We start from the raw sequence: 59,462 nt of genomic DNA on the forward strand, positions 1-59,462 counted from the left end.
ACGGGTGAGGCCCACCACACAGCCTTCTGGACAGAGTGGAGTCTAAGGTCTTCTGGCTCATCAGCTCTCCTCCCACTGATAGTCTTTCTTCTTTACCTCTCTTAAATTCACGTATCAATGTTGCCTCTCTTCTTCATCTTTCATCGAGCATTTCCATTCTGGACTGCTCTTCTGAACTTGCTAGCTGCATGCCTCCCCTCCCCGCTGCCCTGCTGCACACCTCCACTTTCTACTCATGCTCATCCCTATACTGTCCAAACCTCTTATGTAAGAGTTAACCAGCATCTTTCACTCTTTCATCCTCACGCTTGGTAAACTCTGGAACAATTTTCCTTCATCTGTATTTCTCCTGCTCACAACTTGAACTCTTTCAAGAGGAGGGTATCAGGACACCTCCTCCCAAATTGACCTTTCTTTTCGCCACCTCTTTTAATTCTTTTTTGGGAGCATGAAGCGGGCTTTTATTTTTTTATTGTTTTCTTTTTTATTTTGTGCCTTTGAGCCTCCCTTTTTGTTGTAAGAAAATAAAAAATAAAAGGGGGGAGCTCCCAATCACCATCACCATATAGAGGTCTGCCCGAGATGAGAGGCATTTGCCCGCCGTGGCAAACACTCATATCATATCATACTAAGCAGCGGATGACGCTATAAGCACAGAAACAAAGGAAAAACAGATCTGGCAACAAACAGTGCTATCAGATGTTGCTAAAAGGACAGTCTCTACCTACCCGCTCACTGGGCAAAGACTGGTTACGGGCAAATCCTTGTGTTCACACTTAGGGGCAGTTGTCTGGCCGGGCATTGCTCTGATGATCATATATTCCTCGCTGTTTAGCAGGGGTTACCAGGTCTATTGAACAGTTGGTGGAGGGTTTTTGCCACTACCACAGCGCATATAGCAGACCGGCACTCCAAGTGCAGGCAGTGGCCGGCGCAGCACAACCGGACTGAGAGTAGCACAACATGGGCTACAGCAAGGATGCTATCTATAGGTCGATTACTGTAATGGTGGCTAAAGCACCGTAGAGCCATAAATAAACGGCTGTGCCACCGTGAGAGCCATGGGGCCAACGGCCAGCCACGCGTTCAGCGCACCAGAGAGCCATAAATAACGGCGGGTTAAAGCAATCAGAGAGCTATAATAACCGCTGTGCCACCGTAGAGCTATAGCAAACGGCTAAAGCAACGAGAGCCATAAATAAACGCCAAAGCTGTGCCATCAGAGAGCCATAAAATAAACGGGCGCCAAATTTGGTAGCCACATAGAGATTAAATAAACGGTTGTGCCACCAGAGAGCCTATAAATAAACGGCTGTGCCACCGTGAGAGCCATAACAAACGGGTTAAAGCAATCAGAGAGCCATAAATAAACGGGCTGTGCCACCGTGAGAGCTACATAAATAAACGGCTGTGTCACCGGGTGAGAGCCATAAATAAACGGTTTGCCAAAGCAATTGTGAAAGCCATAAATAAACGGGTTGTGCCACCTGAGAGCCATAAATAAACGGGTTGTGCCACCAGTGAGAGCCATTAAGCAACGGCTGTGTCACCATAGAGCCATAAACGGCTGTGTCACCATGAGAGCCACAAACGGCTGTGTCCACCAGAGAGCCATAAATAAACGGCTAAAGCACCGTGAGAGCCATAGTCAATGGCCAAAGCAACGCGAGAGTTGGCATAAATAAACGGCTGTGTCACCAGAGAGCCATAAATAAACGGCTGTGTCACCAGAGAGCTCATAGCCAAACGAAGGTCAAATCAGAGAGCCATAAATGGCTACACCAGAGATACATACAATAAACGGCTTGTGTCACCAGAGAGCCATAAACTGGCCAAAGTCACCAGTGAGAGCCATAAATAAACGGTTGCCGCCAAATCAGAGAGCCATAAATAAATAAAACGGCTGTGTCACCAGAGAGCCATAAATAACAAACGGGCTGTGTCACCGTAGAGCCATAAATAAATGGCTGTGTCACCGAGAGAGATATAAATAAACGGCTGTGTCACCGTAGAGAGCCATAAATAAACGGCTGTGTCAGCCAACAGAGAGCCATAAATAAACGGCTGTGTCACCAGTAGAGCCATAAATAAACGGGCTGTGCCACCGTGAGAGCCATATAAATAAACGGCTGTGCCACCGTAGAGCCATAAAACGGTCTGTGTCACCATAGAGCCATAAATAAAACGGCTGTGTCACCAGGGAGGAGCTGATAAATAAACGGCTGTGTCACCGTGAAGAGAGCATAAATAAACGGGGTTGTGCCACCAGAGAGCCATAAACGGCTGTGTCACCGTGAGAGCCATAAATAAACGGTTATGTCATCAGAGAGCCATAAATAAACGGCTGTGTCACCAGAGAGCCATAAAACGGCTTGTGTCACCAGAGCTTATAAATAAACGGCTTGTGTCACCAGAGATGAGGCAACAACGGTTGTGTCACCGAGAGTTAGCAAATAAACGGCTGTGTCACCAGAGAGCCATAAATAAAACGGCTGTGTCACCAGAGAGCCATAAAATAAACGGCTGTGTCACCAGAGAGCTATAAATAAACGGCTGTGTCACCGGGGAGAGCCATAAATAAACGGCTGTGTCAACAGTAGAGCCATAAAATAAACGGCTGTGTCATTGTTCAGAGAGCCATAACATAACGGCTGTGTCACCCAGAGAGCCATAAATAAACGGCTGTGTCACCAGAGAGCCATAAATAAACGGCTGTGGGGCCACCGTGAGAGCTCATAAATAAACGGCTGTGCCACCGTAGAGCCATAACAAACGAAGCTGCCACCAGAGAGCCATAAATAAACGGCGTTGTGCCACCGTGAGAGCCACATAAATAAACGGCTGTGCCACCGTGAGAGCCACATAAAATAAACGGCTGTTAAAGCCACCACAGAGAGCCATAAATAAACGTACTGGGGTTACTGTAGAGCCAACGGTTGTGTAAACAGAGCTGTAAACGGCGTCACCGTGAGAGCCATAATAAATTCACAGCCACCGAGAGCCATAAATAAATGCTGTGTCACCGTAGAGCCATATAAACGGCCAAAGTCACCAGAGAGCTGGTAAATAAAACGGCTGCAATGCCACCGTGAGAGCGCATAAATAAACGGCTGTGTCACCGTGAGAGCCATAAATAAACGGCTGTGCTACAGAGAGCCATAAATAAAACGGCCAGTCACCAGTGAGAGCTACGGTAACAAACGGCTGTGCTGTACCATAGAGCCATAAAATAAACGGTTGTGCTAACAGAGCCATAAACGGCTGTGGCACATCAGAGAGCGGCATAACAAACGGCTGTGCCACCAGAGAGCCATAAACGGTGTGTCACCATAGAGCCATAACAAACGTGTGTCACCAGAGAGCTACAAACGGCAAAGTCACCGAGATAAACGCTGCTGCCATTGCAGAGAGCCATAAACGGCTGTGCCACCAGAGAGCCATAAATAAACGGCTGTGTCCAACCGAGAGCCATAAATAAACGGCTGTGTCACCAGAGAGCCATAAATAAACGGCTGTGTCACCAGAGAGCTTCATAAACGCTGTCACCGTGAGAGCCATAAATAAACGGTTATGCTACCGTAGTAAATAAACGGCTAAAGCAACCAGAGAGCCATAAATAAACGGCTGTGTCACCAGAGAGCCATAAATAAACGGCTGTGTCATCAGAGAGCTATAAATAAACGTGGCTGTGCCGTCAGAGAGCCATAAATAAACGGCTGTGTCACTCAGAGCCATAAATAAACGGCTGTGCCACCAGAGAGCCACATATAAATAAACGGGCAGTCACCGTAGAGCCATAAATAAACGGCCAGCTGTCACCGTAGAGCCATAAATAAACGGCCATGTGTCACCAGAGAGCTATAAATAAACGTGGCTGTGCTTCACCGTGAGAGCCATAAATAAACGGTTTGTGTCACTGAGGGAGCTGAGGGAATAAATGGCTGTGTCAACAGAGCTATAAATAAACGGCTGTGTCACCGTGAGAGCCATATAAATAAACGGCCGTCACCGAGAGCCATGTAAATAAACGGCTGTGGGCCACACTGTGAGAGCTATAAATAAACGGGTGCCACCGTGAGAGCCATAAATAAAACGGTTGCCAGTTACCAATGAGAGCTATAAATAAACGGTTGTGTCACTGTGAGAGCCATATAACAAATGGCTGTTGCCACCAGAGAGCTATAAATAAAACGGGCGTCACCGTGAGAGCTATAAATAAACGGCTGTGTCACCAGAGACATAAATAAATGGTTGTGTCACCAGAGAGCTATAAATAAACGGTTGTGTCACCAGAGCTATAAATAAAATGGTTGCTGTGGCCACCGAGAGCCATAAATAAACGAAGGTGCTAACGAGAGTTATAAATAAAACGGGCTGTGTCAATCCGTGAGCCATACAAACGGGTTGTGCTACCGAGAGAGCTATAGTTAAACGGCTAAAGCACCAGAGAGCAATAAACGGCCGTTGTACAATAGAGTTACAAATAAACGGTTGTGCCATCAGAGAGCTATAAATAAACGTACAAAGCCACCAGAGAGCCATAGGCAACAAACGTGGCTGTGCCACCGAGAGCTATAAATAAATGGCTGTGCCAACAGAGAGCTATAAATAAACGGGTTGTGTCACCGTCAGAGAGCCATAGTCAAACGGCTGTGTCACCAGAGAGCCATGGGCCAAACGGCTGTGTCACCGTGAGAGCCATAAATAAACGGCTGTGTCACCGCAGAGCTATAAATAAACGGGCTGTGCCACCGTAGACAGCCATAGTCTGCCAAAGCACCGTGAGCCATAAATAAACGGTTGTGCCACCGTGAGAGCCATAAATAAACGGCTATGCCAGCCAGAGATAAAACAGTGTTGGCACCCTGGGGTTAAGGCCTTTCTGGGAATCCCTCTGCATCTTGGGATCATTACCTGGCTTTTTCTTCTTCCAATTAGATTACTTTTTTGTGCTTTGAATGTTCTTGAATCACTTCAAAGCACTTCATAGCAAATACTCGCCATATGGGTAAACGAACCAATTGGGGAAGGGAGTGACATTATATCTGGAGAGATCCAGAACTTGATATATAACTAATTTTGTTCATTATGAGCACAGTCACCTCTTGATTAACACAAGCTTCTAAACAGCACGCTTTTTTTATTGAACACGAAGCTTATATTTAAGGAGATACGATTCATTAACTAACGTGATATTTTCGATTTAACGTATGCTTAATCGATGACGCCACGCCCACCCACGCTTACTTTCTGGGCAGGGATCCACAAACGTGCTCATTAACTTCAAAAGTTGAAAGTTTCGCTTTTGCTTCCAGCACCCACATTTGTGGTCATATGCCAGAGAGAGACAGAAGGGAAGGAATTATAGGAGACGTAAACAGATCCCAGGAGATGGGACACAACCCCCGGACAATACCTGGTACCCATTCACTGCTGGGTGGACAGGGTAGGAAAGTCGCCCAAAATTTTTCCACTCCACCCATCAAACCCCGCCTTCTCGCCGTTGTAAAGTCGCAAGTGTGCTAACCACTGCACCCACCTGAAGCCCCCCACACTAACTACAAACTAACATAACTACGCACTACATCACGATTTGGCCATCAATGCTAACTTCAGATCCACAAAGCAACCCTTTACATTGTAGTTAGAGGCACTTAGGCCGTTGATTGGTTGATGACGCCATTGGCCTTGCAACGAATCACAAGATGTTTTTTCTTTTTTTTTTTTTACAACAAAGGAGGCAGCTCAAGGGCACAAAAAAAAAAGGAAAACAGTAATAAAAAAAAGACCGCTACTCGCTGCTCTTAAAAAAGAATCAAAAGAGGTGGCCGAAAGAGAGGTCAATTTCGGGAGGATGGAAGTTGTGGATCAGTATGCTGGGGGAGAAAAGACCTCTGTGATAGTGAAAGTGACTTTTCAAGCTTGAACCAAAATCAGTGTTATGGTGAAGACAGTGACATCAACAACATTGAACTCCAGCCCCTCGTCTTATCAGGAAGGTGAGCCCCATATTAGCAACCTCAGTTTTGGGGCCATTACGGTGATGGGAGGTGATACTCAGGCCCTGAAAATGCATCCCACCACCTCTTCAGGTTATCAAGCTGAAAAACATGAGGGTAATGAAGGGGTTTCAGTACTGGGGTCGAAAAGGTGGAGGAGGGGCTGCCAACCACAACATACACAGTGCTAAGTGACCTAAAAGTTATTGCGCTCATCACATCACCACGGAAACACCACATGACGAGAAACTTCGGTTTGAGGCAGACTGAAGAGGAAGGATGGATTGCTTAATGCTTATAATCTAAAGCTACTGGCTTAGGTAGAGCCGTGAAATTTATAATAGATAGTGACCAATTTTCGGGAGAGCGTCAGAACGCGGGGTGAGGAGGGACGATGGCCAACGCAAGTGTCAAGTGTTGAAAGTGAAGTACAAATGTAAATAAAATGAGAACGTGTGTTTTTGTTGTTTCTATGACCTACCAATGTATTAATAATGTGTTTTAAGGTTAGAGTAACAAAACCCAAAATAGAAGATTTTCCTGTGTCCAGGAACATAACCCCCCTATTACTATTCTTTCTTAGGGGGATATTATGTTTAAATAATGTGATTTTAATTAACCCAACATCTCCAGGAACAGAACCCACGGGTTAATCAAGCGGTGATCTGTAATAGTGCTGCTTCATTATTGCCGGGGTTAGGTCTCCTGAAATACCAGTCGATGCCTAAACCACAATACTGATTTTTGTCTAGTCGCAGTAACCTCCTGTTTTCTTTCTATCCCACCAACCACTTATATGCAAGGGTTCTGAGCAACTTACTTGAAATACTTTTAGATATAAATCTTTTGGTAATAGAAACAACTTAATATCAGAAACAAAATACTTTTTATCGAAGAAATAAGTATGAAGGAAACTGGTTGATGCATGATTCCATCTGGCCATGGCGGCCATGTTGGTACCCTGCCGACTGGCCCAGGCTCAACGAATGTGCCGCCGCATCGCCATCATCTTCCCTTTATTTTCACCCTATTCAAGTTCATCAACATTTTCTTCCACACTGTCTTCACCAGCAAACCGAGTATAGAGATGTCTGGCTTTTTCCCCAGAGATGAATATGGAGTCTAGCAGCATGTGTCGTGGTTTAACCTTCTGCTTATTAGTGCGACGACGATCACCGTGATGGAAGGGTTGATCTCTAAACCTCTAATCCTCTTCTAAACCCTTAAGAGGAAATGGAAGAGGATTAAGAGGTATAAAAGAGGATTAACTTTTCCATTTCCTCTAACCCTTTCCTTGCGTGCGGGACGACGACTATCCCCTAAGGCACAGCCAGGCAGCCCAATGGGGGTCTCTTTAACCTCTGTATCTCAAAAACTGTTCATCACGGCCAAAAACAAAAACATCATTGGAAAGAGGAGTCCAGATCTATAGGAGTCGGTTATGTATGCCTCTCTTGCGAATGTACATGTACATTCAGGGAGTGTTGAATGTTAACACTTACGCCGGTGCGCACGATGATCAGCCATATTGAGAGAACTGCGGACATTTCTCCTTGAGATTCTGGCGAGCATTGCCAACTGCAATAATTACAACTATTTGGTCAAAGAATCAGTCAGGTGATAGGTGAAGCTATGCAAAAATGCCGCTATATTGGGAAAGAACATCCACCAGTTACTCGTCCGTAGATTTGCCACTGGGCTGATGCGATTTTCCACCAAATTTAGTGAAGAACCCATTCAATTGGCAATCCAGTGTTGTGGAGAATTAGTGTTGGAATTCCATACCGCGCACAGTGAGCGTTTAGCACCACCAGCAACACGCCTAATGCTCGCCAAGTAGCGTTTAGCAATGAAAGGGTTAACCCTTTCCACACTGTGACGGCAACATCTGCATCACGTATTGAAAGGGTTAAGTTCTCAATCCAAATGTTCAATGCCTTATCCATTTTCAGAAGGGCATCATCTCTCACATGCATTGTTACTTTTGCTGAAGCAGCTGTGCTCAAAGCTGGAGCATCTTTAATGTCTTTTTCTCTTTGCTTAATTTCACGAACACTGGATTCGTTCATGCCATACTGACGACCAATGGCAACATAGCTCATTCCACTTCTTACTTTGTTTAGCAGAGAAACTGCATTAACACAGTGAAAATATCCCATAATGAACACCACTGAGTGGACTGTGGACATGAAGGTATAGTTAACCCCACTCACACTCGTGACTGTCAGAAATGCTTTTAATCAACTCCTTTTGGCACATACGGTGTATATATACATCAGAGAAGCTGCGTTAACACAGTGAAAATTTTCCATCCCTGTGACCTTTCAGCTCATCGGTGGCATAGTTGGTTTGCTGCCCTGACTTCTACTCAGAAGGCCCGGGTTTGAACCCCAGCACTCAGTGGTGTTCATTATGGGTTACTTTGTTTAATATTTCGTTCTTTTCTTCCAAGGTGAGCACTTCTCTTGCCCTTTTAGCTTTCTTCTCTCCACTTGGAAGATCACAAGGGTGCTTAAGAGCCATGCCATTGAGTAGGACGAAGGACGATAACGTAGCTGTAGCCGTGAACGTTGTTGGAATGAGACACACGTTGACTTGTCGGAACGGCAGGAACATGCCCTATAGGAGCAGCCAGTGACGCCTGGTGGTGGCGAGAAACTAGCTAGAGGCGTAAAAATACAATTTTTTTAGCATCAGATAAAATCCGCCTATAATCAAAACCGGTTTAAAATAAAAAATCAATACTGAGGGGGCACTGTGGAAAATGTGTTATTTTTTACCATTTCCAAATATAACAAAGCTTGTTTATTAAATTAGATGAAAGTTTATGTACTTATGTACATACATTCATCGCAAACACTACACCCATACTACAGGGAAATTAAAACTAATTACGCAGTAGACACTATGTTATGCTGACCAGCTTAGCGGTACATACTCGCCCAGCCCGCCACCCAACATACCGGTAACCCCACAATTACTAAACTTGTTGGTAAATCCCCGCACACACTGGAAAGGCAAAATTGTTTGTTAAAGTTGAAATTCATTATATCGTGGCTCAGAGAAGCAAGGGTTTACTGTACATTATTTATGATAGAAAGATCAGAGCTCCTTCTAGAGATGCAGGCTATCCAATATCCTGCCCCTACATGGGAAAATACATCACAGGAAAGGAACCACCGTTAGCCACCAAGTGTTGTGGGGTTTCATTCCTTGAAGCATGTGAGAAATTAATTTATTTAAGAGAATAAATCTTTTCCCAAACATTCCACCAAAAATTTTTACCCGTGCCTCAAAGACAGGAAGGCAAACACTAACCAAAGGGATCTCTATGGCTTAAGGCCTTATGGAGTCTTTTTCTGCAACTAGGGTCTTTTAAAGCAGCATTGTATTTTAAATACATGTATTTAATGTTAAGCAGATAAAATTTTCACTAATAATGGCATTTTTCAGGCACCAATGTAAACAATACTGGCAAGATCCTACTGTAGTGGCTTTTCCATGTCAGTTGTCATTTAGAGCCTAACATTACCCCAAACATTAACAACACAGAGCAGCTTAATCAAATTACCTGTTCACACTCCATGTCATCATTGTTATCATCCGTCACATCACCTGAAGCTTCATCAATGTTGCGGATCAGTGACAACAAGTCATATCGGGCCCTGGACAAACAAAATTGTCAGAAATTGAAGTTTTCACTCTAATATGACTATTAAGACTTCAGCAGTAAGATATTCCAGCAGTTTACAGAATGGCAATATGAAATACCAATAGCTGGTACAAGTAATTCAGACAGATGAAACATATTACAGGTAATGATCAATAATATTAACAGTATCCATTATTCAGTGATGAGGTCAGAATATCCAATTTGATCTACAGTACCCTCCCGAATTTTGCACTTACTTCGTTCCACAGATCTTGCGGATCGTGAAACTCGGGGTATTGAAAACACTGAAAAAGCGCTTATTTGTTCTGGCCCGTGGAGAAGCTGACTTTTTTTCCCACTTTACTCCCTTGTTATCTCAAAATACTTAGTGTAAAAAGGAAGAAAATGTGAAGAGAGAACGGGTCGTTTGGAGGCCACAGCTGAAGGCAGCTGGCTGCCTTACAATTGGCTGACAGTTCTGAAAACACATTTGTGATTCGCCGAGTCAAATGACATCATCAACAATGCTCATCCAACCAGCGGCCTCTAACTATGACGAAACGAAAGCTTTGTGAATCTGAATTCAACGTTGATATTTAAATCATCAATTCGTAGCTTTTTCCGCGGGCTATTAGCGCACATCTCTGTGAATCTCACCCCAGCACGCATGAACACAGTCACCCAACCGCTAGTTTCTCATGAATTTTGTAGAGAGATTCAAAGTCAGCTGCATTTCACAGGAAACTCATTGAAATTCTAACCAGAAACTCAGTCACCAGCATGTCAGTTATTTTCTCGTGAGGTTGGTAAGTTGTGGTCACAAGAAGATGAAGAGCGTGTCGGCTGATTGGTTCAGTAGCAGTTTATTCCAGTACCACAATGAGTTCCACAAAGCTAGATAAGCTTGGAGTAATCAGGTTGAGCAGGTCTTGGACTTGTCTTGTCCAAGCGTAGCCACTGCCTCATCATGTCTGGGTCCTCACTGTTACGAACGTTCTGGTATCATTTAACGGTAGCAAGCTGTAACAAACTCTCCCTTTGTCTCCGAGCTAACCACTCACGAACTAACAAAAGCTTTCCTTTTATTTTTTTATTTTTCTTCAGCAAACACCACAAAGCAAACTCTGCAATGCCTGGATCCATTGTTTGTTTTGCTCTTCAACTGATATATCCCAGAATGCAACATTCCTCCATGTGGCCAAACTTGAGGATAAATTTGAGACAGAAAATCTTTGGAAAATAATTTTGGTGGAAAATCCCTGAGAAACTAGCTTGTGTGACCGTGCCTGCTGGTGTCACACTGGGCCTTTTACCTCCAACCGTGTTTGCGATAGGGACGACCGCAACTAACTTTTCCGGTAAAAGGCCACACACGGCCAAGGTCAGTTGTCAGTATCCACAACGTAAACAAAGCAGTCGCCCTGTATCGATTAAATAGTGGACAAAGCAGCTCTGCCAGTCTACACGTCTCTTGCTTGGCCATTTTCCACTGCTCCTCACTCCTCAGCCACTGCCGTCGTCTGTTTGTTGACATACAGCCGCATGGTTGCTCATACCCCCAACTATATTCCACCCGTACGTACAACCAACAACTTGCGTTTGTTTGGGCCCATGGGCCAGCACAGTTGCCAATAGCCCCAACAGTTGAAGTAAAACGCCAGTGTGACATCGTCTTAAATACTCGTGTGATGCCGATGATAGGTAGATGTGACCTGTACATGTCAAAGCAGCGCAAAACTCAGGGCGATAATGCATGAAAGTCGGGATGGTAAGAAATTAGGACTAAGCCCGAAACTCGGTAAGGTACTGTATTTCAAACTCACTCCTTCCTGGCCTGCAGAACCATCTTGCGCTGCTCATCCTGGGAGGACCCAGTGGCCTTGACCTTGTAAAGGGCAAAGTGGGGATGCTCAGCATGGGGGTTGTTGGGGCAGGATGTCACTTCAATCCCACCAAGACTCGACAGCAAATCCTCCATGGTGGATCTATAAAAGAGGAAGACATTCAGCCCTGAGGTGGTTAGTTTAATTGTAGAGCAGCAGTCCCACAAACCCCTAGTTTTAATTCTACATGAAGTTCTCTGAGATGGCAAGCACTGGCAACATATTACACCTAACCAACAAATTTTGATAAAAAAAAATACATAAACAACTATTAATCAAAATTCCATTGGTTCAATATTCCAGTGGTACAAACTTTGAAGGCAGGAAATTATAATCTGAAAAATACCAAGTCAAATTTTTCAAGGGCACAAAATTATCATCTGAAAGTATTATGATAAAACATCAATTGAAATACTGGAAATAGCATTAAGTATTACTTACTGTGATGCAAGGCTATCTCAAATATCAGCTATATGATTCACATGCAATGAATAATTGAAATACCATTTATATGCACTTGCAGAGGCAGATGTCTTTTCACGTACCTGAAATGAGCTAAGTAATTATAGGTATGAAGAGGCCTTTGTTCGTTCCAATATGATCTGACAATAGGCTGTTTGATAAAAGTTTTCATGTGTTTGTATGGTATATTGGCAGTGCATATTGGCATGATTGGGATTTATATAAGGTGTAATGTTTTTTTGCATACATAAACATTCAAATGTATTATTGCAAAACACAGGTGAATATTTATCACAAGATCATTTTCTGTGGTTGTAAATTTGGAGAGGCGGTGGCTGAGTCGTCAAAGTAACGGCCTCGTGTTCAGGAGGACGCGAGTTCAATCCCCCCCCGGTGCCACCAAGCTGGGATTTTTCAGCCGCCGCCGAGTGGCTTAAAACTACCCACATGCTGTCCAGAAGACCACCTATCAACCCGGACTCTAGATTCTAGGATCAAAGATGAGCTCTGGGAGGGCAGCATGAGCCAATGCAAGATGGCGCCACTTTAAACACTCGCCTGCGCCAGAACGGGCTGGGCCGACCATCAGGACCTACCGGAGAGAAGCCTTGGACCGACCATCAGGATTCATCGGGAAGAAGCCTACCGGCGCAATAGGCTGCAATGTAAAAAAAAAAAAAAAAAAAAGATACTTCAAGTAGGCTAATTGGTAGTTTAGGCTAAACTGCTTGGTCGTTCGAGACGGATTGACTCTGGAAATCGGAGCAGTTAGCGAAGCAATTGAAATGACGAGGGAGCCAATTTCGGCAACGCTCGGGCAGTCAGCTGTTGGCGTGAAACGAGATTAGAGGTCTGCTGGCCGCTGACAGAGTCGTGGTGACTTGGGGTCGTGGCAGTGGATTGGTTGGCTCTCGGCGATGGTGTGATGGTTTTGCTTCTTGGGCCGTTGGCTGCGTTGTTGTGTTCCCTGTCTGGTCCTGGAGGTTGGCCGGTTAGCTGTGGGCTTGCCGGGCACCTGGTTACTACTGGTTGGTTGTTTTCCATTCATGCTGACTCGCTCTGTGTCATCAAAGGTGACCACCCTGAAGGAGGTGAGTGTGGCGTTGTGTTGTTCTTTGTTGCAGTTTATTTGACCACATTTTCACTCAATCATTAACCCCCTGGCCGTGGATTTCCTACCAGAAGACATCACCGAGCTACAGGAGTGGAGCAAAAAGTGGCTGCTACAATTCAATGAAGAAAAAAGTAAAGTCCTGCACCTTGGGAGGGGAAATTCAGCATACCAATACCACATGGGAAACACTCCACTACCCACCACAGAGGCAGAGAAAGACCTGGGAGTATATGTTACCAGGTTACCAGAGAAGGTGAAATCCGTGCCAATCACAGTAATGTATGTGTGCCACTTCTACACTCATGAGTGGACGGATGGAATGAAACTGACTTATAGTTGTAGAATACAGAGTCTGAGCTACACTCATGTGATCTTATCTCCAAATCTATCTTTGTCCACATTTTCTTTAAATTACCACACTCTTTGCCTCCATCACTTCTTCTAATTCATTCCAAGTATTTCTATTTCCATTGGGAAAACTGTACTTTTTTGTCATGAAGATCGCACATCAAAGCACAAATGCAATCGGACACGAGCGCATGGGTGCTATTTCTAAGAGTTTACAACGCAGACTGAGACTAGGGTCTTGCCACCCTTTCCTTACATTACGGAACGCCATTTGTTCCGTATTTGGCTGTCTGAATGGTTAACCCTTAAAGTACGGGTGGCGAGATATTTCTCTGGATGGTGTGCACGGGGAAAATTTAGACATTTAAAAGAGGTGGAAAAGGTGTCTTTGCAATAAATGTATATTCATTTAGTATATATGGTGGTGTAATAAAACTTCTCTCCTAATAATAATAAAAAAGTTATGACAGATGAAAATATTGCACATTTTCTCGTGGCTGTGACGCGTCGCGTGGAAACACCCCACTCTCTCTCTCTCTCTCAATGTCAGTACCATATCAGTCATCAGAGTCACTGTCACTTTGATTCGCCCGCGCCCTACTTCCACCCGGAGCAGAGGAACTGCTTGACGCATCACGAGACATGCCAGATGTATTCCAAACAAAAGTGGAAAATGATCTGTGGCCTTCGGTAGGGCGTACGCTGAGACGAATGAGTGTGTACAGATGCCAGATGCCTCCACCATTCTTCTGAGTCAAGAACTGGCAGTATATTTAAAACGTAGGGAGCATAGAGTGTGATGATTTTATGTATGATCCCCGTATGGGTGGGGCGTGTGGTAGCGTACTCATATATACGATCGCTGTAATCTAAGGGTTAAGCAGATAAAATTCAGTATTTTAAAACTGTAGTGAGCACATTTTTCAGTGAACCATAAAACCAGTCCATAAAATTATGTTTGTCAAGGGTCGTCCTGAAATACATGTAAAATACGCGTCGTAACATCTCTCCCCCCTTCCTCCTGCCTTCACCAGCAGCGGCTGTCAGTCATGGCAGGCTAGATAAATTTTAGGGTTGCCATTCGTTCTTTAAATTATGGATTGGTTCTGTTTTGCAGAATGGAATGTTGCATTCCTTATTTTTTTTAACTGAGACTATTCCCATTGTTTTCTGATTTGAGCACTTTCGTGTTGTGGCGAACAAAGGGAACCCACACTCACATCTTCAACTTGTAAAAAGAGACACGCCAGTCCTCGTTGAAAGACCAACTTGGTTGGCTAGGCTGACGTAAGCCGATAGAGTTGATCTATCGGCATCCTCCCCTCCCCTTCATGAGCTGTCACCCGTCAAGGGTCTGTGGTTCCCACTTGGAGGAACGTATGAGCTTCACCCTGACAGCCTCCATATAGCCCGTGTCCCCACCTGTGAGGTGGCAAAAATAAAGAGAAAAAAAAGAAAGAAAGAAAAACGCATCATGTCAGCATTAAAAAACTTTCAGATTTTGGAATTTCTGATAACGGATTCTCAACCTGTATTAGAGTTCAAAATATTTGGAAATGAGAATTGGTGGTTGGAGAGTGCAGTGTTTACTTCAGCTCTGCAAGGGTGTGAACTCTGCCTTGCCCCATCCGCTGCTGCTGAGTGAATATCCAACCATTTTATGTTACATTTCTTTCCATATATTTCTATGTAGTATTTGTTATGTAAAGAGATGTATATTTATCATATTTACTGTATACATGAAGAAAGTGTTTAAAAGAAGCATAATAACAACATACAAAACTCTATAAATAAATTTTATTATTTTGTGACATCTTGATCTGTGAGGCAGGGGGAAAATAATGTAAATAAGAATTACAAGGAAGTGACACTGAGTAATCGCATAGAATTAATATATACACCTATGGATTTGTAATCTTTTTGGAGAACTTTTCAAGCGAATAAAATCAGTCCAAAAACAATGCAACCTGACATGAGCCTTTTCTTCACCCAAGGTTGACACTGTACGAGTCAAAATGATAGGGCTGCCTCATCTTGAAGGCCACTACAGTACTTTTGAAGCATCTAAGTATTAATTTTCATTATAAGAATAGTGCAACTATGTAATGTATGAATATGTATTCAAGTAGTGGTACATGTTACAAATGGGTTGAACACAGGTTACTTGTGTTCAAGCTTTTTTCTTTCTAATTCTGGTTCATGGCTGTCTAATGTTTGTTTGTTTGTGTTGTTACTCACAATTAACCAATGAGCTTCATTGTTAAGGACACATACTGCTTTATATGTCATGTATTCACTCAGTGGTATCACAAAGACAGGTTTGAACACAGGTTACCATTTCAAACTTTTTTTCATTCGAAATTTAGGTTATCATTCTGCTTGTTCATTTGTGTGTTAGTCTCAAGTAGCCAATGATCTTTGTAGTTGAGAACACATAATTGTACTCAGCCAATTGCAATGCACCCTATAGCTGTACATACATGGAGTGTTATAGTCTGTTTCATTCCATCTGTCCACCAACAATGCAGGAATTTTGATAGATGTGGCACCTGCACATTTCTAGTTCATGAATGTGTGAAAATCAATTGTTGTAATAGACATTCAAGCTTATTCTTCAATAATATATTTGAATGATTATATATACAAAAAAACAACTCCGTCATTTGCATCGGTAATCTAACATACAAGCACATGAAAAGACAAGCTTGTATCAAATAACATAGTCACATCATGCTCAAATGATCTATGTTTTTTTAATTTATTTGATCGATAGCTCATTCCAGGCGACGCCAACGGGCGTCCGATGGTGTCACCGTTAGTCCTCTTCTAAACCTCTTAACCCTCTTCCATTTCCTCTTAATCCTCTTCTAAACCTCTTAAGAGGAAATGAAAGAGGATTAAGAGGAATTTAGAGGAGGATTAATCCTCTTTCATTTCCTCTTGACCTTTTCCATACTGTGACGCCGACGTCTGCATCACGGATAGAAAGGGTTAAAAGACATCTGGCTCTGCAAGTGCAAATAAAGGGTATCTTAATAATTTACTGCATGTAAATAACGATTAATAATGGAAATAACATGAAACAGTAAATATTAACTGTTGAATGTAATGCTAGGCTATTTCAAATATTAGGCTACTCATGTTATTTACATGCAACATTTCAAAATTCCTAATGTATAGACACTTGCAGAGTTGTATGTCACTTCATGTACGTGTATACCTGAATGAGATGAAATATGAGTATCTGAAAGGCTATAGATTGTTCGAGTATGATCAGACTACACTGTTTGATATACAAGTTGTTCCTTCATGTGTTTGTATGGTATATTATCGATGCAAATCTTCTGTTTGCAGTTCATATACGATGGCTTGAAGGTTTTTTTGTATACACAAACATTCAAATATATCACTGAAAATATAAAGTTGATCTTCACGCAATCACGAACTAACAATGCGCAGATGCCACAGCTACGTTCCTGAGTGGACAGACAGAATGAAACAGACTATAGTGTTTGGTCGGTGCTTGGGTGGTTGCATGGTCAGTGTAAGCATGGATGTATGCTTTGATTGAATTTGCTTACAAAGATGATGAAGAATCTTTGAAATTTCTTTGTGATCACGGTGTGCTACCTTCTCATGTAGTGTGTGAAAAGTGTGGACACAAGTGTGTTTATCGTCGATAGAAAACAATGGCAGAGCACAGGTTTAGTTGTCATTCCGAAATCCAAGAAATGGCACTTTTTCAATTTCTGTAAAAGTGAGGGAGTCTGACATACAAACCACTATTGTGGATGATGGAGTATGGGGGGTTAATCATTCTGAAAACTTTATTGGTCCAGGTGACCTCGAGGTTCATACACAAACAATGAGGGTGGTATTGCTAGACGGGAGGTCAAGGACAAGTTCCTTCCCATGAAGGCGAGGCGAGGCTAAAATATTGGAACAAGGTTGAGCATCGAGGACAAGGGTACTCCCATGTCTTCATCGAAATCATGATTTAAATTGTTTTCAGAATTTAGGCAAAGTGTAGGAAATACAATAAATTATAAAATTAAATTTCGTAGGAAAATACTCTATTAGGCAGGGCACTAGTTTTTATCTGAGAACAGTATCCATTCCGAGTTTTACAAGAAGATAGCGCCGTGACGACAACAAGCTCCCCCCTGGCCAGGCATCAGGCGGGGGGAGGAAGGCTGCCGCCACCACCATGATTCATCATGCATACACAGGTAGGACGAAGAGTATTTTCCCGGCTGTGAATGATTGTTTTGTGGTTTTAAAGTGGCATGACATGTTAGGCGTGTATACAACTTGCTGGGAGGCTCGCCGACCACCGCCCTCCGAAACCCCAACAAAATTTATTCTTACACCCGGGTGAGGCTGTATGACAGGATCTATGACTTAATCATTCGTGCTTGGCAATACTACAGTGAGCCTGCTGCCAGTAAACCTCAATGAGTATGAATTGTGAATACTATGAACTCGGTCAAGGAAGCAGCCTTCACCACTGAGCCTGTCCACCCCAGCATGGCCAATAGTAATTTTTCACAGCATTATGGTAAGTAAATATATTAAAAAGCCAAGTCAAAGCTAATATTTAGATAGACTTTGATGCAAAAGTTCCACATCAAATGAAAATGAACCTCAACCCAAAATATTTTGGTGATACAATCCATGTTTTTAAAAGTTAGTTTGTGTATTTTGAGTTTTCTTATGAGCAAAATGTATTATATTAGGCTATGTAGGTTGGTTTAGCAAGCACCTATATAATGTGTACACCTATCACTTAGCAGAGTGCAGTTTATGGTATATGTTAGCACAATGGTGTGCCTCTTTTATCTTTTCCTTCTTCCACGATTATTTCCCTCATTAGTAAAAGAGTTGCTACATTAACATGCACTGCGTTGGTATCATGTTTTACTGTGTATCTGATAGGGTTTGATGTGATTAACAAGAGTGAGAATTTGATAGGCTCAGTGTCTGCAAAGCCGCAGGCAGCCGTCCACCCATTCTACTATATGAAATTTCACTTGGACACTATACCCATTCCAAGACAACTGAAAGTTAGGAAAAGACTTGTGAAAATGGTTTAGAAAACCAGTTTGCAGAGCACATTAATTACATTAAGCTTAACCAGTTTTAGCACATACACAAAAAAATAGCAATACTTGGAGGGTAGGGTGATGAGGGCTGTTCCCCCCTAATTTCAGGTAGTCATACATATGTACATGATTTGAATATTTATGTGTGTGTGTGTGTGTGTTTTCACTTAGTAATATTATTTATATCCACAACACATATCGAATTTGGCCAGACATAAGACCAGGTAAAGATCATACAAGATTGTTTGCTGGAGCAGGATGGAATACTATATACATCAACATCAGACGTGTAGAAGCTGGGAATGTTGGGAAGGTCTTTGTCCTGCAGTGGACTAGTAATGACTGATGAGGATGAGTGGATGACACAAGGCTTGAATACCATCTTTATTGCAGGGTGTGCAACAATGGTAGCCTATAGACACCTTCATGGAGTGACTCATTGGGAGAGGGGAGAGAGGTGGCCACCAGGAAGCAGACCTGTATATTGAAGATCCGTGGGGGATGCCTTTGAAATTTACGCCTAAGAGGCGTTCATCCATCACAGCCCCAGAAATGAACACAGAGCTTTAATTGTAGAATATAATTAAAATCTTATGTCTATGTTTATAGTTCAGGAAATCAAAATAACATTTAAGATATTGCTTACACAGCCTTTTCATGTGCCCTTTTCTTGAAACCAACACTGATTATGTAAACATCAACTTATATCAATAAAAATATTATAAATAACACTACTTACTGACAATGCTAATACAAATTATGTTAATAATAACCTGAACACCAGTTTGATGGAAATGCAGTGGTTAGTGTCCCTAACTACAAATCCGCTGGTTCAAATCCAGGCCCAGGCAGTCGGCCTGCAACCCACCCAGCTGTTCATCCTTTCTTTCAGGATGGTCGATAAATGGGTATCTGGGGAAACCTGGGATAGGTAAACACGGAAGTTGCATGGGTCCTCTGTTGGTTTAATGGGTTTTCTTCTAATTGTATAAAAACAAATATATTATTATTTCTGATGCACATTTTAATTAAGTAATACCGTAAATCGTCTCTTTATCAATTCTGTTCTTGACCACTCTGCATGCCTCCCTGGTGATGTCTTCAGGATGAATTTAAACCATGAATATCCAGACTTGGGTTTGGATTCCAGACTGAACATTTTGGGCACAGTTCTTCATCTTCTCTTTAAGGCACGTCAATAAATGGGTAAATGGGGAAGGTAAACTGGTAACCCAGATGCAGCACTTGCCGTGTGTCCCCAGGGTAATGAGTTCTCACCCATCACAGGCTCAAAAGCTGAGAGGTGAGCACTGAGGCCCAGTGGTCAGCGCGTGGGCATGGTAAGCCCGTGGACCTAGGTTCGAGTCCCACCAAAACATGCTGATTTTTCAAGCCATCGCCGAGTGGCAGAAGATTACCCACATGCTCCCCAGATCTGCAGTCAACCCTAGCCTCAGTGAGTTGCATTCAAGTGGGGCATTGGGGGGCAGCACGAGCCAAGCAGTTATATATCATGGTAGCCACTATAAATAAAATTCACCTGTGCCACTATTGGGCAGAGACTGTCCAAGATGCTCCTCAAAAGAGCCCTCCAGAGTTAGAGGCAGCACCTAAAAAGGAAAAAAAAAAATCTCATCCCGTATAATACTTTTTTTATCATTCATAACACCCTGAAGCACCAATTACCTGTCTGTTCTTCACTGCTTTTGCTCTCACCTCTCCTTTCATGCTACTGTAAAGTTTGGGGCATACGTAATAGCTGTACATGGCCCCGGTGCTTTTCTCAGTACCGTTAGCCCTTGAGTCTGCGGTGGGTGAGAACCTATTACCCTGAGACACGGAACGTCTGTGCCTACATAGAAATGTCACCATGATATGCGGCATCACATTCCCCAGGCCCTAGAATATTTGCTTTGCTAAAACCTCACGTACATGACGTCAAGCCTCTGTGGAGGCACCTAGCTGCTGCTGCAACAGCTCCCTCTGAAATGTGTTTATCTGCTCCTAATGATCCTTTTTGGTCTGTTTGAGGTCATGATAAACTTCCTGCTTTTGACAACAGCCCCGATATTCATCATCGAAACTCCTCCTTTGTTTTGGGGCACCATGAAAAAGTGGAGGCTACAACACCAACAAATGTGTTTTGATATGATGCAGAAGGTACCAAAGAAAAAGCACAGTCCATGGTTGTAGAGGAAAAGGAACTGGGTTGTAAGGATGAAGTGGGAGTAGAAGGTACTGGATCACATGAAGTGAACTGCTTCGAAGTTGCAGCAGCCGTGGGGATCTCCGTAGGTGGCAATTTTCTACTCACATCTGTGAAGAAAAGATACATTGTTATACTTATATATGAAGGACAATAAATGATATAACTCAGGAAATCCATCTTCCTCTCATACACAATGTTAATTTGTTTTCCTGTAATTGAAAAAAAATCCTATTCTTGCAATGAAGGTACCATTGCATACTAATGTAGATAGTATTAAATAAATCATCTTTAATCCTAGGTGGGCCCCCTCCGTACTTTTTTTCTTTAAATGAGTATATCTCATTTAATGCGAGTTGAAATATAGTATATCTCTTGATCTAAACCAATCTAAGGAAAAATGGAAATTGATAGGGAGGATAATGCTAATAATAATGGTAATTCCATTCAGCTACAAGAAAGATCACTAGTTTTGGAATCACCCCCTTCATCATGTGGATGCTCACCTTCTAAGGAGACTGTGTCAAAAACACCCTCGCCCATGTGAAACTCTCTAGAGATAATAGCGATGACAGCATCATGTTCTTCAGTGATGCTGGGCGGCGATGGAAGGGGTCCCACACCAGTCTTCTTTAACTTAAGCTTCTGTCATCCTGCTTCAGGCTGCAATCAAACATTTGTTTAGTACTACATCAATATATTTGGGGCAGATTGAATTATAGCTAACATAATATACTGTTTGATTGAATATTTGAAAGAATCAAACCTAAACTAACATACTATTTGACTGAATATTTGAAAGAATCAAATCTAAACTAACCAAGTTACCCCATTCCCAAGCTTGCAGGGCAGGCATCGAAAAAAGATAGATTGAAAAACAGTATTACTAATTTAGATGAATTTATCATTCTAGTGTTTGTGTTAAGATAGGTTTACTATTCAATAGGATGAGGTAGGGTTGTTAAGTTTGAAAATGGCTCTTAATCAATGAAGCAGTAATAGGTTACTATTTTGTCTGTGATTGTTAAATTATTAGCATGTGTAAAAGCTACAACTGCTATATACTTATTGATATTCTATGTATCTATATATCTTTCCCTTTGCCTTGGAGGTTAAATTCAATAACAATGAAAAATTTCTGCACTTATAAATTGACAAAATAGAGTTGCCAATTCCTAACTGATCAGAATTAGTTTGCATCCTGAGAACACGTGATTGATGTAATATTTGTTTCAATAGGCTAGCAATTTATCATTTAAATCATCAGTTATAGAGGACCACATGAGATGGAAGTATTCTCTCTTAAAACATGTGCTGCAGGAGCAATTCGTAATTCACAGTAACTGTATTTAACTATATAACATAGACAAAGTGAATCTCTTTTACTTACTTCAATATGATGCCATTAAAACACTTGTTTCAACTCCTGTGATGATCTGGGCTCCTTTAGCTGGTGGTGCACGCCGTAAACCATCCTTGTTATATCGACCTATTATTTTCATATATTGTACTGCCATGGACATTGGCATGTCCTCAACTATACATATTAGGCCTTTTCTTGACTGATGTAAGCGGTGTGTTTCCTGGTGGATCTGGAGGTAGGGGCAGTGTAGGGATGGTGTGCAGACGAAAACTATGGGAAATCCGGGCCGGCCCGTAGCCAGCTGATCCCGATCAGGCGTACCAACACCTAGATGCAGCGGAGGCTGCATCTCAATACCATTGAGGGACGAAGTAACTTTGCCTACCTGTATGGTCGAACGACAGGAAAAGACGCTAGCCTTCGCATCTAGCAGTACCACCCTAAATGCCTCTGGAGGGATGTTAAAAAGTGGGTACAGTGCCCTGGCATTCGAGACATCTTCCTCCGGTAATATATCTGCCAATACTTGTTGCTAGGCAGTTGCGAAGAAGGCAGAGGTACATAACTTTTTACAGGAAGCAGTATGGCTGTGCTCACCAGTCTGAGAGAACCTCACAGCAGAGTGGAGCGCCAGTCCCGTCCTTTAGTGGCGATTTTTTTTCCCAGATGAAGATGTGTCTGAAGTCAGTCCATCATGGCATCATCAGTAATGTTAGCAATAGTAGGAAATGTCATATGTGTGGTTTGTGATATATATTAGAAGACAAAAAATCCCTAGTATTTTGGTACTTTTGACCATTGATGGAGTTTGCTAATTTTATTGAGCTTATAATATAAATCACTCTATTGTGAAACATTTCATTTATGCAGTTTCTGATGCAAATTACTTGTTTCATCATTAGGTTGATTAGCTCAGGAGTTTAGAATGTGACAACAGATTTAGTTTAAAGAAACTCATCACTCTTATGTTACTGGATTGTATGTACAATCGTGGGACACAAGTGATGACACATTGTCCACTGAGTTTCGTTCACCAGCCCCGACTTTAAAATATATACACCGCATGGAAGGAGGCTAATGTTCAGATATGTCACTACATATACACTCTCCATAATTTATTAGATATGAATTTGTCAGTTGTGCACACTGATAACAACTTTTAAATTCGCGGACGAAAATGTCTCTTTACATTTCGTTCAAATTTAGTCAGGGGCAGCTAAAGTTGTTTACAACGCTATTATACATTTGAATAAATGTTGTGTTCATTCCTGCAACGTCCTCGCTAAGAAAATACGAAGAAAACATTGATAACGTGCACAAAAATTCTGATATGGTTTAAAAATATATAATAATACCACCGTTTAACTCTCGCTTGACAATGTTATGCAATGACGTCATCAACCATACCAGCCGGCGCATTTAAGAAACTAGTAGGCTATTATGAATTGAAATGAATTACAAAGCTATTATTTTGCATTTGAGAATACTAAGCGATTCATTTGCATTTATGAAACTAGGCTATTACTTTGCATTTACGAATACAAAGTTATTATTATGCATTTACGAAGACTAGGCTATTATTTTGCAGTGACTTTTTTTCTTAAGAGAAATTAATCTCTCTCTCTCTCTCTCCAGAATGCACACTGGCGACCAAAGCCAAGCAAGTATTTAGCTAATGGAATGCTCACAATTTCGTAAGAAAAATCCTTAAATAATATCTCTCTCACACCCACACACACTCTTTGATCCTTGCACACACTCACACACAGACACACATACATCTTATATAACTCGAATGCAGCTCTGCTGGATAGTTGCCGTCTTTCGCTAGCGGTGTCCGAAACATTTTGGAAACTGTGTCAACACTTGTGTTCCACGACTGTACATGGAGTTAGGAGATTGTATACATGTGGCATTAGCAGACTGACAAAGTTTACTTACATTTCCTAAAAAATGATGTTGACAGGAAGGGGGAAGTACTTGGTAGAGGCAAAATGAAACATTTCCAACTGTTTTCATGGTAATCTTCATCTGTATCACAGAAAATTTTCTGCCATTTAATCAGATCATAAAATTTTCTACCAGAATCAATGCTTCAACCTCCTCATCGTATTGTCTGAAGCGAGTAGGGCTACACAAAAAACATGCGAGTTTGCTACAGATTCGTGCCTGGCCATCATGTTTGTTCACACATCCAGATTCAAGGCTCCATTTTTTAGAATCCATCTACTTGTGTTCCATTTAATGTGCACAAACCCAGACCTAGGCCAGACCTAGGTCTGGGTTTAACCTGAACCTAGTTCCAGATTTTGTGTCTAAATGGAAGAGGCTATAAATTTATCACAAATTCATTTGTCAGTGTGGGAGTAAAAAAATCCCTAAATGTAAGGATTTTGGGGGATTATTGAGGAAAGGGTAGCCAGTTAATTCTGAGAGACTGACTGCTTATTTCTGGCAAAATAGGATGCTTTTTATTCGAGAAAGTTATATTTTCTGGAAATCACTAAATGGTTGACTTTTCAATTCCTGGAATGCACCTGCCACTGCCCTGCTCCCACCCATTTAAACCAGCCAGAGTTGTGGACCCATCTCTGCCGCCACCCCATCCAATCCTGCACTGCATATTTCCACAGGCCAACACTGCTTGCCGAATAAATTTAAACTAACCTACAAATAAACTAACAACAAATTAGGGATGTACCGATGCCAAAATTTTGACCGATACCGATACCCAATATTTGACCGATACCGATACCTGTGCATTAATTTTTTTATACAACAATTCCAGCAGCTAAAAGGCAATATCAAATGTTAAGAAGAAAAAAACTACTCGTTTTTCCACTATTGAAGGGAAGAAAAAAGAAAGTAACCAGTGGTGGCCTGAAAAAAGGTGTCCATAGATCCGTAGCCAGACGTGCTGACCACTGCACCACGGAAGCACATATTAACCCTATATGGCACGGCGAGGCAGCAGTGCATGGATAACCCAAGTGTTAACACCCATCCCCATGAGTTTCAGCAAGGGGTGAGGGAGGAGGCACCTCGTGAGGTCTAGGCGACTCAGCAAGGTTAGCTTTACTTTAATTGCCATACATTTAGGCAGCCCTGGCAGTGTGCCCCGTTGCGGGGAGACTGTCTGACTGACTGAGGCAGGCAAATGAGGCGAGTGAAGGGGTTCCGCCAATCCCGCACCGAAACGGTAATACTTTATAAGAAGTCTGCCTCCCCCTTCACCACTCCAGCCCTTACCCCCCAAGACAAGCCTGGGGAACTGTGGGGAACCAGGGTTTGGGGGGGGGGGAACCCAAAATCACTGAAAAATGGGCTTTCAAAATTTCCCTAGAAAAAAAACTAAATGAAGGAAAATTCCCTAGTCTCGAAATGGGCTTCCAAAATTTCCCTAGAAAAATCCCTAAATGAAGGAAAATTCCCTAGTCTCGAAAGTAAGGAAAGTCCCAACTTTATAACCTAACAGCCCCCCTCGCCCCCCTGCTAACCAAGGGGGGTGGACCCCCCACATGTATGATGCGCTGGAAAATAGTTTGTTTGTTTTTCGGTGGGTGAGCATATTTAAACTACTCCAACTGAACTTTACGACCTGCTAACAAGGGGGCTTCGCCCCCGTCGATCCCCCTCCTAACTAAGGGGGGCGCTGCGCCCCCCCCTGGACCCCCCCCCGCTTCCAAAATTCACTACATGGGTGGGGGGTCCAGGGGGGGCACAGCCCCCCCTGCAGGCCGTAAAGTTCAGTTGGAGTAGTTTATATATGCTCCCCACCAAAAAAAAAAAAAAAAAAATTCCGGCGCATCATACATGTGGGGGGGGTCCAGAGAGGGGCGCAGCCCCCCTTGGTTAGCAGGGGGGCTGTTAGGTTATAAAGTTGGGACTTTCCTTACTTTCGAGACAAGGGAATTTTCCTTCATTTAGGGATTTTTCTAGGGAAATTTTGGAAGCCCATTTTTCAGTGATTTTGGCTTCCCCCCCAAACCCTGGTTCCCCACAGTTCCCCAGGCTTGTCTTGGGGGGTAGGGGGGGCTGGAATGGTGAAGGGGGAGGCGGACTTCTTATAAAGTATTACCCAAAGTAATATGAATCTTATCGTTTAAAGTGATGAAAATTAAATCACGGGAAATTCCAAGCTATGTAGTATCATGATAATGGGTAAATACACTTTTCTAATATTTTTTCAACAAATAAGAAAATCCAATTTCTGTTGAACAAAATTATTTGCAACGAGTGACATGCGATGTACAAAACTCCTTCAAGTATCGTTAGTATCGGCAGAAAATCAGCTGATACCGATACTCTTAAAATGTGCCGATACCACTGATACTGATACATCGGTACATCCCTACTACAAATATGCGCGTTATGCACCTATACAGGTGCCCTGCGCATTATTCATCCAGATCCAGAACCTAACTTAACCTAGCGTAACCTACCCAATGAAGGGGCTTCGCCCCCCTCAACCCCTTTAACAGAGGAGGTGCCACCCTCGACCCCCCAAGTGAGAAGGCTTCACCCCCCTCATCCCCCCCTTCTATTTTCTGGAAATCATTTGTTACTGCATTGCATTCAGGGTATTTTTCCTCCCCCAAACTCAAAAACTATGTGATTGCAAGGCATTTTGTGATAACGCCGCATTCCCAGGTCCCCAAGCTTGTTGTGTGGGAGAGAAGGAAGTGTGGACAAACACTAGAATTTTACCCCCAATTCTTCCAGCTTGCCCACAAAAATACCACCATTGCCACAACAAAGGACACCTCTCAGAAAAAAAAACATCAGTTCCGGGTGAAGTGTATAAGTGTGCAGTGTCAAATAACCAAGTGCATGGTGTGAAGTATAGAAGTGTTGAGAAGGACCTAAGAAGCGATAAAAGCGGAACAGCTCATAAGAAGAAGGAGGAGGAATAGCCTACCTCAGAGTGCAGCATACAGCCCTTGTGTCAAAACCTCTGATACTCTATGTGCTACCGTTGGGAGACAGCCACTAGGGAGAGGCGTCGAGCTGCTTCAGATGAAATTTTGTACCGGAGTGTTAGCAGCGGCACACTCTCTTCTTCTTCTTCTTCTTTTGACCTGTGCCGCTTTGTATCGCTTCTTAGGTCCTCCTTCTTTCCTTCCTCTTTTCTTCTTTTTCACTTCTACACACTCTTCTTTTCAGTATACATCACTTTCTTAAGCACTTCATCCTGAAAATGTGCTAGACGTGCTGTGAAAATCTGCTAACTCTACCCAACATGTACTAAATGTAATAATAAATTATGCTAAAATTATGCTGACTCATTTTTAGCTAAACATAATGAACCGAAAGATATATTAAAACAGTGCATGTTACTTAACACACTTTAATGGAAACATAATTTATATGCAGATAACCTGATTGATTGATTGATAGTTTATATTGTTGCAGGTAAATAACAAGGGAGAAGGGAGGAACATGCCATCCCAACCCCCAGGCAGGACAGAGTGTGATTATACAACTATTAATACATGTGTAGGTAGCACCATGAAATTAAAAAGATACAATGGTAGGAAGGAAAGCACAACAAGGGAGGGGGCAGTACCTACCCTTGGATTGCATCACAGACCAGCTGATGATGATAATTGGAACTCAAACTATGCAAACTATACAAAATTACCCATTAAAGTCGGATTTCAAGAAAACTTTTCTCAAGATAAAACTTATAAAGTCTTCAATTGGTTAAGTTCATTACTATTTACTGATCATTACGCCACTGAGGGAATATATTCTTACCTATCGACTTGATCATGTCTTCTATAAAGGCTCAAATTTTACGCACTCACTTTGTCCTTTGTGATGCCCTCTCCACTTACAATTTAATTTGCCAAACTGCTGTTTTTGAGCCTGTTTCTTTTCTCTGTCTTTTTAAAAGTAACCATTGAAAATATTCTCTCACAGTATGCATTATATAATGGTATGGTTAATAATGCTTTAGCAAGTTTGGAGACTATATATAGTGGGTATTTCCCTGTGTGACATATTTTAGACCAAAAGACTTCGATCAGTGTCCGTGGCAGCATTCTGTGAGAGAATATTCGATCTTTGCATCATCACCTCCATTCATCATCCAACTTTTGTTCTGTTGTTTACCTGCAACAATAAACTATCAATCAATCAACTTCATCTCTAACAATTTCACTGCCAGGGGCTTGGAGAAACCTCAAGCCTCCTGTGACATCAAGATCAAGACCAAGATCAGGCCCCGAGATTTGATTTTCTCTTTTCTATTCTTTCGAAACACGAGAAATATATCAAGACAAGGAGAGGGTGTTCCCCGGCTGCCTGGGACGTGACGGGAGAGCCAAAGAGGTAGAGTTATTAACACATGCAGCCGTGAACACTTTTTGAAGAGGCGCTGTGGGATTACTTGTGTTATGTGTGTCTTCCTCAGGGGTAAAGGGGGCTTCGTGGTGCAGTGGTTAGCACACTCAGCTCACAACCGAGAGAGTCTGGCTTCGTGGTGCAGTGGTTAGCACACTCAGCTCACAACCGAGAGAGTCTGGCTTCGTGGTGCAGTGGTTAGCACACTCAGCTCACAACCGAGAGAGCCTGGCTTCGTGGTGCAGTGGTTAGCACACTCAGCTCACAACCGAGAGAGCCTGGCTTCGTGGTGCAGTGGTTAGCACACTCAGCTCACAACCGAGAGAGCCTGGCTTCGTGGTGCAGTGGTTAGCACACTCAGCTCACAACCGAGAGAGCCTGGCTTCGTGGTGCAGTGGTTAGCACACTCAGCTCAACCGAGAGAGCCCGGGTTCGATTCCCGGGCGGAGTGGACAAATTTGGGCGCCTTTTCAGATACCCTACGCCCCTGTCCACCCAGCAGTGAATGGGAACCAGGTATTGATCGGGGGTTGTGTCCCGTCTCCTGGGATCTGACTATAATTCCTGGGATCTCCTATAATTCCTTCCCCTTGTCTCTCCAGCATATGACCACAGATGTTGCGCCGACTAAACCAAAGTTTCCTTTTCTCAGGGTAACAATGGATAACACTCACTAGTTTGGTTAGGGCTTAATTAAGGTGTGGAATGGTGGAGTTTGTGTTTCCCCATGTGGGTGGGTGCTACTTACTTCCCTGTGTGCATGTTAGTTTAACCCGGTAGCAGCGGGGATCATGTTTCTTAATGGTCCCCCCAAACGAGAAAATGAGAAAAAATCACCCCTCACACAAACCATTTCAAAATATATATCAAAGCATTTGTGATCAGATTATGTATCATTTATTTATGGTTTATGAATTGGCATGAACTCGGCGCAAAATTTTTTGAACTCCCATATCTCAAAAAATACTGGTTCAATCTTCCTCAGGATTTGATAGTAGGTAGGCATACATGTGAACTATATAGTATCCAAAATTTAGCCCTCTGTGTGCAGCATTTTTTGAGTTATGGCCAAAAAACGGGGATCAATAATAAGTAAGCGAAAAATTATTAATATTAAATTTTTTTGATAAGTTGGGAGACACCACCAAGCCTGTGCTCTGCCATGCCATGCTATCTTAAGCCCAAATAGCCCTATCTTGACTTAGTGAATAGTAATGAACTCGGCACAAAAAAAATTTGGACTCCCATATCTCAAAAATTACTGGTTTAATCTTCCTCAGGTTTTGACAGTAGGTAGACATACATTGGAACTATATAGTATCCAAAATTTAGCCGTCTGTGTGCATCATTTTTTGAGTTATGGCTGAAAAATGGGGATCAATAATAAGTAAGCGAAAAATGATTAATATGCAATTATTTTGTTAAGTTGGGAGACACCATGGTATTATTCTAGTGTTTGCCCATACTCACCCCTCGCAACCAAAATTGGCTAGGGGGCCATTGAGACTTTGGGGAATGTGGTGGTAAACATGAAATGCGTCGCAAATGCATAGTTTTTGAGTTATAAGGGGTTGAAAAATACCCTAGATGTAGGGAAATTCCTTACAATTACTTAGATGTAGGGAAATTTCATACATTCTGTTTTTTTTTTTTACAATGTACAGAAACCATGCAAGGTAATTATTGAAAATCACTCCGCACCACGAAAATACGATATTACGCCTCCGTATTGTACTTAAGGGCATATTATACATACGGACGATGTGTTTACATGGCAACGCCATTGCAATATGAGTAGTGTTGCCAACGATCCGGTTAGCAATGGTACGCTAGGTTAGCGATGGTACGTTTAGTTAGCGATTAGCCCACACATGAGACCAGGTGTACCATGCGTGGTTATTTTTATTTATTTTTTTTTTTTTTTAACATGCACCTTTACCTAATACTATTTCCAATGGTACGCTAGGTTAGCGATGATACGCTTAGTTAGCCATTAGCCCACGCATGTGAGACCAGGTCCACCACACGTGGTTATTTATTTATTTTTTTTAGAACACGCACCTTTACCTAATACTATTACCGATGGTACGCTAGGTTAGTGATGGTACGCTAGTTAGCCATTAGCCCACGCATGTGAGACCAGGTCCACCACGCGTGGTTATTATTTTTTTTAAGAACACGCACCTTTAAGAGGGGGGGCCCCCCCTTGGTTAGCAGGGGGGTCGTAAAGTTTGGTTGGAGTAGTTTAAATATACTCCCCCACCCAAATACCCCGAGTTCACGCAGGTTCCCAAGATCGTTGGGGGAAGGGGATTAATTCGGCTTCTTTACTTTTAAGTACTTTGTTTTTTTTAACTATGATATATGGAGGCGTATTATCGTATTCTGGAGGCGCGCAGTCAATATCCACAATCACCTTGTATACTGGGAATATGAGCCCGTGAAGCAGATTCAAAATCCGGTCAGTAAGGATTCACGTGTTCGAACAGCTCAGGCAGGAGGATCGAGAGCCTGCACTTCCTGCACAAGCTGCAGTACTGTTTAAGGCGCGGCGTTGGACGGATACCGGCTTGCCGGTGGTTTTACTTGTGTCAGTGATAAACAATGAAGATACACTGTGTTTGGTGTCACGGACTCTACTTGGAGGACAGAAACCTTGCGATGAGGTGACAACCTACTAGAGAGAGGGCATGAGTGTGGTGTAAGCGGTTTATGTGAGCACAGATGGCCTCCGGTGCCACGCCAGATGGTGAGGTGAGCATTGTCTGGTGGGTTCACTACGCTTCTCTCCCAAAACAAGCTTGGGGATCCACTGAGTGCGTGGTTTCCATATGGGAAACACTAAATTCGTCGCAAACGCTTATTTTAGTGGTGGTGGGAGGAAAAATTCCCTAAATTTAGGGAATTTCCCTAGATCTAGGGAGTTTTTATCCCCCCTCCCCCCCATTAAAAATACGCGAATGCGACGGATTTCGTGTCCCTCACCCGAAACCCCGCATTCCCACCAGGTCCCCAGGCTTGTATGGGGGGGAGGGGGTAGTATGGGCAAACACTAGAATTTTACCCCAAGCCTGTGCTCTGCCATGCCGCGTCTTGGCCAAATAGTCCTATCTTGACTTAGTGAATAGTAACGAACTCAGTGCAAAAAAAAATTGGACTCCCATATCTCAAAAACTACTGGTTCAATTTTCCTCAGGTTTTGACAGTAGGTAGACATAAATGTGAACTATACAGTATCCAAAATTTAGCTCTCAGTGTGCAGCATTTATTGAGTTATGGCCAAAAAGCTGGGATCAATAATAAGTAAGCGAAAAATTACTAATATGCAAGTATTTTGATAAGTTGGGAGACACCATCAAGCCTGTGCTCTGCCTTGCCATGTTATCTTAAACCCAAATAGCCCTATCTTGACTTGGTGAATAGTAACGAACTCGGCGCATGATCTGAGTGCAAAAAAATTTGGACTCCCATATCTCAAAAAGTACTGGTTCAATCTTCCTCAGGTTTTGACAGTAGGTAGACATACATATGAACTATATAGTTTCCAAAATTTAGCCCTCTGTGTGAAGCATTTTCTGAGTTATGGCCGAAAAACAGGGATCAATAATGTGGCGCTATCCAGTTACCGGTGAAATTCGCCATGTCTGTAGTAGTAACAGTTATAGAAGTAGAAGTGGTTGTCTTTCTTTCTCTTTGTTTTGCTTTCTTTCTTTATTTCCTTCCCTCTTTCTTCCTTTATTTTTCATTCTTCTTCTTTCTCCTATTTGGGTTTTTTTCTGCATGTTATACCGTATCTACAACTTCTGTAATAAATTATAAGTGGGAAGAGTTTTACAATCTGTGATAACTTGCTAATAAGCCAATGAAGTAGTCAAGACAAATACAAATTCTAAACTATTATTTTGCATTTAGGAATACTAAGCTATTATTTTGCATTTAGGAAACTAGTAGGCTATTATGCATTTAGGAATACTAAACTATTATTTTGCATTTAGGAATACTAAGCTATTATTTTGCATTTAGGAAACTAGTAGGCTATTATGCATTTAGGAATACTAAACTATTTTGCATTTAGGAATACTAAGCTATTATTTTCCATTTAGGAAACTAGTAGGCTATTATGCATTTAGGAATACTAAGCTATTGTTTTGCATTTAGGAAACTAATAGGCTATTATGCATTTAGGAATACTAAGCTATTGTTTTGCATTTAGGAAACTAATAGGCTATTATGCATTTAGGAATACTAAGCTATTATTTTACATTTAGGAAACTAATAGGCTATTATGCATTTAGGAAACTAATAGGCTATTATGCATTTAGGAATACTAAGCTATTATTTTCCATTTAGGAAACTAATAGGCTATTATGCATTTAGGAATACTAAACTATTATTTTGCATTTAGGAATACTAGCTACTTGCTGAAAGAGAGATGGAGTTGTGATATATTATTCATTTTTATATATATGTACTTAATTTTTATATACTAATAGTTTTTAACAGCACCTCACAGGCTCATTCTCATAGCACCATAAAAGTTTATCCTTGTATCTTAATATTTGTGTTATATCATTGAGGTATATTCATCTCTGTTACAATTTCGTAGGGGTTATAAAACACAGTACACATATTTTACTACATTTTGCCATACTCCGGAGTCAAACCAATGTTTCCTGATGCAATGTTAACGTAAGAGCGACGGGCCAAATTTGTGGCTTTACCGTGTAGCAGCGACGGGCCAAATTTGTGCCATGATATAACCCACAAAAAAATAGATGATACATAATCTGATCACAAATTCTTTTTTGTAGGAGCAGCGAGTAGCGTGCTTTTTTTTTTATTATTGTTTCCTTTTTTTGTGCCCTTGAGCTGTCTCCTTTGTTGTAAAAAAAAAAAAAAAAATGTATGTTGAGACCCAGCCCAGCGTTAACAAATTATTGTACTATGACGATTGGATTTATCATTTTTATGCTCCAAGACGGTCGTAACCACACAAACAACGATAGAAAATTAGAGTTAGCGTTAAAACTGTTATTCATTGATGTTGGTTTGTTCTTTTGCTATAGTTATCGGTCAGAGACTAAGGGCCGCTTTCACAGTCATTTTGTTTGTTTTGATCGTTACCAATGGCGGCGATCGATGCTATAGTATTTCCCCGTTAAACTGGCTGATGGGGTAGTGGCGGCTGCGGGGTTAGCCTAGCCCCGCACCTTGCCAGACACTCAACACCTCTCACTTCCTCAGCAGCCGCCACTACCCCATAGGCCAGTTTCATGTGGAAAACTTTAGCATCGACCGGCGCCATTGGTAACAATCAAAACAAACAAAACGACCGTGAAAATGGCCCTAAAAAAACTCAATGCCATGATTACGATTATTTGGCAACACTGACCCAGCCTCACCTCAGGTCACTCCAATTGTTTTGGTTCCCTACCCCCAAAATTGCCAGTGATCGCTAGCTACTTTAAGTTGTCCGCTGCGATTGACACGGATTTGGTGGTCACTGGTAGCCTGGTAACACATATTCCCAGGTCTTTTTCTGCCTCTGTGGTTGACAGTGGAGTGTCTCCCATGTGGTATTGATATGCTGGATATCCCTTACATTTTGCTTCATCTAATTGTAGCAGCCACTTTTTGCTCCATTCCTGTAGCTTGGTGATGTCTGCTTGTAGGATGTTTGCAGTCAACGGGTTAACTAGAACTTGGTCAGGGCCTGTTGAAGTGATGAGGACTCACACACTCTAAAATCTCTCACGTGATAAATCATGATGTACTTTGCCTATATTCTATAAGACATTGATCCCAAATGTTTATGCTAACATTTTCAGGTGAATTGGTGAGAAACACTCTACCATTCCGTTATTACAAGCTAAATACTCGCAACAAAGCTTACACCATTCTCGCATTGTTTTCTACTCTCCTGCCGCATGTATAGCTAGAACCATTTTTCCAATAGTTTCCACGAAGACTAATGTTTAATCTGGCAAGTACTGAACAAAATCTAGTCGGTAGAACTCGTGGTAAACGATATTTAACCCTAAAAAACTATTGTTGTCCTGAATCCCGGCATGGGGGGATAATTTGCGTCGCGGAAGGAAATCTGTTAGACATACGGTGCTATACGGTCGTCACATTTCAGTTAGCATTCTGCCCTTGGTGCGTGAGGTACGTTTGTTTTTCCCGTGCTTAACCCAGTAGCAGCGACGGGCCAAATTTGTGGCTTTACCGTGTACCAGCGACGGGCCAAATTTTTCACATGATATAAACCCCCTAAAAAATAGATGATGCATAAACTGATCACAAATGCGTTGATATCTATTATGAAATGGTTTGCGTGAGTAATGATTTTTTTCTCCTTTTTCTCGCTTAGAGGGGCCTTTAAGAAACATGATCCCCGCAGCTACCGGGTTAATTCCTGAACTGTTCCCAATTGGCTGGAATTCTGGATACGATAGTAATTATGACATATCAAGTATAACGCAGGCAATAGGGCTTCCCAGGCTGGAACATTTCGGGGGACGTGTGAACTCCATGTGCGGCACAACTCAACACACTCAGCCAACACTTCCTGGCGCTGGTGCCTTCATTAGGGAAATGTAGCGTTTTTTTAAAGTTTCACTTTTTTTTTGTTATTTTTGGGCAATATGTTAAGTTTATAGGTCATAGAATTATGAATGACCACTCCTCTGCACTCTTTTTAGAAGCAGTGAGTAGCGGCTTTTTTTTCATTATTGTTTCCTTTTTTTGCCCTTGAACTGTCTCCTTTGCTGTTAAAAAATAAAATAAGAAATAAAATCAAGCATGGAGGTAAATTGCCAAGCAGTGTACACTTGCTCCGCATCATGAGTCATAACGTGTGTGAATATTACAGCCACGTGGCATCATGTAAGAAACTATAGTGTCAAGAAATGGCGATGGCTGAGAGCTGTCGTCGGGGCTGAGCATTACACATGCAAGCAATGGCTCAGAGCCGTCAGCGGGGCTATACAGGTTAATGAATCCCACTTAAATTTGAGTAAATTAACACCTAACAGTGAGTGGTGGAGGGTGTCGGTAAAGGCCAGTGTCCTGCAGTACTACAGGTGATGACGGTCACATATGAGGTGATTCACACACACAGTGATCATGCATGTCAACCCAGCCACCAGTGTCCAGTCCAGTACCGTGGTGTGCAGGTGTGTCGCTGAGGAGTCAGGAAGTGCACAAGTAGCTACGGCTTCTTACTGTGCAAATAAGTGGTCAGTATGAGTGAAAGGGGAAAAGTTGGGGTTCTGTAAGCACACTCCAATTAACCTACGTTATAATGAGTTGGCACAACAAGACTTTGCTTAGTGAACAGCTTCTCAGCAATATAATTGTTTGTTAAGGGGGCTTGTCTGTACCTTGATAGAACGAGTCATTGACCTAACACATCTCCCACACACCAGGAAGGACTACTGGCCATGCTGGGAGGAGGACAGCGCCAGTGACAGCACACCACTCTGTGTCTCCTGACATCCACTGCTGGTGCCGGTGCTGATGTGAGGGTGTGAGGCAGGCAGCACAGGGCCAGGACACAGCACACCACTCTGTGTCTCCTGACATCCACTGCTGGTGCTGGTGCTGATGTGAGGGTCTGAGGCAGGCAGCACAGGGCCAGGACACAGCACACCATTCTGTGTGTCCTGCCATCCACTGCTGGTGCCGGTGCTGATGTGAGGGTCTGAGGCAGGCAACACAGGGCCAGGACACAGCACACCACTCTGTGTGTCCTGACATCCACTGCTGGTGCTGGTGTGATGTGAGGGTCTGAGGCAGGCAGCACAGGGCCAGGACACAGCACACCACTCTGTCTCCTGACATCCACTGCTGGTGCTGGTGCTGATGTGAGGGACTGAGGCAGGCAGCACAGGGCCAGGACACAGCACACCACTCTGTGTGTCCTGACATCCACTGCTGGTGCTGGTGCTGATGTGAGGGACTGAGGCAGGCAGCACACCACTCTGTGTGTCCTGACATCCACTGCTGGTGCTGGTGCTGATGTGAGGGACTGAGGCAGGCAGCACAGGGCCAGGACACAGCACACCACTCTGTGTCTCCTGACATCCACTGCTGGTGCTGGTGTGATGTGAGGGTCTGAGGCAGGCAGCACAGGGCCAGGACACAGCACACCACTCTGTGTCTCCTGGCATCCACTGCTGGTGCCAGTGCTGACGTGAGGGTCTGAGGCAGGCAGCACAGGGCCAGGACACAGCACACCACTCTGTGTCTCCTGACATCCACTGCTGGTGCCGGTGCTGATGTGAGGGTCTGAGGCAGGCAGCACAGGGCCAGGACACAGCACACCACTCTGTGTCTCCTGACATCCACTGCTGGTGCCGGTGCTGATGTGAGGGTCTGAGGCAGGCAGCATAGGGCCAGGACACAGCACACCACTCTGTCTCCTGACATCCACTGCTGGTGCTGGTGTGATGTGAGGGTCTGAGGCAGGCAGCACAGGGCCAGGACACAGCACACCACTCTGTGTCTCCTGGCATCCACTGCTGGTGCCGGTGCTGACGTGAGAGTCTGAGACACCTGCTGTGCTCAGCCCTCAGTGTCCTTGCTCCTTAGTGGATCCTTCCCCTTACCTGCGTGCTTGGTCCTTGAGTGTAGCATTGAGGAAGACTTGCTGCCCCCTCACCCTCAAGCCTGGCCTGCAGCCTGAGTGGCCAGGAGCAGCAGAGCAGACTGTCACTGGTGTGAGGACCAAGGCCTGATCAGAAGGACCACCACCACCTTGCTGCTGCCTTCTCCAGCCAGAAAGGAAAGGGAAAGGTTGAGTGTCAGGACTGTAGGACAATTTGATAGGGGAGAGGAAGTTCATCAGACACAGCCTTGCACACACTGGTTCAGGAAACCATGACAGCCAGGAGTGTGAGAAAAGCCTCCCTGGGAAGGGTGACTTTGACTAAGACACTCACTCCTTCTGCTGAAAGAAATCATGATTGTGCAGTTTGTGGGAAAAGTTTCAGCAAGAAGGGTGAACTCAAGACACACAGCCTTTCACACACTGCTGAAAAAAATCATGAATGTGAAGTTTGTGGGAAAAGATTTTATTATAAGTGTCACCTCAATACACACACCCTTACACACACTGGTGAAAGAAATTATGAATGTGAAGTTTGTGGGAAAAGATTTAATCTGAAGAGTACCCTCACCAGACACATCCTTACACACACTGGTGAAAGAAATTATGAATGTGAAGTTTGTGGGAAAAGATTTAATCTGAAGAGTCACCTCAACAGACACATCCTTACACACACTGGTGAAAGAAATTATGAATGTGAAGTTTGTGGGAAAAGATTTATTCATAAGGGTCACCTCAATACACACATCTTTACACACACTGGTGAAAGAAATTATGGATGTGAAGTTTGTGGGAAAAGATTTAATCAGAAGAGTCACCTCAACACACACATCCTTACACACACTGGTGAGAGAAATCATGAATGTGAAGTCTGTGGGAAAAGATTTAATCAGAAGAGTAACCTCAACAGACACATCCTTACACACACTGGCGAAAAAAATAATGAATGTGAAGTTTGTGGGAAAATATTTAATCGGAAGAGTAACCTCAACAGACACATCCTTACACACACTGGTGAGAGAAATCATGAATGTGAAGTCTGTGGAAAAAGATTCTGTTTAAAGTCATACCTGAAGAGACATAGCATAAGACACACTGGTCACAAAGGGTTCAAATGTGATGCTTGTGGAAAGCGTTTCATGACCAGAGGTGAGATTACTAAACATGTGAAGATTCACCTCTGAGGTGTTGTGTTGTGCTGCTGTATGTGGGAGAGTAGGCAGTGCAGGGCAGCATTGACTACATTGAAGGACAGAAAATATAGCCCAAATGGGGAATCAAGGCAGGTTGTGTGTGTGTGTGTGTGGGTGTGTGTATTTACCTATTTGTATTGACCTGTTTGTAGTCTACCGGGCCCGGGCTAAGCTGTAATAGTAGCTGTAATATCTACATTCCTTTTCCTTTCCATCATTTGTTGGGGACTGTACGCCTCCACCACCTCTTCCCGCAAGCTGTTCCATGTGTTAATGAGATAGCCTGCCCTCCTTGTATGTCAGTAAATGTGATAAATGAGATAGCCTGCCCCCCTTGTATCAGTAAATGTGATAAATGAGGTAACCTACACCCCTTGTATGTCAGTAAATGTGATAAATGAGATAACCTAGACCCCTTGTATGTCAGTAAATTTGATAAATGAGATAACCTACACCCCTTGTATGTCAGCAAATGTGATAAATGAGATAACCTACACCCCTTGTATGTCAGTAAATGTGATAAATGAGATAACCTACACCCCTTGTATGTCAGTAAATGTGATAAATGAGATAACCTACACCCTTGTATGTCAGTAAATGTGATAAATGAGATAACCTACACCCCTTGTATGTCAGTAAATGTGATAAATGAGATAACCTACACCCCTTGTATGTCGGTAAATATACCTGTCTATGTAGTGCCTGTAGGCAAAGTGGTCTGTGACAAATGACAAATATCTGTTGAAATATCAGGACTATAGTTATGTTAATGAGATGAGATGGATGGATCCTTTTTTTTGCCTCCTAGTGTATGAGTTTCATGTATCAAGGAACTATGCATTTGTAACTCCTTCACTTTCTCTCCCTCATAACCCGTCCACTGCGATTGGCACGAATTTGGCTTTTACTGGTAGCCCGGTAACATATACTCCCAGGTCCTTCTCTGCCTCTGTGGTGGATAGTGGATTGTTTCCCATGTGGTATTGGTGTGCTGGATATCCCCTCCCAAGGTGCAGGACTTTACATTTTTCTTCATTGAATTGTAGCAGCCACTTTTTGTTCCATTCCTGTAGCTTGGTGAGGTCTGACTAGGAAATCTGCAATCAAGGGGTTAAGAAGATCAGAGAGTTTTAAGGTTTCTGCCCCTTAGTTCCAGGGTTTATTTCCCTAAGTTAAGCCTTCAGTAAATATTTAGTAGAGGTTTGCATCATTTCTTCTGGATGCTAACATTTTTTACCTGTACGGAATTTTATTATGTTAACAAAGTTCTAGTTATTTCTCGATGAAGTGGCAGAAATACACAGCTGCTGGGAAGCATTGCATTGTTACAGTCACAGCTTCATGTACAAAAAATATTAGTATTTCCACAGATAAATACCCAACTCCCTTGAAAAGCTGTTTACCTGTAAGGGATTATTCTAGGCAACAATGGTTAAATTAGGTTAGGTAAGACTAGGCTAGATTAGGCTAGATAAGGTAAGATTAGGTTAGGTAAGTAAGAGTTCAACAGATATTAACTCAATTTGCCTAACCTCACTTACCTCATAATCTAACCAAACCTTTTATAATACAAGGTTTATGAATATGAAACTGTACACTATAAACAAGCTAAATTCATACATAGCTGATTTAGGAAATAAAAGTAGTTATGCTTCAGTACACTGTGGTATCATTTGCCAAGTCATCTTCCCATTTACACCTGTCACTCTCCTGCACCTGTGTATTGGTTTAACCCGGTGGTAGCAGCGGGGATCATGTTTCTTAACCCATTTGCTGCGATTGGCACGGATTTGGCTTTCACTGCATGAAGCCTGGTAACTATACTCCATGTCTTTCTCTGCCTCTGTGGTGGATAGTGGAGTGTTTCCCATGTGGTATTGGTACCGTTAATTTGAGTACCGGTAGTACCGGTACCGAAAACTCAGGTACCGTTAGTACCGGTACCGGTACCAGTACCCGAAGGAGTATTTTTTTAATCTATGACTTATGATGAAATTCCCAAATAAATTTCCTGTAAAGAAAACTCTCTCTCTCTCTCTCTCTGAAGTGAATATTTATTTTTTCGAGAAAAAAAATAGCATGTATAGTTATTATGGATGTACTCGATCATAGTCTAATAACAATAACAATATTTATTAGCAACCTAAAAAAGAAAAAGAATCGGACATGAAGAATTATCCAATAACTCCAATAAATAAATCAAATAATAAAATAGTGGAAACGGGAGCTGTGATGGAAACGGAAAGGAGGACAAAATGGTGGGAACTTGGGGAGACGGTCAGCGGGGCAGTGACTCAGCGTCTACACACAGGGCCCATACCACATGCAAGATCTATAGTAACAGGTCTCCTCACTTTACCTCCACTGCGCAGCCTGTGACGTCAGCTGGCTGTGAGACAGTGAGGAAGACGGGAAACTATTCTATATTCCCCGTTCTCTCATTGCGCTGCCGTTCTCTCTCTCTCTCTCTCTCTCTCTCTCTCTCTCTCTCTCTCTCTCTCTCTCTCTCTCTCTCTCTCTCTCAAGAATACCCCATATTTGCCCCCAGATGTTGATGCTGTCATTATTATTATTAGTAGCAGTAGTATTGTGTGTGTGGTGTGTGTTTACTCACAAACTCAAATGTACGCATAACAGCTATAATATTTTGTATATCTCCCTACTTCATATTTTTTCTATATGTAATTCTTATAATGTGCCTTGTCAATGGCTATGAGTAGATACCCTCTACTCCATTCTTATTACTAGCTTACATGTGTGTGTGTGTGTGTGTGTGTGTGTGTGTGTGTGTGTGAGAAACTGGGAGCGACTGCCAGCTAGCTGTTACTGCACGGAGGTTGGAAGAGCGACTGACCCCATCGGCCCCGCTGAACCTACCCTCGAACAGCCTGGTGACGTCAGTGCGCCAGCATCTGCGAAAATACGTCGGAAATGAGGAGACCTGGTACTGTAGATCTTGACCACATGGAGGCGGGCGAGCGCCGAGCGTCACTAAGATCCAAACGGTACCGGTACTAGCGGCAATGCACAGTGCCGAGTGATCATGACGCTTCCCGGCACCCGAGTGATCATGACGCTTCCCGGCATCCGAGTGATCATGAGGAGTTAATGGATAATTCTTCATGTCCGATTCTTTTTCTTTTTTAGGTTGCTAATAAATATTGTTATTGTTGTTAGACTATGATCGAGTACCCATATCACCGAGATATCCACTCACTGAGTGGTGATCCCCCCCTCTCTCTCTCTCTCTCTCTGAATAAAGTGAATATTTATTTTTTCGATAAAAAATAGCATGTATAGTTATTATGGATGTACAGTCGGCTATAGAGAGTAGTGACACACTGTCCAGGAAGTTTCGTTCAGAAAGCGACATCTGGCAACCCCTCCACGCGACATGAAAATTATTATATCCTATCGAAATCGTACTTTTGTGGTGATTGGTGGTCACAGGTGCACTCTACATAATTTTAAGATAGATATTTATCAAAAGTGCCCGTCGCTAACGCTTAATAAATATTTTTTCTTTATGCTATGTTGCTACATTTTGACACGAGCTTTTAGTTTCGTTCAAATTTAGTCAAGAGCAACTCTAAGTTGTTTATCAAACTATGATACATTTAAAAATATGCTGCACTTATTAGGGGAGATTGTTATGCCTTTTAACTAAAAACAAAAAATTCCTGACAGCCGAGATCTTGTTCTTTATAATTTTTTTAATACGTTATAATAGGCTATAAACGTTCACATGATGGCGTCGTCGACCGCGGGCCTTGGCTGGAGCAGCGGTATTCTATTAAAGCCCTTATGTCCGCAGGCACTGCAGTTGAGCTGTCACGTCAGTGGCTGTGGAAACGTATAATTTTTAATACCTAAAAAAATAGGGGAGAGAGAGAGAGAGAGAGAGAGAGAGAGAGAGAGAGAGAGAGAGAGAGAGAGAGGCTGGGTGGGGACGGGAGACATATGTCCATCAGCGAAAAACGAAGGGATCAGCTAGTCAGCTACGCCCCGAGATCAACACACACACACACACACACGTATGTATACTTTGATATTACGTAATCTTTACGGAGAAATGATTTTAGATTTTTAATGATCTCCTGAACTGTCTTTGAGGCTTTATAGTAACGGGACTTAAGGCTGCGAGTTAAACAGACCCTCAAGCCTATTTGCTGTTTGATGGTAAGGAGCATGAATTACTGCCTGCCTCTGTGAAGGACAGCATTGCACACGGTATTTTCAAAGTTTAATAAGAAAGTGTTTCGGACTGTTCGTGATGTTTTACCTCGTCGTCATCATCATCATCATGTAGAAGACATTCATTATCGCATTTCTAAATTGAATTCATGTAATCTTGTATATTTCTAACTACATTATATTATAATATAATATAATATTATACAATATTATAATTTCACGGTCACACACACACGATACACACTGAAACGAGTCACTAACATCACCAGTGAATGCGCCACCGTGTTATAGTTGCCAGATACCGCCACCAGGCTAAACATTCTGAAAACCGTGACACTACTCTCTATCGTCGACTGTACTCGATCATAGTCTAATAACAATAACAATATTTAGTAGCAACCTAAAAAAAAAAGGGACATGAAGAATTATCAATAAATCCAATAAATAAATCCGAGCAATCTGGTACCGGTACCGTACCGTTTAGCTGGTACCGTTAGTACCTGCCCACCCCTAGCCGTGGATGGCCTCAGATGCTTTCTGTTCCTAATGGAGACGCGCCCGCTGCCGTCCAGTCTGACAGCATACTGTCTGTGGGGTTTGGCTTCCACCACGAGGCCCGTCCGGTCCCACAGGTTAGATGACTGGTATTGGACCCTCACACGCGTACCGGGCGATAGGGGCGGGAGCCTCCTGGGTGTGCTGCTTGCCTCCCGGGCGTTGTTGTCGTCCGCCATTTGCACCTCTCGCCTGCGGAGCGTCCAGCCCCACTGTCTGTCAACCATGAGCTGCCAGCGGGCCGTCGGTACTCCGTCTCGCAGCTGCCTGCCCGCTGCGAGCTGGGCTGGGGACCTGTCTCCTCCTCTTAGCGGGGTGTTGAGGTACTGTAGCAGAGCCAGCGCCATCCTGTCAGTGTCGAGGTTGCCTCCGTCGCCGGTGTTGGCCATGATGAGCCTCTTGGCTGTCTTGACGGCGACCTCGGCCCTTCCGTTGGATTGTGGGTATTGGGCAAAGGACATGCGCACCGACACGCCCCACTTTTTCAGGAACTCCATCATCTCGTCGCTGGCCAGGTTCGTGCCGCCATCCGTGGATACTTGCTCCGGGGCCCCCCAGCGGGCGAAGTATCGCCGCAGTTGCGTCTTGATTCTCTAGGACGTGGCGCCGTGTGGGAAGTGAGCTATTTCCAGCCAGCCGGTAAGCCTGTCGGCGTAGGCCATGTACGTGTGTCCTTCGTGCTGGAACATGTCACTGAAAAACCCTGAGGGCCAGCTTGCTCGCTGGATAGGTAAACTAGAGCAGCATCACTACACTATTGTGCACCGATCTGGGCTAACACACGGTAACGCGGACAGCTTGAGCCGGCGCCCCTGCCTACCTGGGGCGGGATTCATCAAACCATTTACCGGACCTCTGTCTGGTAAGTCTCGCGGTATCTCCGCCCACCCGGTAAACTGGCATTCATCAACCACTTACCGGAGTCGTGGTAAGGCCAAAAGTTACCGCGGCTCCGAGCACCCGTAACTGAGTTGCCGCAGGCGTGGTAAGTGGGTAGACACTGCCGCGGCTCATGTTCGGAGGCGATTTTGAGCCTATGCATTTTTTACCTCGTAACGTGTCCTACACCATCAGAAGCAGAAAAGCATGCAGATTTAGGATCTGGGCTTATAGAAGCGATGTGACGAAAACCAGCTGAGTACGAAGGAGTTGAAGAGAAATAAATGCAAGAAAATGTTTACTCCCTATTCATTTAACTTTGATTTTCGTATGTGTATTTACACATTATTGTTACAATTTTATGCTAGTGTGATGCAGAATTTTCTCAGGAAGATGATGGTGGTTTCCATTTTTCTCAAAAATTAATGTTGGGGTCAGGAAACGGGGTGGGAGTGCGGTGTGTGAAGTCGTCGGTTTGGGATGAACTGGGCAGACCCGTGCACGGCCTCGGGCCGGCTTCACTTGCAGGCCGCACTCTATGGTATGTAAGTCTGTGGAACTCTCCACCCACATGACTTCAAGGAAGGTAAAGAAGAGGTAGAGTCATGCGCGGCGGGAGGAAATCACTCGTTGGCAACTCTTTAGCCTAGCCAGGCTTGGCCACGCCCCCTTGTTGCAGGCTCCGTGGCGAGTGCATAGAACACTGCTTCTCTTCTCTCTCTTCTCTCTCTCTCTCTCTCTCGTAATTCTTTAAAGGCTAAATAACTTAAAAACATAACAGAAAAAATTAGCTTGTAGAGAAAAGACACTAATTAAGAACATACCTACTTATGCAGGTGTTTCCTGATATAGAAACTGACCAGATGGAGTGGGCCAGACCTGACATATGACCCCTGGGAGAGGTCGCTAATCCCTTCCTTCCCCCTTACTGCTTCTCCCTCTGTCTGTATGTCTAGCTGTCTTTGTGTGTGTGTGTGTGTGTGTCTCTCTCTCTCTCTCTCTCTCTCTCTCTCTCTCTCTCTCTCTCTCTCTCTCTCTCTCAGACGTCGGTGGTAGGAAAACTCCTGGAGAGTATAATTGTAGATAAACTAGCTGGCCATCTAGAGGGTAACAATTTACTGAAAAATTCTCAACATGGCTTTCGGCGGAACCGCTCTTGTCTTACGAACTTACTCGAGTTCTTTCACGAGGTGTTCACTGTGCATGACAGGTGTAAGGCAGTAGACGTAATCTACATGGATTTTCAGCAGGCGTTCGATAAGGTACCCTTCAGACGATTAATGTTAAAAGTCCGCACCTTAGGTATTCAGGGTGAAATATGTGTTACAGCTTGAAATAAAATATCAGTATGAAAAAAATATATACTACTGAAACTGTGTTACAGCTTGAAAAAAATATCCGTATGTGAAAAAAAAACATATATATATATATATATATACTGAAACTGTTACTTTAAAAAATTATTTTTGGAAAACTTTGGAGGCTGCATATTGTATTTTTTTTTGCTTGCTTCTATAATTAACTTGCTTGTTCTTGAATTGTTTCTTTAAATAATTTAGTCTGATAAAGGTCCGTGTTCTACTGTACAGCTCTAGAAACACATCATCACAATGTGGGTATTTACATTTAAGTACCTCAAAAAATCTTCCTATTACTTTGCATTTTTCATCAATTTCTTTTCCATGAAACAAAATAAACACAACTTCAAAATCCTTAACAAAATCAAGTAATTCTTTAGAAGGGTAAGCCAAGTGTCCTTTGTCCATATCTGATATCCAAGTGTTTTCAATTTTTTTGTTTTCAAGAAACTGAGGATGAGAATTTTTCAGTCTGTAAGCTAAATATCCTGCTACATGCATCATTGCATCCTGCTGTTGTGCCAGACTCTCTTTACAAGTTAAATTTTCATTGCAAGCTATCTCTTCTAATATTTCTTGTGTTTCATAGTGGTCCTGATTTTCAATTATACATTCTGAAGCCTCAAAACCCATATTACATGCTGTGGTGTAAGAGTCATCCTCATGTTCATCTACAAACACAGATGTTGTCTTCATCAAGGACGCAGGAATGTCTACTCCTAACAACAAAAATGTTATCCTAGTTTCAATATCATTACAGTCTGGATGGTTATTTCCTCCAATACGCCGCACACGAGAGAAAAAGTTTTCCAAAACATCCTGGTTTAGTCTGCTTGTTAACATGTAATCTATACCATACTTGTCTCTAACATATGTGTATAATTCTGGTACAGCTTTCCCAGCTAGGATCAGTGCTTTTTGGCATGGCAGTACCCTTTTGCAATTACTAAATTTGCATTTTGGAAGTTCATCCACAAGAAACTTGAGAGCGTTTTCTTGTTTTTCAAGTTTTAATCCCATGCCACACCTTTCATCCTTCACATCCCATACCTTCCTAGAATTTAGGGTGTCAAAAGCTTTATCTATGCTTATAATGAATGAAGCCTGTGAATGATATTGAGGAAGATATCTCTGAAGGGCCTTTCCACAACTCTCGCTTAACAGCTCTGCAGCAAGTCTCACATTTTGTCTTTCTTGGCCTTGCACCTGTCAAAATAGATATTGTAAGTATATACGTAATATTCAACTCGTGTATGAGTGTGTGTGTGTGTGTGTGTGTGTGTGTGACATTCTAATTTTGTTGTGTTACAATTAGCACATAATTTACTTTTCTGGTTTTGGTTTGGATTCTACATTGTAAATACTATACATAAACTTTTAATGAATAACTTACATCTAAGTGTCGCTGACTAATTTTGTGGCACACAGAAAATTCACTGCCAACCACATTAAGCAAATTCTGATAAATTTGTTTATTCAGGATACTGCCGTCAGGGAGGTGCAGTCCTTTGTCCAGGATGTGATTTCTGATGTTTTTAAGTGCGTGAGGCACGTCAAAAAGGAACCATATTTTGCTGAAAGAGAGAATACGTGATTCCATAATTTTAATGATGATACCTGGAATATAGAATTTTTATTTCCATATTACGTTAGTATTTATATAAATTCAGTACAAAACAGGCTATACCTACCTTCCAAGAATTTCAGGGTGAGTGAAGCATGAATCTTTTTCTGTCAGTTGCATGGCTGAGTACAGGGCTTGGTTTTTACCACCTTGGTCGCATACAAGAGCAACTACAGTGTAATTAATTTTGTGAAGCTCCAAAATTATGTCAAGCAAATGTTCTTTTGTTAGATTCATATCAAAATTGTAAAAGATAGGATGTTTCCAATTAGAAATTAGTCCCCTTGCCATAATCACTTGTACATTGTTACTAGGGGAATATATTCTGTCAGAGGATGCACTATAACTATATTGTGCTTTAATGGACATTTCATCAAAAGAAAGAATGGTCAACCTCTCTTTTTCATCATTGAGCAATCCTTTAGCATGCAACATATCTAAACTTTGCCTTAACATACCTGGAGGGGTTTGAAAATTTTTAACCCAACGGCTAAGGCAAGAGGGAGATGGCAGGGGATGTTTCAAAACAGTTGTCACAAATTTATAAGATGTGGAAGATATTGATTTAAGCGCAAGTGCTTTTGCGACACTTGCTTGATCCCAGGAACTTTTGGATTTAGGATTGTGCAACCTATTTAACTGTGCCTCTGAAAAAATGTTAAGGCTAGATAAATAAAGATTTTGTTTATCATTTACTGATTTTGCCTTTCGAAGTTGCTTTTGTAGACGCTTCACAGTTCTTTTACTCTTATAGTATTTTTTCCTCCAGTTATCTCCAGACCTGAAAGGAAACGTAAACAACCTATACATATTGCAGAAGTATTCTGATATGTAAAGATGAGACCCAGATTAAAGAAATTCATAATCATGAAATATGGGTGCTTTTCAGGATGGGTAAAAATTGTCTTATTTGATCTCACAAATCTTTTTGTTTGATAAACTATACTTACGATTCATGAAGGTTGGTGGTCAGCTGTTTTGCTAGGAAACTTGGCCCGGCATCAGTGCCAGGGTGGTGCTCGGTGGCGTGAGAGCTGCAGCTTGGCCCGACATCAGTGCCAGGGTGGTGCTCGGTGGCGTGAGAGCTGCAGCTTGGCCCGGCATCAGTGCCAGGGTGGTGCTCGGTGGCGTGAGAGCTGCAGCTTGGCCCGACATCAGTGCCAGGATGGTGCTCGGTGGCGTGAGAGCTGCAGCTTGGCCCGACATCAGTGCCAGGATGGTGCTCGGTGGCGTGAGAGCTGCAGCTTGGCCCGACATGAGTGCCTGGATGGTGCTCGGTGGCGTGAGAGCTGCAGCTTGGCCCGATATCAGTGCCAGGATGGTCCCTTAATTGTGCAAGTCTATTGAGCCATTCCTGTATTGGTGCCAGTTTTCTGAAATAAGATGAAGATTTTAATTTCTTGTTTTTTTTTCGTGTTAATTTTATCTAAATAAAAACTGTACTGTTAAGAATACATTTTCTTTCCCTTCAATATACTTTAATTATTTGTCAGTAATGCAAGCAATTAACACAGTTTTAGTATAATTCTAAACTAAGTAGATATAATTATAATATTTCCTTCATCTCATCTCATCTGATCATGTAGCACGTGCTCCATTCTATTCAACAAAATTATTTCCCATGATTCACATTATGACATCTGGGATATTTCTTTCGTCTCCCTATCTTCTAATCCACTGTTTATTTAAAAACATTTTTCACATCTCGATCCCGACATTTCATCAACGCAGTTCTCTTCTTCTAACTCCTTTAAAACTAGGAATCCATTCCGACATTCCCACTTGATTAAAATCCTCCTTTTCTTCCTTCGTATATAGTAGGTATGTTGTTGTTGTTCAAAGATTGCTCCCTCGTACACGAGGGAGCACGGGCCTTTGCCAGAGGCGGCCCGTAGCAGGGAGCCGACAGACCGACTCTATCGGCGATCGAAATCTAGCCGACCGAGTCGGTCTGTCGACGAGGACTGGCGTGTCTCTGATATAGTAGGTAAATGAATTTACATACATATATCTTTAATTCTCTTTTGATCTTTCAGTTTAAGTTTCAACACAAGGGAAATCTTCTGATTTAATAGAACATGCACTTCATATATATTTAGTATTTTTACTCAGTGATTTCAATTGGCACAGGTTCACTAAAATCACCGGTAATTTATGTATAAAGATACAATTTATGTTCACGTTTTAGCGTTAAACAATAATTTCGGAGAGTTACCTATCGAATAAGTAAGTTTTTTTTTAACTCCAGTTGCTCTCTTTTTGCGGTGACTAAACTATCTTTTAACTTTTTGCTATCGAGTGTCCCCTAGTGTATTTCATTGATATAACATGACCCAGCTATGCCAATAATAATAATAATAATAATAATAATAATAATAATAATAATAATGGTGTGGGGTGCTCAATATCATTGCAACCTTCAATTAAAATCACCTTGTCGCTATATGACCATGATATGATTGACGCTTTATTCAGCAAACATCTCCAGCTTATAGTACAGTGGATGGATCTGTACCCAGTCATGGTAGCTGTATGTTTTGATTAATAATATTAATACTCACTCTATGTGTTCCTCATAAGAAATGAAGTTCTTAATGGTGCGCTGCAGTCCTGGCAGGTTTAGTGTTGGGCAGGAGTGTGGTAATACTGATAGTTTTATGGTTTCATATGTTGTATGAAAATGAAAACACGCAGCACTAAAATGCATTGAGCAGATCATGTGGGTTTTCTTTATGTCATTGTATTTATTTAGGTCTTTCCTTTTGCACGCTTCTATCCATTTTTTTCTTAGTTTTTTGGTCTTTGGAAATGAATGAAAGCTTATATATTTCTTCTTGTTTTTCCATCTGAATACACAGGTAGCTACAGCACACGACACCATGCCAAAAAAATGTGGAAAAAAACACCAAACAAGTGCGATAAAACGTCGTGCCAAGGAAGTTGCCGTCGTGCTGCAACAAGGGGGCGGGGCTTAAGGCTTGATGAAGGGCCGGAGCCCCGGCCGGAGCATAATCGTGACGCCAGCCAATCACCGTCCACGATGGGTTCTCATTAACATTTCTATTTCTATTTTTTATTCAATAACAATTGCTTAATACGATAAATAACAAAAAATCGTCATCTTATTTTATTTTATTTTAATAGTTTATAACATTAAAAGCATCCAAGAGCTCCTAATAAAAAAGCTCATTTCGAATTTTGGTTCTTCACGTTCTATGCGAGTGACATTACCTCTTCTTTACCTTCCTTGCATGACTTTTCCCTACTTGTTAAAACACTGCAGAGGGAATAATGTTCTGTCTGTGACAGTCACCTCCCGTCTCAAGTCTCCAATATTCTTGCTGTGGAGTTTAATGTCGTAAAATTTTGCTCTGACCTCCTCCACACTACTCACGAAGCCACTCGATCACGCCATTCACCTCAGCAGCCACAGCTTCCCACGCCCACACCCATTGCTTGACTGCACCAGTGAAGCATGATGACAATTGCCCCCTAGCCAATTTTGGTTGCGAGGGGTGAGTATGGGCAAACATTAGAATAATACCCAATCTTGTGATAGCGAGGCACGCAGCTGGCATTGGCGACGGAAAACTATGAAGGTAACACAAAAATGTTCAGAATATTGCTAGGCTACATAAGCGAGTATATTTTTATTTCAAGGATAAATATACAAGTAACGTGCATTCATTCGTAAAAAACGCATCTAATTGAGGGATCACCACGCTAATTATTTGTTTTAAGGCAGTATTTACGCCTGTACAATACACATGTCTTGATTTTGAAGTCTGTGTATTAGTAAACAAACGACACGTGAAAGCTGAAATACAGCATCAAAGGTCGCACGTGATTGGCTATCCAGCCCAACCAATCGTTGCTAGGGTGCGAGTTACCGGAGCGTTACCATACCGTTGATGAATGCCGTGTTTGAAAGATGCCGCAGCTCTGGTAGCGCTCCGGTAAATGTGAGAGATACCGGAAGCGTGGTTGGTAAGATTGATGAATCCGGGCCCAGGCTAGTCGAACGTGTATGTCACTACGTCGTGCATCACCGCCAGCCTGTCCCTCACCCCGTAGGCGGGACGCAGGGATGCCACTTCTTGTGCTTTATGCTGGTGCCAGTCACCCGCCATGACCTTGGCGACTAACATCTGGTACGTCGGGTCGCCGGCGGCCGTCCGCTTGACCTCCTCTTCGTCCACCACGCGTCCCTTCCGATCGGTGCAGGCTATGGGCCGGTCTTACAGTCACCCGTTTTCGTTCGCTATCCAGCGAACGAAAGCCTTCCGCGCGGGATCGGGTCTTACAGTCGCTCTCGACCGCTGCTTTTCGGTCGCTCGCGAACGAAAAATCGGCGTTTTGGTAAGGAGATTTTGGGGAGCGGTTGAGGTGACGAAAACGAGATTTGTAACCAATAAATTCAAAGTAAATAAGTAAATCTGCAATGATATGACATACCTAGCATGCAGAAAGCATATGCAAGGCAAATAATTATTCAAAACACCTTTATTTTTGTTGTACAAACATTTTATTGGGCAGCGTATCGTACACCGCCAGCACAACAGAGTCTGCCGTCTCAGCCAACGCAATGGATATTTTCGGTAAGTATAGTATCTAGTGTTTTATTTGTCTATTGACATTTCTTTTTGAAAATGTTGTATGTAGTTGTTTTCGTGGCTCATATGGGTGTGCTGATAGGGTTAACAAACCATTGCATACTTGTGGATTTGGTGGCACTCAGTCAACATGAATTCTATTATGAAATATTAAGAATAAATAAGACTGCACCCAAAAAACATTCAAGGTATAATGAACTATTCATAATAGTTGGTCACTGACATGGGGGGAGGAAAAACAAAAACTATAGAATTACACCCATCACGGGTGGTCACCAGTTTATTTCTGTTGTATTTTTATGTACTAATCAGTACGACTGTTTGCGTTATGAATAACTAGATAAGAGGTGATAGGCTACTGTCTTACAGTGAAAGGTAACTATTTTAGCTCTGATAGATTCAGTTAAACGGCATTAGGTTACTAATTATAAGGTTTGCTTGGTTAAGTGGAATCATATGTAATTCTCAGTCTATTAAGTCACCATATTTTATTTTAGCAGCAATAGATTATTATCCTTAGCAGTGATAGGTTACTATCCTAATGTTGAGCTGCAGCTCTAAGATAGTGTCATTTGCCCTGACAGCTACTTCACAGCAAGTTTCCACAGCAACAAGATGATTTTTCTCACTTATTTAAAATACTGGCGACAATATTCATTTCTGAGTAATTTATGAGAATGGCAGTTAAGGAGATTTTTTTATATTCTCTTGAAATAGCTGTGTTGTTATTCTGTAAATATTTTGCTCCATTGTTCTCGTCGTTGTATTCTGGTGCGACAATTATTTTCATACGATAAAGATGATAGGTTACCCCAAAAATGAAGTCAGTGTCTCTGAAATATATCACTCACGTCAGGCCAAACTCTTCTGGTAGCTTATGTAGGATTGTGCAGGTTAGGTTCGGCTCGGCCCCCTTCCTATCTTTCAGTTTAAAAAAGTTAAAGTTGGGGGCATAAGCTATAGCTGCATTAGCATTAAAATTCGTTCTTCCATTCATCACTCTCTCCCTCAGTCACTGTTATATTGTACTTTTGTTTAAATTTTCCAGCTTGTTTCTTTCTCAGTTCTCTTGTTTTCTGCACACCCAACATTTAGTTATTTTCATCCTAATTTCAACATGACAGCAATTTTTTTTTAATAATACTTTTTTGTACATATATGTCTCTCCCACAGGATGTGGAATTCTTCTGAATCTTAAGATGCTTGTCACAGTGAAATACCTGGTCACAAGAAATTTCCTCTTCACCATAGCTGACTGCATATAAATTGTTGTCATCAGGTAGCAGGGCTATTGGAGATGTCAACTGATATACCTGGTACCCTTTCTACATATAATTTCTCTATCCGAGGAAGCACACCATGTGTCCGAAAAAGTTTATGATGTTGCTGGTATGGCAGGAGTTACAAAGAGTGTCAGGGTCAAGGTTAGACTACACCTGGGATCAGTCCGCTCATTCTCAGTAGTGATGTACGGGCTGATGAATGAGGTTAGGCAGCAGTCTCCGTGGACCATGATATTTGTGGATGACATTGTGATATTTAGTGAAGGCAGGGAAGAAACTGAAAATGAACTAGAGAGGTGGAGGTATGCACTGTATAAGAGGGATGAAAATCAGCAGGAGCAAGACTGAGTACATGTGAGTGAGCCCTACGGAGATGGTACAGTGAGGTTTCAGTGAGTGGAGTTGGCAAAGGTTGATAAGTTAAAAAACTAGGGCTTAACAGCCCAAAGCAATGGAACGTGTGCTACAGAAAGGAAGAAAAGAGTACCGTACAGGCCAGATGGAATAGAGGGAGAATGGTGACACGATCATCCAATATCTCTGCTCCAGGACAAAGCCTTGGAGCTGTCCTGTGGTGACTGTGTCCATTTATAGCATCAAAGAGCAGTCAAGTTACAGATATCATAAAAGACCTTTTGCTGTAAGAAAATCTTTATTTGATAATAAATTTACCTGTATTTTCAACATGGAAAAATAAATTATTAAACTGTGTAATCCTTTTTTCATCACATACTAAGGCTAAATAAAGCTGTATTATCAATAAAATATTAATATGTAATGATAAATTCTTTACCCCATGCTAAATTAATTAATAAAGGTAAAGTTGGAGGCTTATACTTTAGCGGCATGTGGCCTCATTGCTCATCTCCATCTTATTGGCCCTAGAGCTGGTTGTTGGTAAGAACTAATTATCCTGGGACATGGCTAGTGTGACAGGAGAGTTACCAGTTTATTTTCCCCAGGTTATCCCAAATATCCATTTCTTTGAGTGAAGAAACAATTCCCCCTGCTTTATTTCTTAGTATTTTTAGATTAATAATACTCAAAACTATTATAATTTGAAGAAAATATACAAATAAGTAATTCAATAGAAGTAATAAAGAAAACTAACTAATCTAAGAAAACCTAACATAACTGTACCAGAACTGTCAGTGCAATGGACAGTCAGGGCGGCGGCTGCAGTGGTTAGGTTTGGTTAGGTTATGTCTGTTTGGTTGAGGCAGCAGTCTCCGTGGACCATGATATTTATGGGTGACATTGTGATGTGTAGTGAAGGCAGGAAAGAAACTGAAAATGAACTAGGAGGAGCAAGCCTGAGTACATGTGAGTGAGCCCTATGGAGATGGTACAGTAAGGTTTCATTAAGTTGGCAAAGGTAGATAAGTTCATTTACTAGGGCTTAACAGTCCAAAGCAATGGAATGTGAGCTACAGAAGAGAAGAATAGAGAACCGTACAGACCAGATGAAATGGAGGGAGAATAGTGACAGGATCATCCGATATTTCTGCTCCCTGGGGCTGTCCTGTGGTGACTGTGTCCATTTATAGCATCAAAGAGCAGTCAAGATACAAATATCATAAAAGACCTTTTGCTGTAAGAAAATCTTTACCTGGTAGTAAGTTTACCTGTATTTTCAACATGGAAAAATAAATTATTAGACTGTGTAATCCTTTTTCATCGCATGTACTAAGGCTAAATATAACTATTTTATCAATAAAATATTAATGTGAAACAACGATAAATTCTTTACCTTTACCCCATGCTAAATAAGTAAAGGTAGAGTTGGGGGCATATGCTATAGCTGCATGTGGCCTCATTGCTCATCTCCATCTTGCTGGCCCTAGAGCTGGTTGTTGGTAAGAACTAATTATCCTGGGACATGGCTAGTGTAACAGGAGAGTTACCAGTTTACTTTCCCCAGGTTTTCCCAAATATCCATTTCTTTGAGTGAAGAAACAATTCCCCCTGCTTTGTTCCTTACTGTTTTCAGATTAATAATACCCAATACCATTATAATTTGAAGAAAATAAACAAGTAGGTAGTTCAATAGAAGTACTAAAGAAGGCTAACTAATCTAAGCAAACCTAACATAACCCTGCCAGTACTCTCAGTGCACTGGACAGTCGGGGCGGTGGCTGCAGTGGTTAGGTGGTGCTACTTTGGCTTGTTATCTACAAGAAAAAAAATATCTACACCATACTTTGGCTTGTTATCTACAAGGGAAAGTATCTACACCGTAGAAATTTTATTTTGTAATGATATCTACATGGTAAAACTAATTATAACACTTTTGGTTTGGGTTTGGTTATGTTACGTCTGCTTAGGTTAGTTACTTATAATGTACACCTTCATATTATGGTTAAATAGCATTTATTTTTGCCCTTTGTCCACTGTTTGGAAGAGTACATGATATTTTGAAGTGGCAGAGCTAAACTATTTACCAAAGACTGTAAATATTCGTCCTTGGGGTGTTTTATCCTCTACTCCCCCTTTTTTTATCACACTGAAAAGGAGAATGAACAGCTGGGAGGGCCTCACGTAAAAAATGCCCATAAGAAGATTAAAGAAACACTAGTACATTGGTTAGCAGGTTCAGCAGCAAATCCCTGTGTCCGTGTATGAATCTCAGCTTGATCAGTCGACACGCAGCTCACCCAGCTGTTCATGGACCCTTTTGGGCTGACCAACTAACGGGTATCTAGGAAAACTTTGGGAAGATAAACTGTGGGTAGCAGGAATATCACACTGGCCCTGTCATTATTATTATTACCCACCACAGACTCAAGGACAAGTAAGGCGGACAAACACAGAGGCCACATGCAGCTTTGAGGCATGCCCACAACTTTACCTGGAGACGAGGTAATCCTGAAAACATGATTTATCTCGAGAAAAACGACTTTGGTCGCTATACAGTTCATGTACTCGATCATAGTCTAATAACAATAACAATATTTATTAGCAACCTGAAAAAGAAAAAGAATCGGACGTGAAGAATTATCCAGTAACTCCAATAAATAAATAAAATAATAAAATAATGGAAACGGGAGCTGTGATGGAAACGGAAATCAGGACAAAATGGTGGGAACTTGGGGAGACGGTCAGCGGGGCAGTGACTCAGCGTCTACACACAGGGCCCATACCACATGGAGGCGGGCGAGCGCCGAGCGTCACTAAGATCCAAACGGTACCGGTACTAGCGGCAATGCGCAGTGCCGAGTGATCATTAAGCTTCCCGGAACCCAAGTAATCATGAGGCTTCGCGGTACCAGGTGCCGATACCCGGGACCGGTACCTGGTACCGCGAAGACTCGATTCCTCGCGGTACTCGGGACCGGTACCGGGTACCGCGAAGCCTCATGATCACTTGGGTTCCGGGAAGCTTATTGATCACTCGGCACTGCCCGCAGTACCGGTACCATTGGGTCTTAGTGACGCTCGGCGCTCGCCCGCCTCCATGTGGTATGGGCCCTGTGTAGACGCTGAGTCATGACCGTCTCCCCACATTTTGTCCTGCTTTCCATTTCCATCACAGCTCCTGTTTCCATTATTTTATTATTTGATTTATTTATTGAGTTATTGATAATCTTCACGTCCGATTTTTTTATTTTAGGTTGCTATAAATATTGTTATTGTTATTAGACTATGATCGAGTACATCCATAATAATACATGCTATTTTTTATCGAAAAAATAAATATTCACTTCATTCAGAGAGAGAGAGAGAGAGAGAGAGAGAGAGAGAGAGAGAGAGAGAGAGAGATTTACATAGATTTACATAGAAAATCAGACCACACAGACCCCATGGTCCAGACTAGGTGGTCTGTCCTTCAACCTAAGTGATTTTACATTAATCAGAAGGCTCCTAAACGTTGCATTTCTGCTCTAGTTGATATTAAGTTGAAGGAGAGAGAGAGAGTTTTCTTTACAGGAAATTTATTTGGGAATTTCATCAGAAGTCATTAAGAAAACAAAAAACCTCCTTCGGGTACCGGTACTAACGGTACTTGAGTTTTCGGTACCGGTACTACCGGTACTCAAATTAACGGTACTTGCCCATCCCTAGTGAGTAACTGACAAAGGTTCGCCTCGCGGGTGCGGGCGCGGGCGGAAAACATCTCGTACATTCAACATTTTCTATCATGTTTTTACAGACATCTATTAATCTTTTACGCACAAAATAAATATTTTGAGATATATATCACATATCGCATAAACTATAATGTGGTACAGTAAACTGCACCCATATATACTCATTTTTTAAAACACGAAATTGACTGTAGAAAAATATGAGTATGAGTTTGAAATATTTGATTGATTGATAGTTTATTGTTGCAGGTAAACAACAAGGGAGAAAGGAGGAACATGCCATCCCAACCCCCAGGCAGGACAGTGTGTGATTATACAACTATTAGTACATGTGTAGGTAGCACCATGAAACTAAAATGATACAATGGTATATCTAATAAACGAAAATTAAAAGCTAAGTTTCTAAAAGTAGTATGAATGTCAGATGATAAATAAGTTAAACAAACTCTTAACTATTAATTACTGTTGATGATGAGGCCATCACTGATCGATCTCTATATACGTAGGCTACCCGGAATGGAGCCAGTGTTTCTGGAGAAAAATTGCATTATACAATATGTTTCCACTGTTTTATTAAACTTATATTTGTCTTCTGGGGAGCATCAGTATAATTCTTCCACTCATGTCTTAATTCTGCAATAATTGTAGTGGCTTGTATAATGATGACTGGACTGATGTATGAATAACCCAATCGGGCCGAAATTTGATTACCATTCTCATTCCGGCCGGTGTTGTAAAAAGTAATAGTTCAATATCGGCCCGATATCACTTTAACACCAATGGGCCGATGTAGGAAATTTATTACGGATAGGAATCGACACAACACTTGGTTTCCGTCTTCCCAGCGTTCCGCTTTGGGGCCGTCGTTTGTCGTTATCGGCCCGATACTGCAATGTTTGCTGGGGAGCGGCGATCGCCGCTACCAACAAGAATCCGCTTTCACAGTCGTCTTTCGCGGCGCTGTTTGTTTGCATCAGTGGTCAGTACCAGAGATTGGAACCTCTGGTAACGGAGCTCTGGTAGCCGCGGGGGCTACCCAGTGGAGCTTACCAATGACATTAATTGATAAATAATACAAATTCTTGCTATCAAATAGTTATATTATTTCTTTATATAGATGTGAAAAAAATATTAAACAATACAGCAACACGTTGCACGGCTTCAATGGTAATATGAGAAGTAAAATAGAAGAATTTGAATGACATGAACTCACTTCACCTGCTGACCAGTAAACGTACTCCTGCTGAGAATTTCAATTTGATTGATTGATGGTTTATTGTTGCAAAAGTACACAACAATTAAAGAAGGAAGGACTTTAATACTTGTCACCATTATTCACCTGTTATGCCTTCTTTGTCGAACTCGTATTATTCTAGTTAGCCTAGTATTTATGTATAGTGCATATATATATATATATATATATATATATATATATATATATATATATATATATATATATATATATATATATATATATATATATATATATATATATATATAACGAAATCAGCCCTTTTAAGTAAAGAATAAATGTGAAGTCTGATAAATAAGTGTGAATAATGAATAAATGTAATTAATATAGGTGAAGAATGTCTTGCTGACATCTGCTAATATAAGAGAACTTTAATTAATACTTCTCACCATTATTTCACCTTTTCCGGCTAGGAAATATTAGGCTATCAGCAGATTTGAGCGGTGTATCAGCGAGACACTCCACGTTCTTTCATCATATCTATTCTTCACAATTACTCTTTATATTTATTCTTCACGTTTACTTTTTGTACGTTTATTTTTCAGGGGGAGGCCGGCAGGTACCGCCCCCCTCCCTTGTTGTGCATTCATTCCTACCATATCGTATCTTTTTAGTTTCATGGTGCTACCTACATATGTACTAATAGTTGTATAATCACACACTGTCCTGCCTGGGGGTTGGGACGGCATGTTCCTCCCTTCTCCCTTGTTGTTTACCTGCAACAATAAACTATCAATCAATCAATCATATTACTCCTTCATAATCCTCTGCTCAGCTGATGTAATGCTGACATTTCCCGCCGCTCCGGCATACCAACACTGCCGAATCATGCGCCTTCGTCTTCTCATGATCGTTATCACGCTGGTAGTCGCCGATACCACGAAAATAGCAACTGTGAAAGCGGATCGAGGCGATGGTAATGCCTGTTACCAGGATGGTGGGCCTTTGATTAGGGTGCCGTCTGGTACGCACTGCGTACCAGACGACTGTGAAAGCGGCCCTAAGACCAGGACCAAGACGAAATGTAAATAAACGAACTTTGAGTGTAGCGCGCGAGCCAGTGTTACCAAATTTAGCATAATTTTTTTTTTTTTGAGGGGGGGGCTATTTCGTTGGGGATATACCCCAAGGGAAGAAGGCGGTGCATGCCGCGCAACCACCCAGACGTCTGGTAGAGAGATGCCAAGGAGGAGGGCAGGAGGCCCAACAACAGGGCTGAGGGTGTCGGAAAGAGCCCACCTTTCCACTCCCATGGCACCGGACAGGTCTCGAACCCATACGTTTCAGCACCCCGCCGGAACGCAAGGCGGAGACTCTACCACGGGAGCACGGGAGCCCCACTAG

The 59,462-nt window shown here is 42.2% G+C and overlaps 1 protein-coding gene and 2 long non-coding RNA genes across 3 annotated transcripts; 1 reads left to right on the forward strand and 2 right to left on the reverse strand.

Annotated features, from left to right (window-relative positions):
- Positions 1-8,966: 8,966 nt before the first annotated feature.
- Positions 8,967-27,509, reverse strand: LOC126994755 (uncharacterized). Its single transcript, XR_007749550.1, has 3 exons — positions 27,048-27,509; positions 11,475-11,636; positions 8,967-9,664 (listed from the first exon to the last, which is right to left on the reverse strand). It is a non-coding gene; the product is annotated as an uncharacterized LOC126994755 (long non-coding RNA).
- Positions 27,510-37,350: 9,841 nt separating this feature from the next.
- LOC126994756 (zinc finger protein 714-like) lies at positions 37,351-38,274 on the forward strand. Its single transcript, XM_050854038.1, has one exon. It carries the CDS (start codon positions 37,355-37,357, stop codon positions 38,264-38,266), a length of 912 nt encoding a protein of 303 aa, XP_050709995.1. The 5' UTR covers positions 37,351-37,354; the 3' UTR covers positions 38,267-38,274.
- Positions 38,275-38,542: 268 nt separating this feature from the next.
- LOC126994757 (uncharacterized) lies at positions 38,543-40,382 on the reverse strand. Its single transcript, XR_007749551.1, has 3 exons — positions 38,892-40,382; positions 38,767-38,850; positions 38,543-38,682 (listed from the first exon to the last, which is right to left on the reverse strand). It is a non-coding gene; the product is annotated as an uncharacterized LOC126994757 (long non-coding RNA).
- Positions 40,383-59,462: the final 19,080 nt, after the last annotated feature.

Source organism: Eriocheir sinensis, unplaced genomic scaffold (assembly GCF_024679095.1).
Source record: "Eriocheir sinensis breed Jianghai 21 unplaced genomic scaffold, ASM2467909v1 Scaffold869, whole genome shotgun sequence".
Lineage (NCBI taxonomy): Eukaryota > Metazoa > Arthropoda > Malacostraca > Decapoda > Varunidae > Eriocheir > Eriocheir sinensis.

Bases quoted from the DNA above. Each gene is read 5' to 3' on its own strand.
- LOC126994756 (XM_050854038.1), top strand. From the start codon at position 37,355: ATGACAGCCAGGAGTGTGAGAAAAGCCTCCCTGGGAAGGGTGACTTTG.